Source organism: Schistocerca cancellata, chromosome 2 (genome assembly GCF_023864275.1).
Source record: "Schistocerca cancellata isolate TAMUIC-IGC-003103 chromosome 2, iqSchCanc2.1, whole genome shotgun sequence".
Classification (NCBI taxonomy): Eukaryota; Metazoa; Arthropoda; class Insecta; order Orthoptera; family Acrididae; genus Schistocerca; species Schistocerca cancellata.
The window spans coordinates 135,090,564-135,162,652 of NC_064627.1; the positions used below are offsets into that span (position 1 = coordinate 135,090,564).

Sequence of the window (72,089 nt, forward strand, 5' to 3'; positions counted from 1 at the left end):
CATTACGACGGCCTCTAGGAAAATCTTTAGCTGTTTTTAATGCTGTGACGCTGCAATCATAGTCCCGCGTCCTGTTACTAGGGAAAAAATGGCCATTGACAATGCAGAAAAATTCTGCACGCTACTAAAAGGCATTCACAGATTTAGGCAGTTATACTTCTGATACCGGGAATGTACTGAACGTCTCAGTAGAACTCACGTGCTGATTATACAACGAGAAAGAAAATAATGATGTCGATTGGGCTAGATTAAACATTTTACAAAAAGATTTACAAAAACATATAAAATGAAAATCAAACAGTCTTCTAAAAATCTAAATCTTGATTTATCCAATTACGATGCCTGCAATCTAACGCCGTGTAAAACAGAATTGGAGCAGCGTTTATTGAGAATGAAATCTATTGTGTAAATATTGAGCAATGTCTAACAGATCTAAAACCCACAGACTTCGGATGGTATGAGAACGATGAACGTCTCGATTTTTAATCTCAGTTGGTCCATTACGACCAGGGGACATCGGCTGGCACTACTTTTCAATGTCAATAAATTTTACCAACAGTCGTACACTTTAAGATATTTTATTTTATTCAGAAAGCTGAAGATTTATTATTAGGTTTTACTGATCTTCCGTTTTGTTTTCGGTATCAACAGTAGTGTTACCGTATTTTGATGACATTACGGTCGTTCACTTTGTTTTCATAGAGATCGCTCTATCTAAGTGTAATATGTGTTAACACTGCTATTTTAACCCCTGTTAAATGGTATAGGTTGACAGCTAAAGAGTTGTTGTTATGTTTTATTGATCTTCCGTTTTGTTTTCGGTATCAACAGTAGTGTTTGATGGCTATATATTTTCATGGGCTGACTTCAGTAATAGTGGAATACTTTGGTTTTTTTTTTTTTTTTTTTTTTTTTTTGCTTATGATGGACCAATACATTGGGTTTCAGCTAGAATTACAGTATTCCTGTGATGAAGTAGTCTTGATGCGAGGTGGAATAGGTTTTTGTAAAGCATTTTACATTTACTGGTCAGCATACGACGCTCTTTTCGTACAGACCAGTTCGTCCTTCACATGGTTGTCTTTGTCAGTACTGCTGCTATCAGTAGTCCAGTGGGACTGTTTTATGGGAGTGCCTGTCATGTAAGAGATCATTTTGACCTATAATAGGGCGCGGTGGGGTCTTGATTTTGGTTGTGAGTACGTAGATAGCTGTCACTGTTTACGCTTCCATCATTTCCTTGGCGATATATGTTCGCCAATACTAGGCTTTCGAGGAGTTTCACCGTGATATGTTCGGTTCTGTGAGTGAGACATGTAGTTTGATAGCGACACACTGTATTCCAGTGAAGTGATCTTTCTCTGACTACTCTAACTATAGCACCATTTAGCTAGAATAACCCATAATGATTTTGGCATGTTAGGGTCTACTCAGACGTAGTTTCTGGGACTTATTGTAGTAAATTTCATATTGTTATTTTTGGGAACTTTCCTTTAGATGATAGGTGCTACTTCTGCTCAGCAATATTTATGTGCCTCTACATTATTTAAGCCCTTACACGGTTCACCATTGTGTTTCCGACAATACACAGTTCTTCTCCTATATTTTGTTGTCTAGGAATCTTATTGTGAACGTAATTTTTCAACCTTACTGTAACACAATGATTGTTTACATTAAGCTTACTATATGTCACTTTCATATGAGCTCGTAGATCTTGGTTTCTGCAACTCTTTGTATGCGCTTTATAGCAGTCTACTCCCTTGGTAGGCAGCATATGTTTATCAGTGACCATGTTTTCGATTTATTGGTATCTTATATGCTATTTTTATACATATGACAATGAAGCATTTAATGCTTCCTTATAATGGGAACTAGTGTTACCTATTGGCAGATACCACATTTTAGCCAGTTGTTTTTTAGACCCAAATTGACACATTCCCCAATTCACTTGTGGGAATTCGATATGTATTGACTACACCTGATGAGTATGATCAGGACCCGGTTAGTTTATCAGCGAGTCAGTGTTGTCGTCTGAGAACTTAGAGGACTTGCCTTGCGGTAATGCTGACCTGTTAAGTAATATAAAGGAAACCAAATCATATCTTTTATTCGGATTTACTATGTAAGCTAAACCGCAAGATCTGAATATTCTTATTGATCGCTATGCATGCTATTTTTTCTTAATACGTCGACTGCCGTTTGGTTTTGCGTCAAGTTATTGTCGATGCTGTGACAACTACTTGTCTTACCATCTGTGATATTCCCTAGGCCGTAAATATGCACAGTATTGTATTTCATAAATTACTGTGTGACATTTCACTTTAAATGAAAATTGGTACTCATATACACTAAGCGGTTCCTCATCTAAAAGAATTTTATAGGATTTTATTATAAAAAAAAGACGAGCTTTTTTCAGCGAAGCTCTTGATTGTACACTGTCTAGTGCTGATCTTTTTAATGAATTTACATGTTCCCTTGTACATCTGCGATGTTAAATAGTTTTATGACTAACAAATATGTACACATGTTTTTAGTCTATTGTGCTGCATATACACAGAGATTTGGTTTAACGCTACTAATAAATATATAAACATGTTTTAGTCCATTATGCTGGGTGTACACATAGATTTGATTTAAGCCAATACTTCCATATTTAAGATTAAGAGGTATTATGATTACCTGTCACTTCCTGTAAGCGTGATTTGTACACCCTTATATTATTACATGTATACTCTCTTATTGTGCAGGGGGCTGAAGGTGGCAAAATGAATTGCCGCAGCTGGTTGCTTTGCGAATAAAATAAAATATCTTAAAGTGTACGGCTGTTGGCAAAGTTTATTGACATTGAAAAGTTTGGATTCTTTGTGGTTCTTCCATAGGCATCTATCAGAAACAAGCGACGTTATTTTAGACGAAGAATCAATATTCACCAGAGGTACAGTTGAATTTTCCTGTATAATTTTTATAAAGAAACTAGTGATTTTGATTAATTGTGTTTTTTCACACAAAGGCATGATAGTGACCTGGAGAGTGATTTTGATGACGACGATGATGATGATAAGTCCGACAATTATTAAAAACATTTACATTTTTTGACTTCAAATAAACTATAATTCACAAACTTTATCCCAGTTTTCTTCTGTCCATTTTATTTTAAAAAAATCCTTCAATTTCAATACAAAAGTTTCGAGTAAACTCTTTATTAATCATCTCAGAATTTGACGGTTGTATCTTGTTGACTGGCTTGCAAACACAGGCTTTCATACATCTCAGTACAATTTATTAATCATATGGAAAAGTTGTCTGATTTGTAAGTTGATGCACTAAATTTGCCTTATATCGTTTCTATCTCCATATGGGCAACTTATTTTATCATGGAAAACTGTTTTCAGACATAATGCTTTTTTATTTATAGGCAAAGTTTTTCTATGTGTGTAAAACGGTCTCAAAAAAAAGGTATTCAGATTTTCTTCTGAAAAACGAATTTTGCGCACTAAATAACCAAAATCTATTAGTAACACGGATATTAAGATGGTCTGCAATGATTTATTTTTTTGTCTCTTTTTTCTTTCAAGTGCTACCCGAGGTTTTGGTACACTGCAGGAGTCCGAAATGCTTTTATAAGGTATCTTAGATCAATCATTCAATTACCTTCCGAAAATCAGACTTACTGCTACGACACAGTTCGGAAAAATTTGTTGACATCTTTGAAAATGTGGTCAGATCAGAAGCGACGCGATATATTTCTGAAATTAGTGTTTTTTTGGTTTAGGGTAATCGAATCTATCGATTTGATTTGGTTCGGGCCGCATTGCTGTAACTCAAAAATTCTGGTCGTGGGCTCTCGCGCTGTCTGAACCGACGTCCTCGCAGATGCGAATCCAGTGCCTTACCATCGCGGCAGCTCGCCTGGCGCAGTTGTGCATGCGACGACACGGAGTCGCCGAATCACGTGCTCCAGGTGATAGCCCGGCTGGGCAGCTGTCTCGAACCCGTCAGATGGGGTCTTGACTCACCGCGCCGAGATGGCGAAGCGTTCCGCGCTCGAGCGGAAGAATCCCAGGTGACAAGGGCGCGGCGCGAGCTAACGAGCGCAGATAGCGGCGGCCCGCGGCCTATAAGACGGCCCCCTCGGCAGCCCCCATGCCAGGACTCGACCGACAGCACTCCGCGAGACATGAAGACCGCCGCGGTAGCTCTCCTCACTCTGCTAGCCTTCGCCGCTGCCGATCCAGAAGAGCAAGCCTGCACAGAAAGTGAGTACACTGCTCTTTTAATTTCCTAAGTGTTTGTAGGGACGTCCTAGGGCAGTGCTTCCCAACCTTTCTGAGACCCATTACCCCCTATTGCAATGAGATACTAATTGGTACCCACCCTGCCCTTACCGCCATCAACATTGGCGCCTAACCAAACCTTAAGGGGGGTAGGACGTCAAACGGGCCGACTTGGAGCAGAAGAGGCACCACACGACATTTTAATTTCCACTGTCTATACTTTTACAAATAAATTCATAAAACTTTGTCAACACTACCAGGAAGGATTCAGGATTCAAACTCATAGCAATGTAAGTTCAAAAGTATAACAAAATTTATTTTTTTTAGCTGTGAAATTTCATTCATTTTTTCACTTACTATTGGCTGCATTTGCTGCTATAGGTTCACTTTTCTTCACAAGTAAGTGAGATTCTTCGATGAATTTTGCACAGCATGAAAACCATACTTACAGGTGTATGAAACTCTAGAATTTATTTCTTTAATGAAAAATGAATGGGCTATTACATTTTAAACTTCATGTTTAGAAAAAACTCAAATTTATCGTTAATTATCTCAATTTTTAGCACAGTTTTAAATAGATTTGGAAAATTCTAGAGTTTCATACACCTGTGAGTATGGTCTGTATGCTGTGTAAAATTCGTCAAAGAATCTCCCTTACTTATGACGAAAAGTGTACCTATACCAACGAATGCAGCCAATAGTAAGTGAAAAAATGATGACATTTTACATGTAAAAAATATATATATTGTTACAGTTTTGAACTTCCACTGCTATGAGGGTGAATCCTGAACTCTTCCTGGTCATGCTGACAAAGTTTCATGAATTTATTTGTAAAAGTATAGACAGTGGAAATTAAAACTGCTCCAAGTCGGCCAGTTTGACGTCCTACCCCCCTTAAGTGGTCCCTAGATGGTCAATAACATTACATAATAATCTTCTTCTTGTGCCACCCCAGGGTTAGGCCTAGGGAAGGTGACCACTTATCTAAAATCAAAATAAGGGACACAAATTAAAAGTTGAATGAATTAACGTTTTGTGGAAATTTTCTTTAAAACTGCATCTGTTTCGATAATTTGGGCTAAAATGTTTGCTCTATGCTACAACTACGAGAGTTGCCCTGAAAGCAATGCATCGCATCTTTTTTTTTGTTCAATAATTCTTTATGGAATATAATGAGAATTACACACACGGAAGAATGGTGTTCTATCTACACACCCTATTGCAACACGTAATCTCCATCCCGTTCTATGGCCTTCCATCAGCCCGAAACCAGGGCGTGCACGCCCTATAGGCACCAATCGTTGTCATGGTGGCGGAGCCAGTGCTTCACTGTGTGAATCACGTCCTCAAAATGTCTTCCACAAATGGCATCCTTTAATGGCCCAAACAAGTGCGAAGTCCGAGGCGGCTAGGCTAGGGCTGTAGGGTGGATGGGGTAACACTGTCCAATCCTGTTTTGCGGTGTGTTCAAAAAATGTTCAAATGTGTGTGAAATCTTAGGGACTTAACTGCTAAGGTCATCAGTCCCTAAGCTTACACACTACTTAACCTAAATTATCCTAAGGAAAACACACACACCCATGCCCGACGGAGGACTCGAACCTCCACCGGGACCAGCCGCACAGTCCATGACTGCAGCGCCTTGGACCGCTCGGCTAATCTTTGCGGTGTGGGGGCCGACAGTTATCGTGTTGCAGCAAAACATCTCCTGGGTTACCGAAGTCGCCAGAACCTCGTCTTGAGTTTTGTTAATGTGTTGACACGTGCTTCTAAATTAATGGTACCGCCTCTTGGCATCACATAACCGAGAATAACATCTTCACAGTCCCATAACACGGTGATCATGACCTTACCGGCGGATGTTTTCTTCTGTGAGGAGTGAGAACGGCGCCATTCCATCGACTGTCGTTTTGTTTTGGGCTCAAAATGGTTAACCCAGGTTTCATCACCTGTCACAATGCGGGACAAGGTCTCTCCCTCAACTTCAAAACGTTGCAACCAATCAAGACAAATGTGCGATCTGTGATCCACCGTTAGACACCGCGGGACCCATCTTACACACACTTTTGAATATCCAGTTGTGCGGATAATTGCACCCACACTTCCTTTGCTGATTGACAGATGCAGCGCCAACTGCCGAGTCGTAATGCGTCTGTCCTCGCGAATGACATCAGCAGCTCGTTGCATCATGTCAGGTGTGACAGCCGTGGATGGTCTCCCCTACCGCTGCAAATCGTGGGAGTTCCGCCGAACCGCCTTCTCATGACATCACCCTCCGTGCCCATCGACTAACTGTACTTCTGTCAACAACAGATGCTCCATAGACTTTGTACAAGCGTTTGTGAATATTCCCCACAGTTTCTCTCTCTGCAGTCAGAAATTCAATGACAAAACGTTGCTTGTAGCGTACATCACCAACAGACGCCATATTGAAACTGTTCTGCAGCTGCGCTATCTGTCGGGAATGACGGAAACATGGCGCGCTCACTCAAGAGACTTCAAATAACACATATGTAACGCTTCTCATTCGTAGCACTGTTTTCGGGTGAGAAAAAAAATGCAGTGCATTGCTTTCTGGGTAACTCTCGTACTTTCTGTTAACACTCGCACTAGAAAAACATTAAATTCTTCAATTACTAATCGAGTAAATATATTATTGTGTTATTCTTGCCACACGCAAACAAACGTGTAAAATAATTTCTCGCTTTCCTGTTCCAATTTCAGAAATGAAAACTCACATTTACTTTCGTCAGTAAATACACACTCCCTTTCTGGCATTTCTGTGAAAAGTCTGCAATACATAACACCAAGCAACGTAACCTGTGACTCTAACGGTCTAAAACCACACTTCTAAATACAGCAACCCGAAGAAATAGGCAATGCACAAAGAAAGCCGAAACGACAAAGTGCTCGCCATATGAAAGCATTACATAGTAGCAAACAACTAACTTCAGAAATCGTTCCTCGTTCCATTTGGTTCAAAGCGTGAATTATCTTTATTCTTTAGATATGACCACATTTATTCTCCATTTGGTTATTCTACATGTTACTTAAAAACATGCTATTGGAAAATATTCGCGATGGTTAATTAAAAACGGGAAAATGCACTCGCCGTATTTTCTCGGTATAACGGGATATTTAAGGTAAATAAGGGACGATCCCGTAAAATACGAGACGTGTGGTCACTTCAGCCTAGGGCCTGTTGCGGTCTTAACATCTCATCCTCGGTATTCCCACATTTCTCATTCACCGTGGCTTATAATCCATTGCTAGTTTAGGAAGCCTTTGTGGTGATATACGAAGCTAGTCTCCATTTTTCTTCGTACTGGATTGCCTTTTGCGTTATTGGTTGGATTCCTAATTCTTCCCTTATTGTTTCGTTTCTAATTTTTTCTTCCCTAGTGCAGCCTTCCACGGATCTTAGAAATTTCACTTCTGACGCTTCTAGTTGCTGTAAATCTTTCTATCCTAGAGTCTAACTCTCTGCCCCATACATTAAAATAGTAATTGCCATGAGTTTATGAAATTTCATTTGTCTGTCTTTCCTTGTCTTACTCTTTAAGTATCCTTCTTATTGTACCACATACATGCTGGTAAGTATTAGTTTTTTCTGTGTATCTACATCTTGATCATACGATACGGCACATCCTAAATACTCGAAATGGGCCACCTGTTTTATCGTTTTATTATTTAGGACTATTTTTGCTCGTACTAAAAGGGCCATGGTTTTAGTTTAATTTATAGATACCATCAGAGTGTAGCTTGCACTTGACTCAGTTTATGTAACGCAATTTGTAATTTATGGTCGCTTACATCTATTACAAATTGATCATCCAAGAATAGCATCCTGTCAGTATTCCAGTTAATATTTCCTAGTCATGTCATCTATATAGATATTGAATAATGTTGGTGACAAGCTACACGCGTGTTTTACCACTTGATTTGTTTGTATTTCAGGTGTTATCTAATTCTGTCTCTTCTAATTCTGGTGTTCATATACAGGCTTTTTGCGACTTGGATCAGATATTTAGGGGCTCCTCCGCTTTCCATAATAATACCGTGCAATAATATGGACGTTCTCCCTAAACTGCTCGGTACTATGACCAGTTATACTGTCGATAATATTGTGCAATAATACCGCAGTTCAGATTGTTGGACGACAAAGACGCGCCTGCTGTGGCAATGTCTCTACTTTGCTGCAAGCACAACGCTCCATTCCCCCCTCGACGCTCATATCCCTATCATCCAAAAACAAAATAATACAATGAGAGACAAAGTTCCACCAAGTCAGCGTTTATCTTGCCCCGTTGAAATTCCTTGCCACTGGTAGTTCTCACAGTATTTGAGACATAGTTATAGAAACGTGTTATCCAATAATAAGTGCACTAAAGAATAATATTCGGATAAGCAATGTATACAAGAGATAAATATCTGTATATACCTTTATTCTTAGCTTTACATTAATCATTTTTTTTTTAAAAACATTTTCCTTCGTGGCCATACGCCATGTTTTCTGAGCAACAAATCATCTGTTTTTGTACCTGTCTGTCCTAACATCCCACAGTATCAGGGATAATATTTCGACGCACTCTAATAATAATGCCCTTGCGTCTCTTTTGAACTCATTTTACACACAACAATAACAATACTAACCTCCCTGGCCTGTGTAGCACGATAGAATTGTCAAGGATATTGTCAATATTCCCCACATATAGCACAACACTTCCAAGCAGCGAAATATATTTCCATATTTTCCCATGTTCTCAGTATTATTACGCAACCTCTGAATATCACTCCCAGGCGATTAATATTATTGCGCATGCGGAAAATATTGTCAATATTATTGATCGTCAAGAGGCTGCTTCAGAATGAAAAAGAATTTTTTTGAACACTTTTATTTTTAAAATGACGAAAGATAAGTTATATTTAGTTTCTGTAGTTGTTCTGTTGAATCACAAATTAATGAGTCAGTGAGACAATTGCAACTGATTGTTTCTAACAACCTTTCTTTATAAAGTGATGAAACAATTCAGAGTACGTTGCGAGTGCTACGCACAACTCCTTCTGAGAGAATAATGCTAAATATCCACATTGATGGTACGCTCTTGTTACAAAACATGCTTCCACCGCACCGCGTCTCTCCGCATCAACACTTCTTTTACTTACACCCTGCACCCCCATCTAAAGTTAACCGAGTTGAAATGTGTGCACTACACTTCGTAGATTTTTTTAATTGCTGGACCTCTTAGACTCGTAATTTTTGAATTGACTGAAGCTGTAAGACTTACTTAGGAAATATGACACATGGAAGGTTGCGTCAATCCTGGAAGCGCACTCGGATAGCCGGTCTGGTTAAGGCGAGTACTCGCGACAAGCAGGAAATCCTAGTTCGAGTGCTGGTCCGTCACAAATTTTTATGTGTCACCAACAGATAAAATCTCCATACCTAATGTAGCTATTGTCTGAAAGATTCCGCAGTTGCGAATAACTTTCATAAAGTTACTATTGTGTTGTGATGTCAATTAGTTTGTTTATCTGTAGAAAGTTGAAACATGAAATAATTTGTCGCCCATTGTGAGAACTACCTACAACTTGGAGGGGGTATTTTCATGAGATATTTAAGCATATGTGATGTTTGTATCGCAATTTCACTGTCATAGATACATGGAACAATGTACGTGTGTAGTGGGTGGATTATAAGAGGAAGAAAATGTTCATACAGTACATTCCTTTCAGCTGCTGTAACATCCATCAAACTGTGTCACATTAAAGGTAGTACTGAAAATAGTTTCATTATTGGTAACTTATATGCTCAGTATTACGAAAAATTGCTAATAGTAATGAATATTTAAAAATAATTTAGTTTCGTAACAAAAATACAATCGATTCACTGCCACTGCCACTGCCCTGGAAGAATTACCGTATGTATAGGGTGGCCAAAATTTAACTGGCCCGCAATTTATTCCGCGCACCTTGAAGCTGGTGTTAAGTTGTCGCGGTCTTGTCTTCACTATAGATATTTTAATATGTGGTTCTTTTGGGCTGTGGCGTCGTCGCGTGCGCAGATCTCGACATAAAAATCGTGCGAAGTGTTGCCGGAGTATGCTAACTCTTATTTTGTTTTATTTGAATAACACAGCGACGAAGCTTCAATTCAGTTATTATACTCTGGTCAATTACAAGAACACAGATTAAGAACCAACGCCTCACTTCAAGAAGACATAGTTCGTTTAAATTTAATTTAAATAGTTTATAGTCAGTGCGTGCGATACTAACGAAGTGTTTATTACAGACGCTGCAGAACAAGCTGCGTCGACGTAATTATCTGCACTATTGATTCTGATTTTTAATTACAAGTTCGCAAAGTTTATTGTCTTTCCTATTTTTTTTTAGATAGGCCAATAAATATTCATTGACAAGTTACCAAATGTTCCAGCTAGCTCAAAGTATATGTGTCCGTCTAGAATTCTAAAAGTCTGCAGTACTGAAACCACGGTGATAAAAAACAATGGAGATGGCACTATAGACTTAACGCTGTACCTCGTTTTGAAGCCAGAGTGGGAGGGCCATGCCGCCATCTTAAATAGCCCAAAACATTAGCAGGCGATTGTTTACAACTGCTTCTTTTTCATTAGTTCTGTCGTGTGCATGTAACAGCACTTTTAAATACTAAAAATTACAGTGCTTACATGAATAAAATAGTGTCAGGAAGACAATTTTAAACGTTTTTCTGTTCTTATACACGTATTTGCTCTAGTAATAATATACACTGGGCCTCGCTAACGTAACTTGTGTTTTCTTGATACATTTCAAATAACCGAGGAGATTATGTTTTCGGAGTCCCAGCTTCATATACTATCGTTACAGATACAATTAAACTGGACTTACATGGATTTCGAAAGTCTCGGGATGCTGACTGTCGCGCGCCTTTGCAGCCACTGGACCGACAGCATCGCGACACTTCGCCTGAAGATGATGGATATGCAATCCATGAAACGTTGCGACTAGAAGACGACGCCATTCGGCTGATAACCCGTGAAGATTTCATAGCTGAAATACGCCGAGAAAGCCTGCAATTGTAATGTATCGGTTGTCGCTGTCAAATAGCATTGCGTCACAAATGGTTCTAATAGCTCTAAGCACTACTGGACTTAACATCTGAGGTCATCAGTCCCCTAGACTTAGAACTACCTAAACCTAACAAACCTAAGGACATCATACACATCCATGTCCGAGGCAGGATTCGAACCTGCGACCGTAGCAGCCGCGTGGTTCCAGACTGAAGCTCCTAGAACCACTCGACCACAGCAGCCAGCCCATTGCGTCACAGGTCCCCCCGACTTGAAACCGTTGGATTGTTTTCTGTGCGGATCCTTGAGAGCTTTGATGTATTCCGGTCCTCTTGGCAACGTCGATGAACTCCAGGAATGCATTTTGGATGGTCGTCAGTAGATTCGGAACGCGTCTGGGATTATTTAACTTGTGTCGGCATCAATGAGAGGAGACGTAATGAAGCCTGCCTTGACATGAACGGTGGCCATGTGAAACACCTGTAGTAACGTGATTGTCCTCAAGGACATTGCATTCGAGGATAGTAATACGTCATATCAGGGAAATTATTGGTTTCCTGACTTCTGTTTGAGGGATTGTTTACTTGTTTCATCGTGCTCTACCCGGTCCTTTCGTTAGTAGTTGTAACAGTCAAACCTTTGTATTTCAGACCACCGATGATGACTTTCAATAAATAAAGGTAAAACGCTTACGGCATGAAAGAACTGGTTTCATTCTGTAGCACATAGGGAGATCCAATATGAAAATTATTATCATAAGATTCGCAAATGCTTAGAAAGATTTTCACTCAGGTTCAACCAACTCAGACCACCAGGGACGAAGAAAAAAGTTAACAGATCCAGTCTACATTAATGTACTGAAGAGTTACATGTCAGTGCAACAGTTTCCTTTAGCGTCACTCAAGATGGCGGGAATTTTGAAATGAAAAACGTGTCAGTCATGGAGATTCCAGCTCGCCAAAATCATTCTCACCAAACTTGGAGGATATTTTCAGATCCATAAATCCTCAACTACTAACAGAATAAATCAATAGGACAAGTTTGAAAATAGTCCCGAAGAACAATTAAACGAAACTAAAACAGTGTATAAACTACAAATAGAAAAGGAAACTGTGTAAATTAACAATAAACTTGACGAGTTACTATATTTAGTGTAGTTGAAGACGACGACCGGATGAATAGCAAAAGAGATGAAGAGATTTTGGAGAGAACAACATTTAAGTTGAACTGGAAACGCACTGTGATTGTTTGTTTTGGTTATAATTCATTGCCTGGAACAGTCACAACAATTTCAAACGAAATTACCGCTTTCGGCCGTCATCGGTCATTCTCAGATCACAAAACAAATACCGTGGTTCTTTCTCACCACTGCCGAAACTACAACGTCAGAGATCTTTAGACATAAATATAAGTCTATAAATTACTTGATCTCTCATTCCAGACGTCTACCTATGTTTGTATGTGGTGTTATTCGAATTGCTCCTGTATGCTAACAAGAGGACACCGGCAACTTGACGTCATATTTTAAGGAGGAAAAATCACACTAGCGAGATATCAGCCCCGGCAGTCAATTGGGCCTTAATTCCGACAATACGCTGTTATAAGCTTCCAGAAGTACAGTTCTTAGACTTTCCCGCGCACATGTTGCCTGTCATCTGTTCCGCTCCACTGCAGCCACCTAATTCCCATGCGCAATCTTCCCACTCGCGTGACACTACAGGCAGTGGAAGAGGAGCGGGGAAGTGGAGCCATCTGCAAAACGTATTTTGATCCAGAACTCGTTATTTTACTCGAAAAGAGTACGTGACCTGTCGACCTCACATACATGTATGCTCAATATTACACTCAAGAGCCAAAGAAACTGGTATACCTGCCTATTATCGTGCAGGGCCTCCGCGAGCACACAGAAGTGCCGCAACACGACATGGCACGGACTCTACCAATATCTGAAGTAACGCTGGAGTGAACTGACACCATGAATCCTGCAGGGTTGTCAATAAATCCGTAAGAGTACGAGGGGGTAGAGGCCTCTTCTGAATAGCACGTTGCAAGGCATCCCAGATATGCTCAATAACTTTCATGTCTGCGGAGTTTGGTATCCAGCAGAAATGTTTAAACTCAGAAGAGCGTTCCTGGAGCTACTCTGTAGCAATTCTGGACGTGTGAGCTGTCACATTGTCCTGTTGGTATCCGTTGCAATGCAGAATGGACATGAATGGATGCAGGTAAACAGACAGGATGCTTACGTACGTGTCACCTGTAAGAGTTGTATCAAGACATATCAGGCGTCCCATATCACTTCAACTGTACGCGCCCCACACCATTACAGAGCCTCCATCAGCTTGAACAGTTCCCTGTTGACATGCAGTGTCCATGGATTCATGAGGTTGTCTCCATACCCGTACACGTCCATCCGCTCGATACAATTTGAAACGAGACTCGTCCGACCAGGCAACGCATTTCCAATCATCAACAGTCCAATGTCGGTGTTGACGGGCCCAGACGAAGCGTAAAGCTTTGTCTCGTGCAATCAGTGGTACACCAGTAGGCGTTCGGTTCCGAAAGCCCATATCGATGATGTTTCGTTGAATAGTTCGCACGCTGGCCCAGCATTGAAATCTGCAGCAATTTGCGGAAGGATTGCACATGTGTCAAGTTGAACGATTCTCTTCAGTCGTCTTTGCTCCCTTTCATTTCCGGGCTCAGCGATGTCGGAGATTTGATGTTTTACATGATTCCTGATATTCACGGTACACTCGTGAAATGGTCGTACGGGAAAATCCTCACTTCATCGATGCTGTATCCCATCGCTCGTGCCCCGACTATAACAACCAGTTATTCAAAATGACAGTCATAATCGCATTATTTATTTTGCTGCCAACCGGTTTCAACCCGCGATGGGGTCATCTTCAGGGCAATTTACACCATTTGGTCGCTCGCTGGAGTCGTCACCCTGCCTGTGCATAGTTACCAACCGTTCACAGGCAGGGTGACGACTCCAGCGAGCGACCAAATGGTGTAAATTGCCCTGAAGATGAGCCCATCGCGGGTTGAAACCGGTTGGCAGCAAAATAAATAATGAGATTGTGACTTACATTTTGAATAATTGATTATAAGTAAATTAATCGATGTTTATCTCCATACAACTATATTTAAGGGGCCCCGGAAAGGCTCAAAATCATGAAAAGTTTAATTTTTACTTTTTTGCGTTTTCTGAATCTGCAGACTATTACTTTTTAATAGATATATAATTTATTCAATTCCGAAGACTACAACTATTTTTAAATTTTTTTTGAAATGTGTTCTACATGGGCGTGACCCACTCTGGCGCTGTTAAACTGCTGTCAAATGGTGTTATTATTAACGTCCGTGTTCATCAGGTACATTTTAGTGATGTGAGATAAATTATGTGTTGTGGCTAACCTGTGATGGTTCAATATATATCGCTGGTGTGATTGTCGATTGTTTCATGTTTATTTACTCTGTCGTTATCTCGAAAATATTCGTAATTAATTCTGTTTCTTGAGTCTCTGTTTTGTTGAAGTATAATAATGAGTAAAAGTAAAGTTGCTGTTGCGACTTTCAATGATGGCAACATTGTAAGGTGCAAGGTATTTAGAAATATGGGAATGAAGATAGGTTCTAACATGGTACGAGCGATGCTTGCTTTAGACAAGGAATGCCTTCGGGCTGCAGACAGGGCTGTAAAGAGTCTAGAAATACAAGCAAGAGTAAACAGGAGGAGGAACAAGAGGAAGCTGGAGGAGGAGTTTGCAGAGGATGAAGATAATCTATCCTATGGACCTGGAATGCACTAAAAAGTTAATCCAATCTTTGTCGCTCGATTCCCAAACCTTTTATTTTCTCATACTAATTACATGTTTTCTAAGGATCTTCCAAACATATTTGTTTCAAACTTTCAGTAAATGTTACACAGTACCTTCTGCATAATTTAACACAGCCTTTTTCCAAAAAACTGTATATTTTTGAATATATAAATAAAAAATTGCAAAAAAATGTTGTGAATTTTCATTACAATTGAAAAAAAATCATCTTTAATAACTGAACTAAAATTTTATAAAATCCCTGTGTTAAGTTGTAGCCCATTTCCAATAAATAATCTGTAAAAAGTTCAACTTCCTACCTCAAATACTTTGTGAGGAAAGATGTAATTTATAAGCGTTATTTTAACATTGCAAGTATAGGGCGTTCCGGAGCCCCTTAAAAGCTGGGTAATTTCCAAGAATGATTGCCTATCGAAGTTGGAGGGTTCGAAACGATACATATAGAACGTGCGATAGTAAATCGATTATGGTAACCCTGTGGTGCGCGTTATGATCAATTATTTGTGATCGTCATTTTTATCAGTTTTGCGTTGTTTCTTCAGTTCGTGTACATTACATTACTGCCGTAATTGTTTGTGATTCCACTGGGAAATCGACACGGTTTCTCTTGATAGCGAGTGTAATGTCTGCTGCTTCTCACGTTTCTTCTGAGGGTTGCCTCACATGGGAAACTTCCATTCCGTGGATATTCAGCATAGACAAATGTTTGACTTTTTGCCGGAAGTGTGGACTTCTGCCGGACAAGGAAAGGAGGGACTGTGTTGACTGTGGTGCTGCGAAGTCTATTAAACTTCGAAAGGGAAGTGTGGACACTGAGATTCCGTTGCAATTTCATTGCGGAAAGCGAACCAGCATCAGGGAAAATACGTGGTTCGAGTCCCCCAAATTATCGACTCAGACGAGCGTAATTCTTGTGTCGTGCTGGATTCGAGAGTACACGTTGCAAACCACAGCATCAGAAATCGAGTTATCGGAAATTCCGTGTGTGACTACTTCGGGTTTTGCCGAGAAGTGTGCTACGTGATAGTGACAAATGACAAGTCTACCAATTGGTGGACTGAATAAAACAGTAGAAGTAGACGAATCTCATATTGTTAGACGAAAGAATCATAGAGGACGACCTTCTAAAAGTGAAATACACTCCTGGAAATGGAAAAAAGAACACATTGACACCGGTGTGTCAGACCCACCATACTTGCTCCGGACACTGCGAGAGGGCTGTACAAGCAATGATCACACGCACGGCACAGCGGACACACCAGGAACCGCGGTGTTGGCCGTCGAATGGCGCTAGCTGCGCAGCATTTGTGCACCGCCGCCGTCAGTGTCAGCCAGTTTGCCGTGGCATACGGAGCTCCATCGCAGTCTTTAACACTGGTAGCATGCCGCGACAGCGTGGACGTGAACCGTATGTGCAGTTGACGGACTTTGAGCGAGGGCGTATAGTGGGCATGCGGGAGGCCGGGTGGACGTACCGCCGAATTGCTCAACACGTGGGGCGTGAGGTCTCCACAGTACATCGATGTTGTCGCCAGTGGTCGGCGGAAGGTGCACGTGCCCGTCGACCTGGGACCGGACCGCAGCGACGCACGGATGCACGCCAAGACCGTAGGATCCTACGCAGTGCCGTAGGGGACCGCACCGCCACTTCCCAGCAAATTAGGGACACTGTTGCTCCTGGGGTAGCAGCGAGGACCATTTGCAACCGTCTCCATGAAGCTGGGCTACGGTCCCGCACACCGTTAGGCCGTCTTCCGCTCACGCCCCAACATCGTGCAGCCCGCCTCCAGTGGTGTCGCGACAGGCGTGAATGGAGGGACGAATGGAGACGTGTCGTCTTCAGCGATGAGAGTCGCTTCTGCCTTGGTGCCAATGATGGTCGTATGCGTGTTTGGCGCCGTGCAGGTGAGCGCCACAATCAGGACTGCATACGACCGAGGCACACAGGGCCAACACCCGGCATCATGGTGTGGGGAGCGATCTCCTACACTGGCCGTACACCACTGGTGATCGTCGAGGGGACACTGAATAGTGCACGGTACATCCAAACCGTCATCGAACCCAACGTTCTACCATTCCTAGACCGGCAAGGGAACTTGCTGTTCCAACAGGACAATGCACGTCCGCATGTATCCCGTGCCACCCAACGTGCTCTAGAAGGTGTAAGTCAACTACCCTGGCCAGCAAGATCTCCGGATCTGTCCCCCATTGAGCATGTTTGGGACTGGATGAAGCGTCGTCTCACGCGGTCTGCACGCCCAGCACGAACGCTGGTCCAACTGAGGCGCCAGGTGGAAATGGCATGGCAAGCCGTTCCACAGGACTACATCCAGCATCTCTACGATCGTCTCCATGGGAGAATAGCAGCCTGCATTGCTGCGAAAGGTGGATATACACTGTACTAGTGCCGACATTGTGCATGCTCTGTTGCCTGTGTCTATGTGCCTGTGGTTCTGTCAGTGTGATCATGTGATGTATCTGACCCCAGGAATGTGTCAATAAAGTTTCCCCTTCCTGGGACAATGAATTCACGGTGTTCTTATTTCAATTTCCAGGAGTGTAGATCATATTTGCGTTTTCGGTGGGATAGAAAGGGAGTCCCGCAAGTGTTTCGTTGTGAGGGTATTGTCCCGAGACAAGATGACTTTAGTGGGTCCATAAAACATTTCATACTGTCTGTAACAAAAGTCATCACAGACGGGTTTCAGTCATACCAGACTCTCAAAGTCGAAGGGTTCGACCACGAATTCATGAACCACTCTGTGGAGTTCGTCTCTTCAGTTGACACCAGTGTCCATACCCAGAATATAGAACGGCTGTGGAAGTCTGTCAAGTCTACCATAAAAAGAGAAGGGCCTCCAGGACAGAGGGACGAACTGTACTTGTTCTAGTACCTATACTTCCACAACTTGCGTTTGCAGGGGAAAGTCGACGCATGTGACACTCTGCCGATATTCCTGCGCGATATTGGCAGAGTTTACCCTGGGTACGGGAAAAAAGGAATTGCCCCTGTAGCTTGTACATCAGCGGAATGTCACAAGACGATTGCACCGACGACGAGTAAGGTAAGTCGTCTCCTTTGAATTTACAAGTGCTTCTCTGACACTTTTCTTTTGTCGCTGCTGTAGTGACAACTTGAAACATACTCGTAACCCGCGCCACGGGACTTCCATAATCGATTTACTATCGCACGTTCGCCATGTATCGTTCGGAGCCCTCCAACTTCGATAGGCAATCATTTTTGGAAATTACCAAAAGCTATACTTTCGGAATGTTATAAATGCGTACTATCAGAATCACAGTCCAAATTTTCACGTAAGCGCCATTGCTGGCGCTATGTCCTGCAAGTGTGCTTTTCCGTCCTTAAAATGTGAGGTGAAGTTGGTGCCGTTTCCTTACAAGTATATGAATTTTATGGGCTATTAACAGGCATAGTAGTTTAGAAAGAATAACAGTTTCATGAACGAGTTCACAGCTGATACCTGTTCTTTTCTTTGCGTAGATGATAAAGTACAGCTGACTCGGCAGAAGGACGTGCTACGGCTACTGAGCCACGCCAACCAGCCATTGCTATGGGAGGACCAGGCTGCCATCGCCAAGGACTACGAGGTCGTACCTCAGAACTATCAGGTAAACAACTGCTGCCGTCTCCGAGGAAACAGTATCGTGGCAGCTGCAATTCCTTTCTTTCGCAGGGCATTTTTAGTCAGTAAAATGACTGACTGAAAGTCACAGTAGGGGTTTTCCCATTTGAAGGTGTGCCGTGCATGACACTGGAATGTTGCGGCTAGTTGTTGGGCGCAGTTACAGACGCGATTTGAGAGCAGTCCGTTACAGACACGTGCGGAGTGAACACGGCTGCACAACACGACTTATCGGCGTTGAACATGGGACGGCAATCGGTACAGAGCTCATGAATCATACCATATCGAAGACTGCGAAAGAAATCGGGTTTCCGTTGTGATCAGCGTTTTGATGGCTCTCTCGTGTCGCAAAGCCAATGTTTCCGCCCCAGTAAGCCGTCGCGCAAGACAACCGCAAGTGTTTGACGAACGGACGTCACGTCACTCTGAAGAGCCGTTTGAGGCGTTCGACGGTCTAATGTGGGTCGGGTCAGTACCTCTCGAGAACGATTCCGACGCCAGGTAGAGACCATGCCTCGACCTGTTACTGCAATTTCGAGGGCTCACGCGGGATCGACTCGTTATTAACAGCGACATCTCATGACTTTATGTCCCACAGCGTATAATGTTAACCACCAGCTGTTATAGAGCGGAACACAAAGTTCCTCATCTCACTGATTCCATAACAACGTATCAAGTGCATCAGAAGGACAGGTAAAGCTTCAGGACAAAAAAAATGAAATATTCATCCAAAAATGACGTCTTTTCTTCAATACAATCGTTTGCACAGAGCTATATGTAACTTTATTTATACGAACAGTTTCAGTCACAAAATGGTTCAAATGTCTCTGAGCACTATGGGACTTAACTTCTGTGGTCATCAGTCCCCTAGAACTTTGAACTACTTAAACCTAACTAACCTAAGGACATCACACACACATACATGCCCGAGGCAGGATTCGAACCTGCGACCGTAGCAGTCACGCGGTTGCGGACTGAAGCGCCTAGAAGCGCTCGGCCACCATGGCCGTCATTTCAGTCACAAACAGGCCATCTTCAGGTATCTTGTGACATTAAAATCAGATATATGACAATTAAGCATCATGTCACAAACCTACATCCCAATTTAACTATCAGTCTGGAGCACATACAGGATGCAGTAAATCTGCTTAAGCGTTGGTTGGTGGACAAAAATGTTGAAATACTAAAAGCACATTACCAGGCCTAATACGATGTGCAAAAACCGTTGGCATTAAAACAACTTCAAGTCTTTTCCCAACGGATAAATATAGATTTGCATGGCTTTCAAGGAAATCTTACAACATTCTTCCCGTAAAATAGGGGGCGTTCAAGTAACAGCGATGGAGGTGGTTAGCGATCACACATCGTTCTCTCTAAAGGACATCACAATTTTCCCTCGTTGTCTGGACTACAATATCACGTTGGGCTAACGATGTACTTCGAACGTATAGAAAGAAGGGCAGCGAAAATGTACACTTTCTTTGACGCTCGGGGGAATATAACAGAAATGCTGTAAACTATGAGCTAACAGACAGCTGAAGAAAGACGCTCCGTATCACGTGACAACGTACTTAAGAATTCCTAAGAATCTGTTTTCGAAAATAAGCCACGAATAGTTTTTTACATACACTGGCATCCAAAATTAAAGCAACAATCCGCTTATTTCCTCATCCTGTGTCTAATTTAGGATATAATCATACAAACTGTCTACAGATGTCCGTACGATCATGTTCTGCAAGGGAGAGGGCGTTCCAGTCAACAATGGCTCTGAGTGCTATGGGACTTAACTTCTGAGGTCATCAGTCCGCTAGAAGTTAGAACTGCTTAAACCTAACTAACCTTAGGATATCACACACATCCATGCCCGATTCAGGATTGGAACCTGCGACCGGTTCCAGACTGTAGCGCTTAGAACCGCTCGGCCACTCCGGCCGGCTCCAGTCAACAGGAAGACACGCCAACGATGACGTCAGGCGCCTATCAAACGGGATACTGTTTGCCGGGTAGTTCCACATTCACATTCGCTGTGTACACAGTCAGTGTGGCACAGAGAAGATGCGTACAAGGCTCTCTGCGGTGGAGGGACATAGGAACAATTGAAGCAGAACTGTTGCAAACTGGTGTGACCCGATGGCTTAATGTGAAGAGTTATGTTGTTTCTCGGATGTGGCGACAATTTATAGAGACAAAAACCGTATCTCGAAGACCAGGACAGGACCGACTACGTGTGACATCAGAAAAAAGAGGACCATTAGTTGGCTGTAAGGGGACGACGCTACCGCCTTGATACTGCATGGCAACTGGCATCTCGCAGCATTCACTGAACATGTAGTATCAAGGCACACAGTGTAGAGGAGACCTGCTGTATGTGTGCCTCTGAGCCGGCCGAGTTGGTCGAGCGGTTCTAGGCGCTACAGCCTGGAACTGCGCGACCGCTACGGTCGCAGGTTCGAATCCTGCCTCGGGCATGGATGCGTGTGATGTCCTTAGGTTAGTTAGGTTTAAGTAGTTCTAAGTTCTAGGGGACTGATGACCACAGCAGTTAAGTCCCATAGTGCTCAGAGCCATTTGAACCATTTTTTTGTGCCTCTGACTCGTCTTCACAGAAGGAAACGTCTGGAGTGGAGTCGTCAAAATGCCACGTGAATGGTCGAACAATGGGCGGATATTCTTTCCACACATGAGTCCCAATTTGATCTCGAGAGTGATTTTTGACGGATTCGGATCTGGAAGGAACGTGGAACATGGTTTTGGGACCCAAACATTGTGGAAAAAGACCGATATCGGAGATTATGTTGACCATTCGAACACCGTGAAATTATACAGGTGAATCGACAAGGTTTAACTATTGTCAGGCATCGTGACGTGGTCTTGGCACCTCATGTGCAGTTGTGTGGGTCCAGACGTCTTGCTGATGGACGATAATGCTCAGCCTCATAGAGTAAGGGTGGTTGATGTTTTCTTTCAAATGGAAAATATCGTATGCATGGCGTGGTCTGCTCCCTCTCTCGATTGGAATCCCATAGAGCATGTCTGGGATGTACTAGGTGTGCTGGCGTACGCTGGCGCCAGCACATCAAGTGGCATAGAAGTTACGAGAGTATCGATAGAGGCCAATGCCAAGACTCGCTGGAAACACGCCGCCAGCGCCCTCTCAGCCGCCCGTGTTTAGGATCCCTGCCGCGGAGAGCCAGTTTAGCCAGTTAGTTCGAGCCTTTTACGGCAGTTAGTTCGAGTCTGTACACCGTGGAGTTCCAGTGTCTCACCAAGACAGACCCTCAGACTTAGCTTCTAGCACAGAGACAGGCAGCACATAGCAACTTTACATTGATCGTACCGCATTTCTACTTCAACGTCATTGAGACTATGTGGACTGTACAGAAGAGAGCTTGTACCACAGCACATGGAAACTTAAGTTAAATAGCTCCTTGTTTACGAATAAAAAACCCAGTTATTAATTGCGTGCGGTTTGTGTTATAGAAAGAGGACATCGGGCACCAACCAAAATCCTCTCCTTGCTTTCCCATGGTACAGCTCTACGGAGACAAAGAAACGACATAAAAGCGGCTAAAGAGAACCCAACTCTGGGAAGACAGGTTGCAACACGTCAGCACCCATCAACCACTCTCCAAAACTTGCGAGCATCTCTGCAGAAGGAATGGATATTATTGCCTCGACACCAGATTTATTACATCATTCGCAGCATGCCTGGTTGTTGTCAGCCCTGTATTGCTGCCAGAGATAGTCTAGCCCATACTGAGCACAATAACAAGTTGATGGAATGTGTGTGCAAATCCGCTAAGTTGGAAAAAACGAAGAACATTTTTGTCTACCGTTATGTATGTTGCTGTTGTTTACGTTCTCTATTCTTTACATTGTTTCTACTTTACTATCATCTGTTTACACTGTTTTGTGACAAAATAAACGCAATCTTGCAACATTTCCGGTTGTTGCTGTAATTTTGAACTCCAGTGTATTATTCTTGTAGACACCCTGAGAGGGAAATTCGACTGAGGACAGCTCGCTTGACGTGAATGGAACGAGAGGAAACCGTAATACATGGTTCAGTGTACAAAGAACTGTTAACCGCTAACTTAACAGTGATCTTCTGAGTTCGGAAGTAACTGCAGACGTCCAAAGAGATGTGACGTGTAAATCGGCTCGTGTCACCAGTTTCGTTCAGAAAGAAACGTCTAGCTAAGAATTATGATTCAAGAATTTCGCACTCACAAATACAAGTCCAATGTCTGAACGACCATACCACCTCGCTTTCTCTGTGGAATTTAAAAGCGGCTTAAACACCCGGTAACGGCGAGCCTGACCGTACACATATTACAGTCCGTACTGACTATTGTTGGCAGTTGTTCATCGATGGTTGTTGGAGCGACCGACTATACTTTCCAGTTCGCGGGAACTATCACAAATCGAAATGTGCTGAACCAGAGTTCTGTACTGCTTTATAGCAGCTTGGTGCAGAATCGTGGAACGTTAAATACTAGCTTATCTTGACTTTGTTGGAGACGAAAATATTTAAATGCAGAAACCAATAATGATTCTGCAGACTGCGATGGCTCCAGATGTATGCGTGACCGTACACATGTCAAATGTATCCAGGACAAAGAGATAAGAAATGAAATGTGCAGAGACCATAGCATTCATTGCACATAGTGCATTTTCTTTTCAGTTTCATTTGTATGTCAAAGTTAATCGTACTGTGTGAAAATAAATAATCTATTAGTTACCATAGTATCAGTGGTATTCGTCAGTGACTGGTGCCTATCCTCTAAACAGACGGCCAGGTTCCTTTCCGACCTGGAATATACAGGGTGTATCAAAAAGAGTCATCCGATTTGGCATGTCTATATTTCTGAAACTAATAAACATACATAACGAATTTCGTTTTTTCATTAATGGGAAACTCAAAAAGGTTTTTTTCATACCTTTTCATAGGTGTTCAATACGCACCGCTTGAGATGCACGGCATGTCAATGCGGTATTCAAATCGTTCCCACACTGCAACGAGCTTGTCTTGAGTTACAGCTTCCACAGCTGCTGTTATGCGATATCTCAGTTCATTCATTGTGGTTGGAGGCACATAAACAGTATTTATAATAACCCCCCACCCCCACCCCGCAAGAAATTATCACATACAGTCGGGTCTTGTTGTGACCTTGGAGGCTAGGAATGTAAGGCTGAAGCATTTGGTCCAGAGCGACCGATCCATCGTTCAGTAATCCTTTCATTTAAAACTTCCCGCACTTCCAGACACGAGTGTGGTGGTGCCCCATCCTGTTGGTAAATGAAATCGTTCGAATCAGTCTTCAACTGTGCGAAAAAAAGTTCTCAGGCATATCGAGATATGTGTTTCCTGTAACAGTGTTCTCGGTAAAGAATAATTGACCATACATTTTTTCAAGTGAAACGGCACAAAACACGTTAAATTTTGGGGCGTCCCTCTCAAGTTGTACAACTTCATGTGGTTGTTCTGTCTCCCATATTCTCACAGTATGGCGGTTCACTTTTCCATTTAAATGGAATGTTGCCTCGTCACTTAACACTAAGACCTTGGAGAAAACTGTCATTCTCCATCTTGCCAAAAACGAAATTACAGAACTCCACACGTTGTTGTTTGCCATCTTCACGAAGAGCTTGCAGAAGCAGAATTTTGTATGGTTTCATGTGTAAACGTCGACGCAACACACGCCAGGCGGACATCGGGCCATGGCGAGTTGTCCATCTGCACGGCGAACGGATTTCTTCAGACTCCTTGTGCAACTATGGCGGATGCGTTCGACGTCTGTGTCAGATGCTCGGGGACGGCCCGGCGATTTGCCTTTACACAAACAACCTTTACCTCGGAATTGTTGATGCCATCGTCTAATACTCTGTGCTGTAGGAGGATCCACACCATACCTAGTACGAAAATCACGCTGAACAGTCATAACTGATCCGCAGTGCCCAAAACGTAGAACACACAACGCTTTCTGTTGTCCCGACACCATTTTTACTACAACTGAAGCGGGCGCACATTGCTGCTACCTATTGGTAACCATGTAAAACTCGAGAGTTTGCTGTTTCCATCAGTGCGCCGTTCACGCACATATCTCATATAACATAAGAGTTGTGATTTTTTTTGGATCTGATGATTCTTTTTTATATACCCTGTATTAATTCTTAAACGTACGACCGCGAGGAACGAACGACGAGACAGTTGTGCGAGCCTACAACTTCTGATACAGTCCATGTGTATATTTCAGGTTCCATACGTTGCCGAAATGTTCGTGGAGTTGCTGAACAGTGAGGAGCTTCTCGCGGTGTACCAGCCAATATCCGTATTCGATGATCGCCATGTGGATCAGATCAAGCTTGTCTTCGACCTTCTCTACCACGCCAACGATTACGACGTCTTTTACAAGGTAATTCCGCACCATGTTTCCATGTGAGTTTGTCTGTGTGTATTATAGAGAGACAAAGAATGTGTATATACCTAGAAATTAAAGGTTTTAGTTTCTGTGAGGCTTCCATAATTACAAGGTAGAGAAACATAGTTTCATTTGGAAATGACATTTTCCGTCTGGTTTTCTCTCAACAGCTTCCGCACCTAAAAGGAACTATTTTAAAATAGTAAGGGATTGAGGACGCAAGTAAACAGAAAATAGCCATAATTTCTATATCAATTTTCGCATATATTTTCTTCTGCACTTCCTTTATCTTTTTTATCCCAGAAAACAATTGATCTGCTGAGATAGCTGTGCGTGTTAAAGCGCCATTTTCAGAACAGGGAGGTGCGCTGGCCGCAGATGGAATCCGCTCTTTGTGAATCGGTGTGCTGGATGTGATTTTAGGTGGTTTTCCACATCCCACGAGGTGAATATTCGGCTGGTAACCCAGTCACATCTCAGTTACACGATTCGCAAACAGAAAACTATCGCTCACTTTCACATGAATAACGAATAACGATACGTGCAGACAGTTGGAGCACACATACGCTGTACCAGGAGCTGTGTGTGGGAGGGGGGGAGGGGGTAATAGGGGGGGGGCAAAACGGGGTGGCGACAGGAAGGGCAGTCGGCCATTTTTAACCATGCAAAATCCGTTAATAACCGTAGCACTCCAGCACCGATACAGGACAAGCACAAGAAAAAGATGATTCCAGAACACAAGTAATCTAACACTTTAGTATGATATGAACTGTTTAGCAAGAAGTTTTATCATCAAAGCACTGTATATAATGGGTAGTTATAACTAAAATTTCCCTGTTTAATACGTTATAACACGAAAACCAATTACTGTACGGGGACCAAACTTGGTAGCATTAATGTCAAAGACATGGGGAAGAGAAATAATGCAGAATCAATTCAACTGAAACACTTTTAATGTGTTGCTATGGTATATCATACTATTACACACCAGTACAATTATTACTACAAAAGGGGCTCAACATGGCGCCCATCAGTGTCCAGAAGAGTCTGAAAGCGCGTCATTGCATTCTGCACAGCAGAACGAAGCATATCTGTAGGTATGCTGGTTACCTCTCTTGACATGGTGTGCTTCAGGTCAGCACATGCGTGAATGCTCCGTTGCTAAACCCTGTCGTACAGATAGCCCCACAACCGGAAATCACAGGGAGTAAGATCAGGTGATCGTGCCGGTCAAGCATTTGGAAGCGATCGGTTGATAATCCGAACGTTCCCAAATGTGTACGGAGAAGCAGATGAACTTCTCAAGCAATATACTGTGGGGCCCCATTTTGCATGAAAACTGTTGATTTCAATGGATCTCTCTCCTGTACAGCGTGTATGACCTGCTGGTGAAGCATATCGCAGTAACGGTGGCCAGTCGCACTCCACTTCTCTGGTCACTGAGCGCCAACCTGTTCAAAAAAGAATGGTCCAATGATGAACGTAGTCGTGAAGCCACACCATATGGTAACACGTTCACCATACAGGGGAACTTCATGCACAGCGACTGGAGGTGAAGATCCCCACACTCGGCATTTCTGTGTTTTCACCTCACTCGTCAGAGAGAAATGAGCTTCGCCTACCCATAGGATGATCGAGGGCCAGCCTTCGTCTACTTCTAACCCTGCGAGAAAGGGCAGGGCGAAGTCCTGTGGAGCAAGCTGCTGTACGATGTGGATCTTGTACGGATATCATTTGAGAATGGTTCGAAGCACCTTCCGTACAGTGGACCACGGGATGTTCAACTGTCGTGACACAGTAGGCGCACTGCCTGATGATCGGGAACTGCGCGCAGCGTTGTCTACCATAGCGACAGCGATTTCATCAGTCACCTATGGTGCAACCGATCATTGGCCTCTTCCCGGAGTGATGCCCAGTTCTCCAATTGATTCGAACTTCTTCATCATGCTCCGCACAGCAGGCGGAGAAAGAGGACACTTCCGTAATCCTTTCAGCCGGCGATATTCTCGAAGTTCAGCCGCAGCATTACTGTTGTTCTGATAACAGAACATCACCAGTAATGCCCTGCTCCTTTTGTCCAAGCTCACGCTGACACGTCAACAAGTGCACTGCGGCCGGTCAGGTGTGTGAGACTGTGAATCACGATGACTGATCACGGCACCTGGTAGCCATAGTTGCAACTTGACCGTGGCGGTGTGACGCATGGAAATCATGCACCCCATACTCTGGACATTAATGCTACCAAGTTTGGTACTCGTACGGTAATTAGTTTCCGTGTTATAACGTGTCAAATAGGGAAAGTTTAATTATAACCACCCATGTATAATTACCACTTTTCCTTGTGTTTCCAGGTAATTTAATGAGGTTCGTGTGTTTCAGAGATGAAAAATAAGCTGGAATTTCCTGCAGTCTTACATTAGAAGAACTGACTGCACCGCTTTCGGTGTCATAGAGAGCATAGGTTACTTTCGGAAGCCTTCCCTAAAACTCAACGGAAATTGTTAACTAGACATAGACTGTTACATACACGAATGCATGGTTTCGCTACGATTTGCACTGATAAAATTCTCTCGAGCTTCGAGCCGCTTCAAATTCACAGTTTTCAGCCGAGTACACCTCGGACGTTGTCAACTGGTGCTACCGTCCCTATATAGCCGCACTGCCCTATGTGACGTCACTGGTGGTAGCTCCAGCTCCATGTAAGATAATGTTTTCGTTGCGGGCCCATTGCGCCCGCTTCTACCCTCCGACTGCCGTGTTCCAAGCCGTGCTTAGCTCGAAGCTGAGGGTGTTATCACAGATTTTTGTCTAGATCGCTACATTTATTAACCTGTCCCAGAAACTATTAATCCGTATCATAACAGTTGTCTCTTCGAATGCAATACGATGTGCGAAACCATTAATCCTTGTAATAACAGATGTCGTCGAATGCAATACGTTGTCCGTTTCCTAAAGCATGCTCTGCTATCGCTGCTTACCGAATGCGAACACATCTCTCGTGTTCTACACAGCGCGTACGTATAGTCTGTTCGACATAAAATATCCACACCTACACAGTATTTTATATACTCCTGGCGTTCTGAGGCCTACGGCATCTTTCACAGGCCTCATAAGTTGCCAAATTTTTGCTGGACCCCTGAAGACCGAATCGGTTTTATGCCTCTTTAGAAGCCGGCCAACCTTTCCTGTTACTGAGCCACAGAACGAGAAAAACGTAAGCTTCTTAGAGATCTCCTTGGGGGTCATTCTGCTTACATGTTTTCGGAAAGATGGCCAGAGAAATCTGGCGGTTGTTGTAGCCGTTTTGCTTGAACATCTTCCGTAAGTGGCTCTTTTGATCTAAAGTTACTCTTTTTGATCGTATATTAATTACTGTTGTAATAAAATTAAGTGCCCCAGCACCTGCTAAGTGTAATGAGAAAATAGCTAATCAATTGACACCCATACATGGCCAAGGTGAGCAATTGAGTGGCTCATTTCTTTCCACAGATTTCAGCTTTTAAACCACTTGACGCGGCTGTAAGATCGAGAGAATTCATTTCTTATGTTGTTCTTGTTGTGGTCTTCAGTCCTGAGACTGGTTTGATGCAGCTCTCCATGCTACTCTATCCTGTGCAAGATTCTTCATCTCCCAGTACATACTGCAACCTACATCCTTCTGAACCTGCTTAGTGTATTCATCTCTTGCTCTCCCTCTACGATTTTCACCCTCCACGCTGCCCTCCAACGCTAAATTTGTGATCCCTTGATGCCTCAGAACATGTCCTAACAACCGGTCCCTTCTTCTTGTCAAGTTGTGCCACAAACTCCTCCCCAGTTCTATTCAATACCTCCTCGTTAGTTATGTGATCTATCCATCTAATCTTCAGCATTCTTCTGTAGCACCACATTTCGAAAGTTTCTATTCTCTTCTTGTCTAAGCTATTTATCGTCCATGTTTCACTTCCATACATGGCTACACTCCATACATATACTTTCAGAAACGACTTCCTGACACTTAAATCTATACTCGATGTTAACAAATTTCTCTTCTTCAGAAACGCTTTCCTTGCCATTGCCAGTCTACATTTTATATCCTCTCTACTTCGACCATCATCAGTTATTTTGCTCCCCAAATAGCAAAACTCCTTTACTACTTTAAGTGTCTCATTTCCTAATCTAATTTCCTCAGCATCACCCGATTTAATTCGACTACATTCCATTATTCTCGTTTTGCTTTTGTTGATGTTCATCTTATATCCTCCTTTCAAGACACTGTCCATTCCGTTCAACTGCTCTTCCAAGTCCTTTGCTGTCTCTGACAGAATTACAATGTCATCAGCAAACCTCAGAGTTTTTATTTCTTCTCCATGGATTTTAATACCTACTCCGAATTTTTCTTTTGTTTCATTTACTGCTTGCTCAATATACAGATTAAATAACATCGGGGAGAGGCTACAACCCTATCTCACTCCCTTCCCAACCACTGCTTCCCTTTCATGTCCCTCGACTCTTATAACTGCCATCTGGTTTCTGTACAAATTGTAAATGGACTTTCGCTCCCTACTGGAAATGAAATGAGCGTTTGGTGTCATTGGCCGGGAGGCCCCTTACGGGGCAGGTCCGGCCGCCTTGGTGCACGCCTTATTACATTCGACGCCACATTGGGCGACCTGCACGCCGGATGGGGACGAAATGATGATGAAGACAACACAGCACCCAGTCCCTGAGCGGAGAAAATCTCCGGCGCAGCCGGGAATGGAACCCGGGCCCGTAGGACGGCAATCCGTCACGCTGACCACTCAGCTGTCGCGACGGACATTTCTTATACTTATGTGTATTTTATCACTTGGACATGTAAACGACTATATGCTCACATCCCCCCCCTCCCCCTCACTCTCTGTGCCTCTCCTTTGCGTATGTGTTTGTTTGGTTGTGCTTAATTCCTTCCATAATTTCGTAACAGTTATCTATTGCGATTCTTTACATGCACTTCTCTATGTTTGTAGGGTCAAATAAGATACCTTGACAGCTACGTAAGTGTTTTTCGTATCGCACCCATCTTTCCTAATAACCTGATCAGCATATGCTCTAAGATTTTTCTCTCCCTTTTTGCAGACTGCCCTGTATCTCCGTGAGCGAGTGAACAAAGGGCAGTTTTTGGTGGCATTCTTCATGGCTGTAAGGCTGCGCGAAGACACGAGGGACCTTATCTTGCCGCCCATCTACGAGATACACCCAGAGCTGTTCATCACTTCTGACGTCATCCAGCGGGTCTACGACGCCAAGCTCCAAGGTGAGGCAAACGTGGGCCGTGAATGGGAAGACAGCTTTAGGGATGGGTGGGGACAAATATAGCGCTCTTCTTTAAATTAAAAAAGAACATAAATGCAGCTCACAAAATGTGATGGTGCAGCGTCGGATCGCAAAAATTATTTTCTTGGATCACTGAGAAAACAAAAGGTAGAAAAACGTGTCTCAAAATGCCGACTATGTTGTTTCTGTTTGGTTTTGTTTTCTTATTTCTTAATTGTGACGAGCGAAGAATATATTTTCTCACCTTCCTCTGAAAAGCGTCCTCTAATCCGTCTTCGAAACGTAGCTATACTTCGGTGAGAGGTACCTGACATTCTCACTCTGTAATTAGAAAACAAGATTGATGTTCGAGCAAAATTAGAATTACGTGAAGTGGTTTCGCTTTCATTCCTATTCGCATTCCATTCCAGTATGAAGATTATTCTATGGTGTAATATCGTCACACGTTGTTAGCGTTATGTGCCCTAATCGTTGCAGTATACGTAAATAATGGATGACACCTTCATACCAGATGTACTGTACACAGTGGATGGTATGGGCGCTGAATCTCGAGCTCATGTGATTGATAAACGAAGACTTATTCCCTCTGGAATACGTACAACTTAAAATAATGATTCTTCTTCAACATTCATTTTCCCTTATGATAATTTACTTCAGTGTTACTGAAAGAAGGTCTATTGCTAGTCTTGTGCATTGATTTACTTGACACTTAAAGCTTCGAACATAATTGGTACATAGTTTCTTGATAGATTTCTTTCTTAAAATTGTCGGAAAATTGCTTGTTTTGGCGCCCTTTTCTTAACTTTTCGGGGTTTGTAGGCAGGAGCTGCTGACATAAAAAGATAGATTTTTGTAAATCTAGGAAGTTCTCTGTAATTTTATATGTTTAATGATCTGGAATGTTTTATGTATAAATTATTTTAAGATTGTAACAATATTAAGAAATGGATAGTTGCTACTCACCATATAGCAGAGATGCTGAGTCGCAAATAGGCACAAAAAAAGGAATGTCACAAAATAAGCTTTCGGCCAACAAGGGGGGGTTGGGTTGGGTTGTTTTGGGGAAGGAGACCAGACAGCGAGGTCATCGGTCTCATAGGATTGGGGAAGGATGGGGAAGGAAGTCGGCCATGCCCTTTCAAAGGAACCATCCTGGCATTTGCCTGGAGCAATTTAGGGAAATGGAAAACCTAAATCAGGAAGGCCGGACGCGGGATTGAACTGCCGTCTTCCCGAATGCGAGTCTAGTGTGGCCAACAAGGTCTTTGTCAAAAAAAGACACACACAAACACAAACACACACGCTCAAACAAACACAACTCTAAAAAATGTTCAAATGTGTGTGAAATCTTATGGGACTTAACTGCTAAGGTCATCAGTCCCTAAGCTTACACACTACTTAACCTAAATTATCCTAAGGACAAACACACACACCCATGCCCGAGGGAGGACTCAAACCGACGCCGGGACCAGCTGCACAGTCCATGACCACTTGGCTAATCCCGTGTGGCAAACACATCTCTCTCTCTCTCACACACACACACACATAAACACACACACAAACACACATGACCACAGTCACTGGCAGCTGAAGCTGGACTACAACTACTCGGCTATCCCTCCCCCACCCACCCCTCTGCCCCAGCCTACTCCTTACCCCCACACAGCTGCCTCTCCCAGTATGCACTCCTGATGCTGCTCGTAGTCTGGTTTGACAAGCCAGAGACTGTAGTCATGTGTGTGTGAGTTGTGTTTGCCTTAGTGTGTGTGTGTGTGTGTGTGTGTGTGTGTGTGTGTGTATGTCTGTCGTCTATTTTTGACAAAAGCCTTGTTGGCCGAAAGCTTATTTTGTGACAGTCTTTTTGTTGTGCCTGTCTGCGACTTAGCATCCCCACTGTGTGGGGCGTAGAAACTACCCTCTTCATAACAGTATTACATTCCATCCTGGATTTTCCATTGTTTTATTTTAAGATTGCATTTTTAAATCAGTTGCTAGACGTAGATGGCACTACGGACGTTTTAGACCAATCAGGTTTAAGATTTTAATATAAAGCCACAGTGTGTTATCTTCGTTTTGTATAACAGTGACACTGAGAGTTCCTTTACGACTAGTTAGTCTGTAACTGTGAGAGATGGTACATTATACAACTTTTTTATCTTAATCAGACAGAAATTTTTTATGGTTCTTTAATGTTGTAAATACAGGATTAGAACCAAATTGTCTTCTGTTTTTATATTGTTTAACTGATCTAAAAATCGGCGTCACTGCCCGAAGTCGCTCAGTTTGAAATAATAAAAACAGCGTCCGATGGACGTAAAATAAGTCTGTTTTGTATAAAAAAAGGGTAACTCCCTGTGACAAGTATGCCCAGTTTTGGTATTTACTGCAATTGTTTGCATTTGAAACTGTTAGTCTGTTATTTAATTGTTGCAGTTATGACTCTGTGCTTCAGCCCACGCTTTCGTTCACTGTGACTCCGTCCCGAGACAGACGCTTTCATCATCTCGCACCACAGTGGGTTAAATAGACTGCTGACAGGTGCGGTGTTTCGGTTGACAGGTTACGTCTCAGCTGACAAGCCGTACTACGTGCAGGCTGGCTACACAGGATTCCCGGTGGCGACGCACTCACCAGAGCAGATGCTTACCTACTTCACCGAAGACGTCGGGCTGAACGAGTTCTTCGCAGATTTCAACTACCACTACCCGTACTTCCTCAGTGCTGCCAACTACAGCATGTCCAACGGCAACTTGCGCGGCAACCTCTTCTACCGCGCGCTGAGGCAGCTGTTCGCGCGCTACAACCTGGAGAGGTTGTCCCACGGACTGCCTGATGTCGCAACACTCGATTACTCTGAAGATATTGAGGTAGGAGTTTCTGTAGCGCAAGTTTCGGTTTGGAACCCACCTAACATTCACAGCATAATAACTGCTACGGTCTTTCTGCTCTTAAACCGAGCGAGGTGGCGCAGTGGTTAGACACTGGACTCGCATTCGGGAGGACGACGGTTCAATCCCGCGTCCGGCCATCCTGATTTGGGTTTTCCGTGATTTCCCTAAATCGCTCCAGGCAAATGCCGGGATGGTCTCTTTCAAAGGGCACGGCCGACTTCCTTCCCCGTCCTTCCCTAATCCTATGAGACCGATGACCTCGCTGTCTGGTCTCCTTCCCCAAAACAACCAACCAACCAATCTTTCTGCTCTCGTCTCTTTCATCATTTCTCTCCCACTCACGGCTTCCCCTAAAGGTGGGATTTAAGGGCACCACATACGAAAAAGAGGATTGCTCACGGTATTGCCGCAATCGGTCGCTTGCTTCATCCCCCACATCACCCCCACCCACGCGAACGATTTACCAAGCAGCTTCAGCCAGAATAACTGTGTCGAGAAAAGTTCTCCTACGGAAACTGAAGTGTTATTGGAGAGGAGTTCTGCCTTATGCAAGATACCTTTGTAGTTTTGTTTTCACCCAAACATGTTTCAGCACTTGTTTCTTTATTTCCTTTCTGCAATTGTTGTCACGTGTTAACCTTTAATGAAACTTTTGATTCAAAATATTTACGTTTGTAAAATGAGCTATTATTGCCAAATATTTTACATTTTTCCATACACTATAGAGTTCAGATACAGGGTGGCAATTACTGAACTATATGAAATAAGATCGTCATAACTTCTGAACAGTTTGTCTTAGGACGTTGATGGGAATTAGTACTCGCATGCTTGGTTTGGTTTAGTGACGAAGCCCACTTTCATTTGGATGGATCCGTCAGTAATCAAAATTGGCGCTTTTGGGGGACTGAGAATCCACGTTTCGCCATCGAGATGTCTCTTCACCCCCAACGGGAGACTGTGTGGTGTGCAATATCCAGTCACGCAATAATAGGTGTGATATTCCTTGATGGCACAGTGACTGCCGAACGGTACCTGAAGGTTTTGGGAGATGATTTCATCCACATTATCCAAAGTATGATTTCGACAAGATGTGGTTCATGCAAGACGGAGCCCGACGCCATCGAAGCAGGAGAGGGTTTGATGTCCTGGAGGAGCACTTTGGGGACCGCATTCTAGCTCTGGGGTGCCCAGAGGTCACTGGCATGGGCCTCGATTGGCAGCAATATTTTCCGGATCGGAACACTTGCGACTCCTTTTTGCGGGGCTGTATTAAAGACAAGGTGTACAGCAATAACCCCAAAACCATTGCTGAGCTTAAAACAGCCATTCAGGAGGTCATCTACAGCATCGATGTTCAGACACTTCATCGGGTCATGCAGAATTTCGCTATTCATCTGCGCCACTTCATCGCCAATGATGGCCGGCATATCGAACATGTCATAACCTAAACCCGAACATCTGTAGTGACGTTTACATGTTGAATAATGTGTGTGCACGCCGTAGTTTGTAGCTAATTTACGTTTTTTTCGCTTAAGGATCAGTAATTGTCACCCTGCATGTATCACTGAATTAACGCATTCTGCATTGTTTATTTACGAAATGTCTAAAGATTCTAGTTTTGCAGTATATTTAGAAAGAAAATGGATGTATGCGTTGTTTATATATCTCACAAGAATCTATTGGATGTTTATGCTAGTAGCTTCATGTCTACTACATAGTCTAGAGCCTGCCATTTGCAAAATATTGTTTTGTTTTTCTGTTTGTTATTCATTTCCGACCGTGAATCACTGTACAGCGTGTTATTTAGCGTGTTACTTACAAGTTTTGAAGTTGTGATGTTTTTACTTTGTATCAGGGTAACAAGCGAACAAAATAAACACACAAAGTAGAAACACCACAACATCAAAAACTGCAAATAACACGCTAATTACACGATACATAGTGATTCTCGGTTGGAAATGTATAATAAATAGAAAAACAGAACAATGTTTTGCTGTTAGCGGATGGCAGGCTGTAGACTGCAAGTAGACCCGAAGCTACTAACATAATCATCCAATAGATTCATGTGAGGTATGTGAACAAATGCAATCATCCACTTTATTTCCACATGTACTACAAAACTAGAACTTTTACAATATTGTGAATAAATAACGTAGAGTGCTTCAACTCAGTTTACATGTCTCAACTCTGTACCGTAAGCAAACCAATATAAAACATTTTACAGTAATAGCTCGTTTTACAAATGTAAATATTTTGTATCAAAAGCTTCTTTACAGATTTACATGTAGCGACAATTTTGCATACAGTGCTGAAACATGTCTGGGTGAAAACAAAACTACAAAGGCGTCTTGCATAAGGTAGAATGCCTCTCCAATTTTGTTAGCAACCACGAAAATAAAAACTGCAACATTCACAAGATGATTACTAAAGTGCTATGTTTAGCATCAGTGGAGTTGATCTATGTGCATCCACGAATAGTTGCAAACAAAAGTTTGTAATAAAAAAAAATTTAAATTTCTTAAACTTGTTTTGAAATGCTTTTCTTGGAAATTGTAGATTTTTGCAGAATGTAGTGTATTTTTCATTGACGCCAAGATGTTTCCAGTGTGCTAATACAGTTCGTTTTTCTTTTATTAATCCTTAGTTCCTTTTCATTGCATGGTTTTATAGTTTAACTGCAATAATTTAAATCTCAGTGGGTTCTTATACATCTACTGATTTCCATAATTCTTTCATTAATTGTATGAAGGAGAGTTAGATTACCTATATGAAATGAGGAGTGACTTGAGCATAGCACTATAGCCCTAAACATTTAAATTAAAATTTTCACTTAATAACACCCTACGTATTCTGTTTAGCGGTTGAAAACTTTAATAATGCGTGTAGTCATCTCATGAGTACGCACAGTCGCCACATACAGCCCAGTATATCATGGCTATTACTATGAACTTCCCAACAATTCGGCAGCATAAGCTCCAAAGTGGTGAGAGTTTCAAATTTTTTGTATTCATTCTTAATATAAATGGCAACTTCGGCCTCAACTTTACTTCTCACAGTGGTTAATACCTCCTGAATAACTATATATTCCAATAATTTCAATTGATTCAACTGTGAGTTTCCAAAAAGTGATCCTTTAACTGTGTTGCACAGTGTATGGAGATATCATTTCAGATTACTGAAGCTATGAGATGGCATCCATGTTCATTATAATAACACAAAAAAGATGTACTTTGCGTATAGTACTGAAATACGCTTATCGTCTAGGTGCCAAAGTAATGTATTTTAAAAATGCTAAGAAGATAATTATCAATCTTTTGACAAAGCATGTACTTACTGTCTATCTTAGTTCTTGGAGCACGACGTGTTTTCAAATTCATCGAACCAGTTATATAAAAACCGTCAAGTTTTGAATCTTGCCCTCTCTGGAAAAAATTCTGCGAGCGGCCATGATTCACTTCTTCTACATCAGTCCTCCATCCTCATACCCAGCTCTCTCCTACGCTCCTCAACGTCCAAAGATGACCTTTCCTAGGCCAGGTCCTTCCAATTTTAATGACAGTGAATTGCTTCATTTTAACGATCAGTGACTTATGTTTTAAACGTATTCTTATTGTCAACTTTTTTTCGTTTTCCGTCGTTCCTTAGTTGCTTCAATATCCGTGGAGATATATTCCGTCTTTGCAACTAAATGAAAGACAGTTTGTTTTTTGCCTTATGCGTTTCGCTTCCTTTATTTATGAAGCATCTCCAGTGGCGTATAATACATGTTTGTTTCTACGTATATACATGGTGTCCCATATATCCTGACCACCCTAAATAACTGTTTGTCCAGATACAAATTACAAAATGTTTCAAGCAAATGTTCAGGGGGACATCAATCAGCATGATTGCCTTCGTTGTAGTTCTGGTTTTTACAAAGATATGAACAGCGGTATGACTTTTTTAAATGGCACCCTGTATTTTTTATTCGCTAATTCATTTCCTCTCCTAAAGAGCTATTCAAAAATGTATCACAGTGTACCATTCACTGAACCACAACGTTATTAATTATATAAAACAACACTGACATTCAGCCTGGGGTCACATACTCGTCCACTTGCTGGAGTTGTCAGAAAACAAATGAAAACCAAGTGAGAGCATGAAAAATGGATACGTAAATACACACGCGTATATATATATATATATATATATATATATATATATATATATATATATATATATATACGCGTTGCTTTCGGAGTTTTATATATATATATATATATATATATATATATATATATATATATAAAACTCCGAAAGCAATCGGTTGAAAACTTTCGGAGATGCACAATTTTGAACTAACGAACTTTTACATTTTTATTCATACAGATGAATTCCGCGACTGCATCCATAACCAAACTTTTAGATGTGAATGTTTCCCCTGATACCAAATGCTTGGATATATGAGCTTGCTGCTAAGCTGGTTCCTTTTTCATTTCCAGACCAGCTACAACCCGAAGCTCAGGCTGCAGAACGGAGTCGAAATCGCTATGCGTCCCGCAAAACTGAACCTTCTGGGTACCGACGTCTTGGCTCTGGAGCGGATCTGGTACAGCGAGTACAGACTGTTCGACGTCGTTGACATGGAGCACATCGTAACGGTGAGTGCATAGCCCAGTTTCCCTGTCCACCAGACTATAGCAGCTACAGTGCCCGGATTCCTTGAACGTTTGCACTCTGTACTCCAGGCGACGGAGGGCAGGATTACGTTTAAAGAGAGCGAAGCGACCGAACTGCTGGGGAACCTCGTACAGTGCACACCCGACTCCCTCAACGCCAGGTACTACGGGTCCTACTACAAGGATCTCTTGTCGCTCATTGGCAAAAACCTCAACCCTGCACAGAGATACGGGGTGAGTGCCAACGCCAGACAAGGCGTAATAGAAAGATAAACGATCAGAACTGTCATAAAATATGCATTTTATTGTTATTTTCCTGTCTGCAGGGTGCCACCAGTGTCCTCAGCAAATTTGAGACCATGCTGAGAGACCCACTATACTTCCAGATCGTCAAGAGAGTCCTAAACATCTTCCAGCAGTACCAGAACTACCTTGAACCTTATACTAGGCAAGAGGTAAGTCAGTTGCCTTACCATAACACATTTATCACTTGTTGTACACTTCTGAACTGGAAACTAAAAACACAAATGCGCCGGTATTTGTTCTCTTCGTGTGAACGCACACACGTAGATGCTGAACAAATAGTACTCCAATTAATATGCTATGAGAGGCGACTTGGGCTTTAAGGGAACCAGAAACTCTCAACAAATCAATGTCCGACGTCCTGGTTCTTCGCGGAGCGTGGTTTTATCTATATACAGTTTCACACCTCTCTACTGAAAATGCCAAATTTGTCCCTATTTCAATCGAAAATAATAAACAACCAGTGACATCGCTGTCGGAGGATGGATACGATCTTTCCAGCATGAGGAAAAGCTTCTATTAACACTCGACGGGGTAAGATCATCTATCCACTAGTGTTAACGAACTGCGTCATTGATTACGATATTACACTGTAGAGCCAAGGAAACTGGTACACCTGCCTAATATCGTGTAGGGTCCCCGAGAGCACGCAGAAGTGCCGCAACAAGACGTGGCATGAACTCGACTAGTATCTCAAGTAGTGTTGGAGGGAATTGAGACCATGAATCTTGCAGAACTGTAAATAAGTCGGTAAGATTACGAGAGGTGGAGATCTCTTCTGAGCAAGGCATCCTACATATGCTCAATAATGTTCATGTCTGGGGAGTTTGGTGGCCAGCAGGAGTGTTTAAACTCAGAAGAGTGTCCCTGGAGCTAGTCTGTAGTAATTCTGGACGTGTCGGGTGTCGCATTGTCCTGCTGCAATTGCCAAAGTCCGTCGGAATGCATAATGGGCACGAATGGATGCAGGTAATCAGACAGGAAGCTTACGTACGTGTCACCTGTCAGAGTCGTATCTAGACGTTTCAGGGGTCCCATACCACTCCAACTGCACACGCCCCGCACCATTACAGAGCTTCCAATAGCTTGAACAGTCCGTTGTTGACGTGCAGGGTCCATGGATTCATCAGATTGTCTCTATACCCATACATGTCCATCCCCTCGATACAATTTGAAACGAGACGCGTCTGATCAGTCAACATGTTTCCTGTCATCAACAGTCCAATTTCGGTGTTGACGGGCCCAGGCGAGGCGTGAAGCTATGTGGCGTGCAGTCATCAATGGTACACGAGTGGACCTTCGGCTCCGAAAGCCCATTTCGAAGACGTTTCGTTGAATGTTTCGCACGTTGACGTTGATGGCCCAGCATTGAAATCTGCATCAATTTGCGGAAGGATTGCCCTTCTGTCATGCCGAACGATTCTCTTCCGTCGTCTTTGGTCCCGTCTTGCAGGATCTTTTTCCGGCAGCAACGGTGTCGGAGATTTGATGTTTTACGGGATTCCTGATATTCATGGTACATTCGTGAAGTGGTGAACGGCAAAATCTCCACTTCATCGTTACCTCGGAGGTGCTGTGTTCCATTGCTCGTGCGCCGATTGTGACACCAAGTTCAAACTTACTTAAATCCTGATAACCTGCCATTGTAGCAGGAATAACCTATATAACGACTGCGCCAGACAGTTATCCTATATAGGTGTGGCTGACCCCAATGTCGTATTGTGCCTGTTTACATTCTCTGTATTTCAGTACACATGCCTATAACAGTTTCTTTGGCGCTTCATTGTATTTGAACCAGGAGGAAGGTAATGCTATGGGTGGGACGTACAAGTATTGTTATCAGCCTGACTAAAGAGGCATCGATTACTAAAATTGCAAAAGATTTTGTATTAGGTAAAAACTTTCTAAAGGCAAGATCGAACAAATATTTCTTTATTTACAACAACCGGTTTCGACTGACTTTGCTGTCAACTTTTGTCACAAAATTTATTCATTTTTAGTTGCAACTTCACGACAAAATGAGCATATTTTATAATGAAATTTTTTGAAGACCTGAGGATGACAGCGAAGTCTGTCTAAACCGTTTGTTGTAAATAAAGAAATATTTGTAAGATCTTAGCTTTAGAAAGTGTTTACCAAGTAAAACAGATCGCTCCCTCTGATTTCAATCAGATTTTTTTATTAATGTTGTCATTTGGTTTTGAGTAAATATGCTAAATTTAAAACACAAAAAAATCGCCTAAGATTGATATGATGCACCAAAAACAAAAAATAAATACAGCTGAAAGTTGTAAGTTCTTGGGCGTACATAATGATCGAACCTAAAACTGTAAAAATTGTGTAACACATATGCTAATTTTTTTGGGTCATTTGCTTTTGCCAAATTTAATGACATAGACACTAGTATGTTTGATTAACTGCTTTTTTAGGTAGAAAGTATTCGTTGCACAAAGTAAAGCGATTAGAGTTGTACTTCTTGAAAGTATTCGTGTAAGTAGTTGAGCATATCGAACACGGTGTCGTGCAATTATTCACTAAAGAGCTTTGATTTTAACAATTGTTTTACATTTAAAGTACCAATAGGGATATTCACAAGTACAATACAAGAAGATACTATCTGCATTTCCTTGGAGTGAAACTAAATTCGGCGCAGAAAAGATATAATTACCGAACACATAAATTGTATAAAGCCTTTTGACAATGATTTCACGAAAACCAACTATCACACAGAAAAAATGTTGCTTTCAAATGTAGCATAAAATTACTTCTCGTTGTCTACAGGCGTTCTCGACCTATTAAATGACTAGGATGTACCCATATTTTGCGTATGATCGAGTAATACGAAGATAAAATGACTAGTTCCATGTCATTAAGATTAATAAATGATCCTTGTAAAATAACATTATCCTACTACCTAGCATGAGGCTATATAAATACATGGTTTCAAGAAATGTTCATTTGACACAGGACACATTCACATATTTACTGTTATTGGAACACGTAACTAACTAAATTAACGTGGAATTTCGTTTGTCATCAAATACATGCAGCTGCAGAAGCATATGGAGCAGCATGCGAGGGGAATAACAAAAGTTGCTGTTATCACTGTCTCGTCTTTGTCCGTGCATAACACGTCTGTTGTACTCCAGATTTATTTTCACTGCACTCAGAAACCTTAAATATTGTAAGACCGTGAAACCAACAACTTTTAGGTCGTCCGTACGGAGATGAACATTAACTCGTTCAGTAGATTCTCATGAAACTTTCACTCTGCAATTAAGAGCGCTGCAAAAGATCAGTACTTCATGTCACACTCCCCTTAAGGCCCATAGGTTGTATGTCAGAAAGGGGTTGTACATATATCACAAAAGTAACAGATCTTCTTCCTTTGTTCCTCGCATATGAGAAATTAAATCGAGAACCACCTGTCTTGCATTACAGCTGGAGTTCCCCGGAGTGAAAATCGAGTCTGTGGACGTAGAGAAGCTAGTGACATTCTTCGAGTCGTACGACATTGAGGTGGACAACACGCTCAAAGTATCCAGCGCCGAAGAAGCCGAGAAAGTGAAGATCTTCGCCCGCCAGCCACGACTCAACCACAAGCCCTTCACGTACTGCATCAAGGTGTCCAGCGAGAAGCCGACCAAGGCCATCTTCCGTGTCTTCTACGGACCACAAGTCAATCCACTCGGCAACGAGATACCTCTCGACTATGCCAGACAATACTTTTTAGAATTCGACCGCTTCGTCTACCAAGGTAAGTAAACAGTGTCTGATAGCGCAGTCGCATAACGCCAGCCTGCTCTATAATCACTGTTTCTGTTGAATTTCCACGTCTTTTCTAACGAATGATTGTGGGTGCTACTTTACACGGCTAGGTGAGTAGAAGAAGGAAAAAAACTATTTTAATCCAGTTATATATTCATGAGGGATTGTTTTTCCGTATCTCCGTATCTACCAGGTTTTGTTGACGTCACCAGCTCTCATCGTAAAAGATGTTAACCAGAATAGCATTCAACAATAAGTAATAGCTCGGAGCAGCGATTCGTATGATAGATTATGTGGTGTAATCGATATTTGGGAGAGTGAAGTCGACATGGTTGTGACATCACACAACACTCGTATAAGTCTAGTCAGCCGTTGGTATAATTCAGCCCTAAGCGACGATGAAGATTTTCCGTAACGTCTTCCCGCTTCATCTTGATAGAAAGCTGTTCCTTAATTTGTTTATGACAACTTCGAGCTATAGACGTGAAACAGTTCTAACAGGCTGGTTCTGACACACTAGCCCGCATCTCGTGGTCTTGCGGTAGCGTTCTCGCTTCCGACGCCCGGGTTCGATTCCCGGCGGCGTCAGGGATTTTCTCTGCCTCGTGATGGCTGGGTGTTGTGTGCTGTCCTTAGGTTAGTTAGGTTTAAGTAGTTCTAAGTTCTAGGGGTCTGATGACCATAGATGTTAAGTCCCATAGTGCTCAGAGCCACACCTCTGACACACGTCGCACGCCTCGAAGGCATTCATACTTGTTTCTTCTTTAAATGACTTAATGCTCCGTTCGCTTCTATTTTCTTTACTTTGTATTAGTACATTTATGTCCATTCTTCGAGTTTTCATTTGGATTTCTATTTTTTACAACCTACTTTCAGCTCCTCGTTCTTACGTGACAACTTCTCTTATTTTTCGTACCCTGAAATATATTATTGTCTTATTATTCCTTGTGTCCGGCCAATACCATCATAAACAGATGATGTCTTATCAAACTGTGGAATGGTTAATTTTCAATTTCACAGTAAAGTTTATGTCCCTATAGTCTGAAACTTAATGCAGATAAGTTCCTAGCAATCGGGCAACGAAAGGTTTTCTTGGCTATGGTATCACCGTCATTGTGGTGAAGAGCAAGTAGAGTATGGTCCGACACCGTCTTCACATAAATTTTATGTCCCGATTAAATCAGTGTTGTCAATAAACGGTCGTGAACACGTTGTTTAAAACTCTCTTCCACAGAAACCTGCAGTAATCACATGCTCCAAAACACTGATACACGACACCGCACGTTACAAGTTGTTCGTTGCTTGTAGGCATCATAGACATCATTTTAATCCTCCTCTTGTTCGACTGTGCAAAGAGATAGTAGTAAATAGCCCCTCCACGAGAAAGAGTACCACATAGTACCCGCCCTCCATTACGCTACCAGCCTCTGCAGCCGAGATCAACAACGCACTTTCCTACGCGCACATTCAAAGAAGAAGAGTTGGCTAATAGGAGACGAGAAATCGAAACCCTTCGAATGTTGTCGACCACTATAGACTTCTTTTATTGATATTAAATATGTCGCCAGAGGGCTACTAACTAAACTTAGCCGCTACTGATTTTTATCAGTTGATCTCCGTCAACCACTTCCATTAGCCGCACCGGCGGGAGTCTCCTAAGGGCGCATACACGGTAGTGCCTTGCCCTACGATCCGCTAGCAGCCATTTCTTTCTCGTGCTGGAAGAAACTGTCAGTGTCGTCGATAATTCAACCTCTAGACAGTCTTGTGGAATGAGGACATGTGGCACTGTTTATGATGGTACGTTTGTTATTTAGAGTTGTTACTCTTGGCTGGCTCCTTCTTTTTCTTTAGAATTTTTATTCATTTGTTAGGGAAAAGACGCTCGTCCTCCTACATTTCACACATATCTAAATCTTTCTCAAGCAGTTCGTGAAACGGTCATTTGACGTTACCTGTTTCCAACAGCGCAGTTCTTATGGGGTAACATGCAACTGCAACGTTCTTGCTTCTTTTTTCTAAAAAATTTAACTTAATTACTGAAGGGGTACAAGCACCTAAGGATTCAACTTCATTTTTCAGATTCATCGCAGCATTTCGTTCATTACGTTTATTATTCTAATAGGGAAAGAAAGTATTAGATCTATTGGTATAATTCGCGTATCACAATTCCTACTACTGACCTGTATGTTTGCCGGAATCGGAGAACATTAATACATCTTTATTTGAATGCATAGAGATGACGTCGCATGTCTTAGCCCAATGCGTTAGGGTTAGTGGCTTTAATATTACGCTGAAAGTCTAACTGAATAAGTTTTTTCAGTCTTGTCACAGAAGCATGCTGTGGTGAAACAAGTTGTTCTTGATGTTCATGCACTTCCTCTTCACAACCAAAAACCACGTATCATTGAGCTTCTCACTTTCATCCTTCCAGCTAAAATTGTTTGCGTGTGTAGTAACCTCTGTGGTTGTCTGTATGACCTATTGTGGTATCCGCTTCTGGGTGCCAGGGCTTGAGCCTTATCGTATAAAATGATGTAGTTTCCCGCCAAAAGTCGCGTCCCGATACAGCTGATTTACGTACGAGGGCTACTGGGAAAGTAAGGTAAGATCGGTCGCGAAATGGAAACCACTGTGAAAATCTAAAATGTTTTATTTGCAACTGTTGGCTACAACTACTTCTCTACACAGTCGCCGCTCCAACTTAGACGTTTGTCGCAGCATTGTACCAACATCCCAATATCCTCTGTTGTCTGCGACTTCGTACACAGTGGAAAGGGCTGGTTGGCTACAGAAAGGTGCGGCAACTGTCGTCGTAGGAAAGTTGGAGAGGAGCAGAAATGATTAGCGAACAATACATCACAGTAAACAGAAGATTTACTTCAACTTGTATTTCTCCAAAGCGGTTCATGTGAAGACGGATGAAACTCAGGGGGAGGCCAGTTACGGGCTCTTTTGTGGATGATTAAACACTTCCCGTCGAAAACGCTGAAGGAGCATCTTCATTGCCCCTGCGGAGAGCGGTCGAGATCTGTCATAAAGAAGGAAACGGATGACGGTTATGTTACGTGGACTGCCTGATATTAGGCGAAATCTCGCACCAGACCCTCACACTGGGCGGGAGACACTATTTTCTAGGCATTTTATTTGCTCACTGTGGATTCAGCACTGAATTTTTTCTGAATTTACAAGAGTTACACCGAAGAAATAAGAGTTTCCTAAATATAAAAAACTGTACCAAGTTACAATATGTCTTGTACTTGGGAACAAAAATTCTGTTAAAATTTAAAAATCTTGGAATCGAGAAAATCTTGTCAGTACTGTATTTAATAATCTATGTGTTACGTTATTACTCTAGTACAAAAAGATAATCAGTAAGCGAAATCAAATTAAGAGGTAGTATTGTCAGAAACCAGTTACAAGTTAAAACATTTTGAAATAGAAGGTGTTGGAAACTATCGCAAATTTCGATTTTTAAGAAAGAGGAAGTTGTTAAGACATTAAAAAAACTCAGTTCATTTACAATTGTCGCCTGTTCCATGGTAGAAGACCTTCCGTTTCTAGTTACAAGATGGTGCACAACTGACAAGGTATGGTTTAACTGCCGGCACGTTATGTAACCAATTTTAAAAATATATAGAATTTTAATCATATAAAACTCTGTAATTGAAGTGTTAACAATATCCTCCAAATTGCTTTAATACATTTCCAGCACTTAAATATGTAGAGTTCATAATATCTACAAACGCTAAGCAAGATGCAGCTTTACGCCTCACAACAACAGCAATAGGTAATGCTGGGCCGGCCGCTGGTGGCCGAGCGGTTCAAGGCGCTCCAGTCTGGAACCGCGCGATCGCTACGGTCGCAGATTCGAATCCTGCCTCGGGCATGGGTGTGTGTGATGTCCTTAGGTTAGTTAGGTTTAAGTAGTTCTAAGTTCTAGGGGACTGATGACCTGAGATGTTAAGTCCCATAGTGCTCAAAGCCATTTGAACCATTTTTTAGATAATGCTGGAAACTGCTCATGTAGGTCTCTAGTGCATGTTCCTTCACGTGAGTGTACAAGCAGTCACTAGTGTCTGATTAAAATTACTTACCGCTTGGCACTTCACGCGTTGGAGCTCGTTTCCTCCAGTCATAGCGCTCAACGTCATGACCGACCTGTTCACTACTGCCAAACCACCACAACCACTGATTACTTTACTCCAGTTCCTTGGCCGGCTTCCTTTTTGATGTGTTAGAAATTTTGGATCCCGACTCCAAGACCCTGCCCTCTTCTATTTCGCATTTCATCGGACATGATAATACACACACACACACACACACACACACACACACACACACACACACATACACACACAAGGATGCTAAAGAAATACGCATTTTCCATAGAGAGCACTTATTATTATTATTATTACTTTCGTGTCAGGAACATACACGTACATGTACATACATTTTGCACAGTTATGATTAAATTACTTTTGACCAAAACTTAGCCTCTTCCAATGCATTTTCTGTTGCTTGTTGAAGGTCATCTTCTGTGCAGGAGACTGGGCACAATCGACACGTTGCCTGTGCCAAACTGTCTGTTCTTCTCCACAGTCACACTGAATATCATTTGGATCAGTGTATCCCCATCTAGCCAAGTTAACTTTTGATCCTTTAACTCCGAATCTCAGTCTATTCAGTGACTTCCAAGTTGTCCATTGCCCTTCATGGCCTGGAGGTAAAGCTTCAACAACTCTTTTCCAACCAAGGGGAGAAGGTAGGTCGTAGTCCTCCATAGTTGTAGCCTAGCTTTTTCAACAGTGGTTCTAAGTTCCTTTGATGTCCTAAGGAAACTCTTCCTTGACTTCAGTCGTTGCGGATGCGGTTCATGCCCATACAGAAGGTGGGTAATTTCCTGTTCCACTGCTTTTCTTTCCTTGTTCGTAGCTATCTCTCTTCGAACAGGTGGTGGTGCTATTCCTGCGAGATGGTGAAGCCATTCGATTTCAAGCAACCTGTTATAATTCTACAGGTTTCGTTGAGAGCTACATCCACCTGTTTGGCATGAGTTGAATTATACCAAACAAGACAGGCATACTCTGCCGCAGAATAACATAGTGCCATTGCAGATGTTCGGATTGTTTCAGGTTGACTTCCCCACTGTGATCCGGCCAGATTGTTCCTGGCAGAAACTTTCGACTTGCATTTCATGCAGTGCTTTTTGAAAGTAAGAGATCTGTCAAGTGTCACTCCTAGGTATTTTGGAGTCTCGTAGTGTTCCAGTTCGACCCCCGACCATATTAGTTTCAAATTTCGAGTGGCTTCCTTGTGCCTCAAATGAAAAGCACACACTTGAATCTTTGAAGGGTTTGGTTTAAGCTGGTTTGTGTTGTAATATATAGATAGATCTTCAACGGCATTCGTGAAGTTGTCCTCCACCGATTCAAAATCTGTGCTCTGGGTGGGTAGAGCGACGTCAGCAAATAAGAAGCTCCTGGTGTTTGGGGCTATACTTTGGTCGTTCGTGTATACAGGGTGATTCAAAAGGAATACCACAACTTTAGGAATTTAAAACTCTGCAACGACAAAAGGCAGAGCTAAGCACTATCTGTCGGCGAATTAAGGAAGCTATAAAGTTTCATTTAGTTGTACATTTGTTCGCTTGAGGCGCTGTTGACTAGGCGTCAGCGTCAGTTGATGCTAAGATGACGACCGCTCAACAGAAAGCTTTTTGTGTTATTGAGTACGGCAGAAGTTAATCGACGACAGTTGTTCAGCGTGCATTTCGAACGAAGTATGGTGTTAAACCTCCTGATAGGTGATGTATTAAACGTTGGTATAAACAGTTTACAGAGGATGGGTGTTGTGCAAAGGGAAAAGTTCTGGATGGCCGAGAACGAGTGATGAAAATGTAGCACACATCCAGCAAGCATTTGTTCGCAGCCCAGGAAAATCGACTCGCAGAGCTAGCAGAGAGCTGCAAATTCCACAATCAGCTGTATGGAGAGTCCTACGAAAAAGGTTAGTTATGAAACCTTATCGTCCGTAACTACCTGAATGTCAACTACCTGAGGCGATGGATCGGCCGCCAGGCAGCCCGTGACAGAGCACTTCATCACTGGCCTCCAAGAAGCCCTGATCTTACCCCCTGCGATTTTTTCTTATGGGGGTATGTTATGGTGTTTCGGCCACCTCTCCCAGCCCACCATTGATGATTTGAAACGAGAAATAACAGCAGCTATCCAAACTGTTACGCCTGATATGCTACAGAGAGTGTGGAACGAGTTGGAGTATCGGGTTGATATTGCTCGAGTGTCTGGAGGGGGCCATATTGAACATCTCTGAACTTGTTTTTGAGTGAAAAAAACCTTTTTAAATACTCTTTGTAATGATGTATAACAGAAGGTTATATTATGTTTCTTTCATTAAATACACATTTTTAAAGTTGTGGTATTCTTTTTGAATCACCCTGTATATTAAACAGAATTGGAAACCAAACACTTCCTTGCGGGAGGCCATTCTTCTGTAGTCTCCATCGAACACGCTGTCCTTGAAAGTCGACGAAGAACCTGCGATTACGCAGAAAGGAGGCGATGAGTCTGGTTAGACCTAAATCTTTGGTCAGATTGTAGACCTTGACTAGTAGTAGCTGGTGACTGACCGTATCATACGCCACTGATAAGTTGACAGATGCAACTCCTGTCACCTTTAGAGCGTCAAAGCCATCTTTTATAAATAGTGTGAGATTCAGCAATAGTCCAGTACAGCTTTTACCTGTACTAAATCCAGATCGCTGAGGTATAAGTGAGGGGTCAAATGCAGGTGACAGGCGATTTAGAATCGTCTTTCCAGTATTTTGTAAAGATGACAAAGGAGAGCAACTGGTCTAAATTCTTTGGATCAGTTTCTTCTTTGCCATGTTTCAGCAAATCAGCCACTCGACTCTTCCGCCGTATCTTTGTAATTTGGTTTCTGCTTACACAGTTATCGAAAAGTTGGAGAATCCATTTCTTTGTATTGAAGCCGAAGTGTTTCATTTGCTCGGTTCATATATCATCCAAGCCAGCTGATTTGCCATTTTTACTTTGTTTTGGTAGCCTTCTCTAGTTCTTCCATGCTGAATGATGATGTAAGGTCATTACACTCCTCTTGTTCTTCTCTTTGCAATTTCGGTTTTTGTGATTTTTGTGTTGGCTTCCCGTTCACCAGTAACTCATGCGTTACACGCAGCACTAACCAAATAGAACTGGAACCTTTTGCGCAACACACGATTCAGTGTCACATATGAATACATAACTATTATCATCACGGAAGAAGGCAACGATTCATCGTTGCAACTGGTTTTGGAAATTAATAAATGTAAGAATGCAATGCCAGATGGTGGAACAGCGAAGTGTAAGATACTTTCTGGCTGTGCAAAACGTCGCGGGTTCAAATCTCGTTAAGTGCTTTAAAATTTTTTATTTCTAAATCTTATGAAAACGACATTAATTATTATTTTTATTCAATAAACTGGTTTAAGTGTAGTTTTTTCTAATACTTTGCCGCGTCATTCCATCATTGTATTGACTTTTTATTTTCTCATATCTTATTATCTTCCCTTTCTCGTTTATTATCTGCATGTGTCGTCTATAACCTGTAACCTGTAACCAGGACTGATCATCGGCTGGTAACATGGCAGCTCTTATAGCCAGTATGAGGATAGTTTCAGGTAACCAGTAAAAGCGAAAAATTACAGTGTGCTCAAATTTTTCCGTCTTGAGTTTGCTGCTAGAAGCTAGCGTTAACCGCCGTGAATAAAGCGAGCGTGACTGATATCCTGACGAAATAAAATCGCTACACCAAAAATGAGTTGCGCGACATAATCGAAAGTTGGAAGGCGTGCTCTTCCATCTGAAAGATGGTGTCTGTTCAAACTGCGCGCTAGTCGCATAAGAGCGGCACATGTATTGCCACTAAGAGGATGTAAATCAGGTTTCTATATTTCGACATAATTGTCGTAACGAGTGAGATCATAATATAACTTAAATATTTGTTTGACACTAAAATCGTGAAGCCATAGTCACAATACATAAAACTTTTTTTTAAAAAAAAAGGTTACATTACCGGTTTAAAAGAAAATTTATGTACTGTGACTATGGCTTCACTATTTTAATGCCAAATAAAAATTTAAATCAAGTTTGCTGTAACGGTCGTGTCGTTGTTTTCCTCCGAGACTGGACGTGGCGATATGATTTTAGTCAAGAAAGCCTTTAAGGTGTCAATGACGCCATTATGTACACCTCGCTGAGTTTGAACGAAGTGATGTAATAGGGCTACGAGAAGCAGGACGTTCCTTCTGCGATATTGCACAAAGTCTTGGCAGGGATGTGTCCAATGTACATGACTGATGGCAGCGGTGGTCACGAGTATTTACAGTCGCAGCAAGACCGGGCTCAGGACGATCACGTGGAACCAACGAGAAGGAAGACTATCGTGCTCAGCGTATGGCTCTGGGACATCGTACTGCATCGGTGAATTGCGCCGACGAAGTATTGTGGAATTTTCACGACGACATCCGGTGTGTCGCACGAGAACCATATTTACAACATATGAAGATGGCATCTGTTCTTTCGGACATGCCATTTTCATATCGTTAAAGGCTAACCGGCTGATGACCTCCTTCAGTGCGGATGCACACGATTTGCCTGAAGTCTTACGGGACTCTGTGGATTGTCTTTCACGAGTAATGGGTATAATGGCAGAGGCACTACGAATGCAGTGTGTGGACTGTAAGTTGAGAATGTGGGTCACACGGAGAGCGTGACGGCGATGAGTCCCTTCAGTCGCACTATCCTCTGTAACCTCGGTTGCTCAGATGGATAGAGCGTCAGCAGGAGATCCCGGTTTCGAATCCCGGTCGGAGCACACATTTTCAACTGTGCCCGTTGATGTACACTCCTGGAAATTGAAATACGAACACCGTGAATTCATTGTCCCAGGAAGGGGAAACTTTATTGACACATTCCTGGGGTCAGATACATCACATGATCACACTGACAGAACCACAGGCACATAGACACAGGCAACAGAGCATGCACAATGTCGGCACTAGTACAGTGTATATCCACCTTTCGCAGCAGTGCAGGCTGCTATTCTCCCATGGAGACGATCGTAGAGATGCTGGATGTAGTCCTGTGGAACGGCTTGCCATGCCATTTCCACCTGGCGCCTCAGTTGGACCAGCGTTCGTGCTGGACGTGCAGACCGCGTGAGACGACGCTTCATCCAGTCCCAAACATGCTCAATGGGGGACAGATCCGGAGATCTTGCTGGCCAGGGTAGTTGACTTACACCTTCTAGAGCACGTTGGATGGCACGGGATACATGCGGACGTGCATTGTCCTGTTGGAACAGCAAGTTCCCTTGCCGGTCTAGGAATGGTAGAACGATGGGTTCGATGACGGTTTGGATGTACCGTGCACTACTCAGTGTCCCCTCGACGATCACCAGTGGTGTACGGCCAGTGTAGGAGATCGCTCCCCACACCATGATGCCGGGTGTTGGCCCTGTGTGCCTCGGTCGTATGCAGTCCTGATTGTGGCGCTCACCTGCACGGCGCCAAACACGCATGGCACCAAGGCAGAAGCGACTCTCATCGCTGAAGACGACACGTCTCCATTCGTCCCTCCATTCACGCCTGTCGCGACACCACTGGAGGCGGGCTGCACGATGTTGGGGCGTGAGCGGAAGACGGCCTAACGGTGTGCGGGACCGTAGCCCAGCTTCATGGAGACGGTTGAGAATGGTCCTCGCCGATACCCCAGGAGCAACAGTGTCCCTAATTTGCCGGGAAGTGGCGGTGCGGTCCCCTACGGCACTGCGTAGGATCCTACGGTCTTGGCGTGCATCCGTGCGTCGCTGCGGTCCGGTCCCTGGTCGACGGGCACGTGCACCTTCCGCCGACCACTGGCGACAACATCGATGTACTGTGGAGACCTCACGCCCCACGTGTTGAGCAATTCGGCGGTACGTCCACCCGGCCTCCCGCATGCCCACTATACGCCCTCGCTCAAAGTCCGTCAACTGCACATACGGTTCACGTCCACGCTGTCGCGGCATGCTACCAGTGTTAAAGACTGCGATGGATCTCCGTATGCCACGGCAAACTGGCTGACACTGACGGCGGCGGTGCACAAATGCTGCGCAGCTAGCGCCATTCGACGGCCAACACCGCGGTTCCTGGTGTGTCCGCTGTGCTGTGCGTGTGATCATTGCTTGTACAGCCCTCTCGCAGTGTCCGGAGCAAGTATGGTGGGTCTGACACCCCGGTGTCAATGTGTTCTTTTTTCCATTTCCAGGAGTGTATATCAACGCCTGTCAGCGGCTAATGGTATTGATTTAACTGTAACTTCATAATTACAACAGGTATCCGCAAGTCGGCTTGTACGGCGATTGTGTCGCGCATCACGCTGGCTCTTTTCTCCCTAGTAGTCTCCAATCGCTTAGGCACAATTTTCGTCGAACTAAATGATACGGCAAGGGGTTTATCGGACTATAGATCGAAATACCAACCAGGTAACATCATGTGTGTCTACCATCCAGGTACAACATTCTCTCCTACTAGGACGAGAACTGTGGAAACACGAATTTCAATTTTTCCTCATTTTTTTTTCGTTTCATTCTTTTGCGTGCTAGGTGAAGCAAGTGCTAGAGCTGGGCCCCACGAGAAATACGAGCTCCACAACGAACTTTGACGTCACACTAGTCGGCTTGTCTGGCATATATCATCAATCCTCGGCCCACGGGAAATTAACATGTAATTGAAAAGATACCCATTACAGGTATTAACTTCGTCGTGTGGTATCGAGAGCCTGCATTCACTTAAACGAGCAGTCAAGAATTATAAAACTGGTCTAAGACAGTTACTCACTCCCTGCCGGAGACGACTTCTGACATTCGTGTAAGACCCGTAATTTCACATGCTGTGATGAAGTCTGTCTTTTTTGTGAGCCTCGTGCCAGAGATAGCCCAGATTTCCCGGGTCCAGTTATACCCCTTATTCAGTTACCGACTCGTGGTATAAGACACCGAGGTGATAAAAACCATGGGATACCTCCTAAAATCGTGTCGTACAGCAACTCGACGTTACATGGATTCAAAAAGTCGTTGCAAATCAAATGGCTCTGAGCACTATGAGACTTAACATCTGAGGTCATCAGTCCCCTACAACTCAGAACTACTTAAACCTAACTAACCTAAGGACATCACACACATCCATGCCCGAGGCAGGATTCGAACCTGCGACCGTAGCGGTGGCGCGGTTACAGACAGCAGCGCCTAGAACCGCTCGGCCACTCCGGCCGGCAAAAGTCGTTGCAAGTCGCCTGCAAATATACTGAGCAATGCTGCCACTACAACCGTCCGCAACTGAGAAACTGTTCCTGGTGCAGTACTTTGTGCACGAACTGACATCTCGATTATTCCCATAAATGTTCGATGGGTGTTATGTAGGGCGATCTTAGTGGCCAATGCATTCTCTCGAACTGCCCAAATTCTTCACACCAAACGCAAACAATTATGACCCAGTGACATACCGCAATGTCATCCATAAAATTTCCAACGTTCTTTGGAAACATGAATGATTGTAATTGGTCTCCAAGTAGCCGAATATACCCATCCCCAATCAACCGGTTCAGTTGGACCAGAGTACGCAGTCATTCCATGTAAACACAGACCACAACATTATGGAGCCATCAGCAGGTTGCACAGTGACTTGCTGATAACTTGGGTCCATGGCTTCGTGGGGTCTGCGCCGCACTCTAATCCTACCATCAGCTCTTACCAACTGAAATCGGGACTCATCCGACCATGGCACGGTTTTCGAGTCGTCTAGGGTCCAACCGATATGGTCACGAGCCCAGGAGAAGTGCTGCCTGCGATGTGTTATCAGCAAAGGCACTCGCTTCAGTCGTCAACACCAAAGTTCGCCGCACTGTCCTAACAGATAGGATCGTCGTTCGTCCTACGTTGATTGCTGCAGTTATTTCTCGCAGTGTTGCCTGTCTGATAGAACTGACAACTCTACGGAAACGCCGCAGCTCTCAGTCGTCAAGAAGGCCGTCGGCTACTGCGTTGTCCATGGTGAGGGATAATGCCTGAGATTTGGTATTCTCTGCACACTGTTCACACTATGGATCTCGAAATACTGAATTCCCTAACGATTTGAGAAATGGAATGTCCCATGCCTCTACCTCCCATCGTGCGGCCACAATCGCGTTTGAAACGTTTTCACACGAATCACCACAGTCCAAACGATAGCTCCGCCAATGCACTGCCCTTCTACACCTTGTTAAAAATTTATGTGACGCTTTGGAAGTCAGATCTGGAAGCTGGAGAGATCTGGGAAGATTGAATAAGAGTCTCTGACAGTTCTTTCCACCAACCTGTCGTCTTCTAAAGTTGTGTCCCCAGTGCAGAATTGCTCGTCGGTCGTGGGATCTGTTTCTGCGGGGGTTGCTATGCTGTCAATTTGAATCTGTGAGTGTGCTTTTTGCGGAATGCCACTTGCCCAGGTTAATCTCTGTATCTACAGAGGGCAAGATCTGTAGTACTGACAATGATGGTAGGCGACAATTCTCATTAATGTATCCTGTTTGGTTATTATTGAAATTTTCACACATTTGCACTGTCTTTTACAACACTCGACATAGCTTTCTTAATTGTATTGTAACTTTTCCATCCAACTTCCGAAATATGACACACATGTCCGGCTCTCCAGTACGCTCTAGACAGAGTGAGTATTACATCCACAACTGAGTTACACCCGATATAGAGTACAACATGTCTGGTTCTGAAGGACACCTGAAACAGAGTGAGTATTACACACTCACACCTAAATAACGCGCGACACTGAGGTACGTGTCCGACCCTCCAGCACGTCCGAAACAGAGCACAACATGGCCCGCTCTGAAGACACCCGAAACACACTGACTAGCACAGCCTAAGTACTTTGTCTCCCAGGCACGTCAAAGAGACCTGGAGGTGTCCGAAGCACTTCAGTTGCAATATCGTTACTCTCATGTTTCTCAAAACTAGTGAAATTTAATAAACAAAAACGATAGACTCGTAGGGAGATTGTCAAACTAAGAACTGGGTTAAATACAATGAAAATATATAAATAATTAATAAGAGAAGTTAGACGTTCTAGCGACTAGCACCCGAACGTGCCGACCAATCAGAAGCAAGTTCAGCACAACTGTCAGGCTGTATTCGTCCCTCAACTATTCCTTCTGAGTAGTGAACTGGGATGAATGGTGAAGTAGGTGGCAAACTGTGTTGGTACTCCTAGCAGTGGCTGTTTGGCGTACGCTCATTGTCTCTCTTGCTCTTCTCAGCAGTTCTTCGTTTGAGATTCTTTCATTCCATGTTATCTTCAACATTCTCCACCAACACCACGTCTAGAAAGCTTGCAGTCTGTTCTATTCAGCCTACCACAGCGTCCAGGTTCTTACCCCACTTAGGCGCATGCTCCAAATATAACTCTACAGGAGTCAAGGGCACACTTTTGGTAATGAGTCTTTTGCTTGGGCTATTCGAGGCAATACTGACCCTACGACTTACCTTAGAAGCTAGATTAAGGAAAGGCAAACCTACGTTTCCAGCTCTCTTTCAAATTCAGAGGATAGCAGGGGTAAAATACAGGGAGCGAAAGGCTATTTACAATTTGTACAGAAACCAGATGGCAGTTATAAGAGTCGAGGGACATGAAAGGGAAGCAGTGGTTGGGAAGGGAGTCAGACAGGGTTGTAGCTTATCCCCGATGTTATTCAATCTGTATATTGAGCAAGCAGTGAAGGAAACCAAACAAAAATTCGGAGTAGATATTAAAATCCATGGAGAAGAAATAAAAACTTTGAGGTTCGCCGATAGTATTGTAATTCTGTCAGAGACAGCAAAGAACTTGGAAGAGCAGTTGAACGAAATGGACAAAGTCTTGAAAGAAGGATATAAGATGGACAGCAAACAAAACCAAAACGAGGATAATGGAATGTAGTCGAATTAAGTCGGGTGATGTTGAGGGTATTAGATTAGGAAACGAGACAATTAAAGTAGTTAATGAGTTTTGCTATTTGGGGAGCAAAATAACTTATGATGGTCGAAGTAGAGAGGATATAAAATGTAGACTGGCAATGGCAAGGAAAGCGTTTCTGAAGAAGAGAAATTTGTTAACATCGAGTATAGATTTAAGTGTCAGGAAGTCATTTCTGAAAGTATTTGTATGGAGCGCAGCCATGTATTGAAGTGAAACATGGACGATAAATAGTTTGGACAAGAAGAGAATGGAAGCTTCCGGAATGTGGTGCTGCAGAAGAATGCTGAAGATTAGATGGTTAGATCACATAACTAATGAGGAGGTATTGAATAGAATTTGGGAGAAGAGGAATTTGTGGCACAACTTGACTACAAGAAGGGATCGGTTGGTAGGACGTGTTCTGAGGCATCAAGGGATCACCAATTTAGTATTGGAGGGCAGCTTGGAGGGTAAAAATCGTAGAGGGCGACCAAGAGATGAATACACTAAGCGGATTCAGAAGGATGTAGGTTGCAGTAGGTACTGGGAGATGAAGAAGCTTGCACAGGATAGAGCAGCATGGAGAGCTGCATCAAACCAGTCTCAGGACTGAAGACCACAACAAAACAACAACAACAACAAAAATTCGAGATTCGACGTCCGCTGTACTTCTGCCGTACACTGTGAAATAACCTCTGAGGTAGCTGTAGGTAGTCACTTGTGCCAGTACCACGGGACTGGTACGTACTGCACCATCTGTCGCTCGTACCTCACTCCACGTTATACCATATGCTACTTCACGTGTATCAACGCGAGCCTCTAGCAAAACAAAATACTGGCGGCCACAGCCAGGAATATCAATCGCATTGAGTACGCGATACTACCGCCATCTGAATACTGTATGCGATTTTTGTCACCTCAGTGTAACAGTTGCAGGCCGCGCAGTTTACATTGGTTTGTCGAGCACAGGCGCAGGTAAACAGCAGAGCGGTAATAAAGACGTGCCGTTTGATGTCCCGTACAGTGCAAGCCGGCGAGAACGTGATCGAGCGCAACAGCAGTGATGCGGTGAGCACGCGGCCCGACTCCGTGCCGACGTCGCAGCTGGTGGAGGCGGTGGAGGCGGCGCTGCAGGGGAAGCGCGACTTCTGGCCCGCCGGCGTGCGGCGCCGGGGGTTCCCCGGCCGGCTGCTGCTGCCGCGCGGCCGCCGCGCCGGCCTGCCGCTCCGCCTCTACGTCATCGCCAGCCCGCTGCCGGAGGACGCGCCCGCCGCCGCCCTGGAGCCGCGGGCGCCCGTCGCCGGCGACTGGGGCGTCGCGCTCGCAGACGGCCGCCCGGTCGCCTTCCCCTTCGACCGGCGCATCCCCTACAACCACGTCTTCAACGTGCCCAACTCCTACACCAAGGACGTCCTCGTCTTCCACGTAGACGTTGTTGAGAACATCAAAGCAGAAGACTAATCGCAAACAATTGTGTAATTGTCCACCCGCCAACTCCTTGCAGAGTCAAATAAATCTAATGTTTTCTACGTGACAGAACTTGTTTCATTTAATCAGATGTAAGGATACTATCATATACAGGGTGTTTCACACACCTATACCCAGGCCAGTGAAACATGCCACTTGACAGCTCGCGTGTAGTTGGCTATACTGCGATTGCGAGGTTGCAATAGCTGCCACGGCACACGCCCATAGCTCCGGAAGCACGTTTTGTACATCTACATTTACATCGATACTCTGCAAATCACATTCAAGACAGAGGGTTCATCAAATGGTTCAAATGGCTCTGAGCACTATGGGACTTAACATCTGAGGTCATCAGTCCTCTAGAACTTAGAACTACTTAAACCTAACTAACCTAAGGACATCACACACATCCATGCCCGAGGCAGGATTCGAACCTGCGACCGTAGCGGTCGCGCGGTTCCAGACTGAAGCGCCTAGAACCGCTCGGCCACTCCGGCCGGCGAGGGTTCATCGAACCACCTTCACAATTCTCTATTATTCCAATCTCGTATCATCATCATCATCATCATCATCATCAGCCAATTCAATCATTAAATGATGTGGCCTCTTCGAGTCGTGGATTCAGGTAGGCTTTCAGCAGTCTTCTCCAAGTGGGACGGTCTTGGGCAGTTCTCTGCCAGGTGGTACCAGCGATCTTCTTGATGTCTTTGTCCAATGTGTCTGGTGGTTTTCCTCTAAGCCTCCGGTGCTCTCTCGGACTCCACTCCAGTACTAGCTTCGTCCATCTGTTGTCTTTTCTTCTTGCGATGGGGCCAGCCCACTGCCATTTCAAGGAACCTACTGTCTCTAAGATGTCGTTAACCTTCGTCACAGACCGGATGTCATCTGCCCTTTTCCTATCCTTTCTTGTATAGCCCAGCATTGATCTCTCCATGGCTTTCAAATGGCTCTGAGCACTATGGGACTTAACATCTATGGTCATCAGTCCCCTAGAACTTAGAACTACTTGAACCTAACTAACCTAAGGACAGCACACAACACCCAGCCATCACGAGGCAGAGAAAATCCCTGACCCCGCCGGGAATCGAACCCGGGAACCCGAGCGTGGGAAGCGAGAACGCTACCACACGACCACGCGATGCGGGCTTCTGAGTTTCCCTTTTGTAAATGAGTTCAGTGTCCATGTCTCGTAGCCATACGTCATCACAGGAAGAATGCATTGAACAAATACTGCTTTGTTCAGATTTACTGGCGTTTTTGATCTGAATACTGTTGAATTCTTCCCAAATGCTTGCCAGCCAAGCTTGATGCGTCGATAGATTTCTGGCCTTACATCTACCTTCATATTTATAATCTGGCCAAGATAGACATATTCACTGACCCCTTCTAATAGACTGTCCTTGACTTTCACATCTCCAGCTGGGACCTATTTGTTGGACATTACTTTTGTTTTGGAAAGGTTCATGTTCAAGCCAACCAGCTGACATTCCGATGCAAGATCTGTAACTAAGTTTTGGAGCTCTGCGAAGTCTTTGGCCAGTAAGGCAATATCATCAGCAATTCTCAAGTTGGTAAGCCTTCTTCCATTGATTCTAATTCCCTTACCTTCCCAGCTCAGCTTTGACATAGCCATTTCCAATACAACAGAGAACAGTTTTGGGGAGATGGGATCGCCTTGCTTGACACCCCTCATGATGCGGAATTTTTGAGTTTATTCGCCGATGTTAAAATAAACTGAAGAACTCTCGTAGGTTTTCCTGAGCACTTCAATGTATGCTGCTCCCACTCCTTGTTTACTCAAAGCTTGGAGGACAGCTACATGGCTAACGGAGTCAAATGCCTTTTCAAAGTCAACAAAGGCAATGCAGAGAGGCAGTTGGTATTCATGCGCTCTGCTTATCACTTCACTAACGGTCAGAATGAGGTCAATATTGCTAAAAATTGCTTCGAAATCCTGCTTGTTCTATAGGCTGGGCTGAGTCTAGGGTGGAAGTAATTCGGTTTAACAAGATCTTTGTGAAAATTTTGTACAAAATTGAAAGCAACCTCATAGGACGGTAGTTTTTAATATTGTGAATACTTCCTTTCTTGTGTATCAAAATAATCTTAGCCTTGTTCCACGATAGTGGGATTGAAGCATAGTGCAGGCAGGAAGTAAATACTTTTGCCAAGTTATTTATTGTTACCTCTCCTGCCAGTTTGAGGATGTCAACACTGAGCCCATCATCACCCGGCACTGTTCCCTTCTTCATGCTATCTAGAGCACACTTGACTTCCCATGGGAGTATATCTGGAACACTAGGTACATCATTTAATTTAGATACACTCAAATTTTCCCTTGGATTGTTATACAAATTGCTATAAAAGTCTCTGATGAACTTCAAAACCTCCTCCTTTTCAGTGATTCGACTGTCATTTCCATCGAGTGCGATAATCTGCTTTTTACCGATTGTAAGTTTGCGTTTGGTTGACTTTAAACTTGTCTTGTTCTCCAAGCTTTCTCGTAAGGTGTCTTCAGTGAATTTCTGTATGTCAGTTTTCATTTCTCTTCGCACTGCCTTACATATTTCGGAATACGCTACCATGTCACGATCGGTTTGGATTTTCATTTCTCTCCTCTGTTGTAAAAGGGTTTCAGTTTTGGCACTGAATTTCTTTGGTTGTTTATTTTTTTGGCATAGGCCACCGACTTCTTGTGCACTTGAAACAATCATTTCCGCCAAATCACCATCTTTAGTTACGTGGAACTTGCTTTGGAGGACTTCTTGGAATTTCGAAGAATGTTCTTCCAGGTTTTTGAGGTTGAGTACCCTTCTCTTCCCTTTCATAAGTTTACTCCTTTCATTTCTTACATTGAGTTCGACCCTTGCTCTCACAAGACGGTGACCACTGCCAGTGTTGAACTTATTTAGCACTGATACGTCTTTTACAATCTGCGGAATGTTTGACAGAATAAAGTCTATCTCATTTTTGACACTGAAATTTGGGCTCCTCCAAGTCCATTTTCGGTCAGGGTGCTTCTTAAAGAGCGTATTTATGATGGACATATTGGTGTACTCAGTGAACTGGACTAATCTCTCACCTCTTTCGGTCGTCAATCCCATATTTGCCCACCACTGTGTCGCCTTGTTTCTTGGTGCCAACTTTTGCATTGAAATCGCCAATAACCTTCTGGAAGTGACAATCGCTACCTTTTTTACAGGTACTATCCAGACTTTCATAAAAGGATTCAATTTCTGCCTCAGGATGTCTTGAGGTGGGCGCGTACGCCTGAAAAACTGTATCTTATACCTATTCGACACCTTCTGGACCATTCGAGCTGTCCTGCTGGAAGTTCCTTCTAAGACAGATACTCTATCAGCAATATTCTTGTTGATTAAGAACCCAACTCCATTGAGTTTTCCTTCTGGGTCGCCACAAAAGTAAAACAAGTTGCCAGAGTGCAAACGGATACAGTCTTCCCCTTTTCGGCGTACTTCGCTTAAATCAACAATACTCCAGTTGATTTTTGTATAGCGTATAGCGCGTGGAAAGAATGAACACCTATATCTTTCTGTACGAACTCCGATTTCCCTTATTTTATCGTGGTGATCATTTCTCCCTATGTAGGTCGGTGTCAACAAAATATTTTCGTATTCGGAGGAGAAGGTTGGTGATTGGAATTTCGTGAGAAGATTCCGTCGCAAAGAAAAACGCCTTTCTTTTAACGATTTCCAGCCCAAATCCTGTATCATTTCTGTGACACTCTCTCCCATATTTCGCGATGATACAAAACTTGCTGCCTTTCTTTGAACTTTTTCGATGTACTCCGTCAGTCCTATCTGGTGAGGATCCCCCACCGCGCAGCAGTATTCTAAAAGAGTGCGGACAAGCGTACTGTAGGCAGTCTCCTTAGTAGGTCTGTTACATTTTCTAAGTGTCCTGCCAATAAAACGCAGTCTTTGGTTAGCCTTCCCCACAACATTTTCTATGTGCTCCTTCCAATTTAAGTTGTTCGTAATTGTAATAGGTAGGTATTTAGTTGAATTTACGGCTTTTAGATTAGACTGATTTATCGTGTAACGGAAGTTTAACGAATTCCTTTTAGCACTCATGTGGACGACCTCACACTTTTCGTTATTTAGGGTCAACTGTCACATTTCACACCATTCAGATATCTTTTATAAATCATTTTGCTGTTTGCTTTGGTCTTCTGATGACTTTATTAGTCGATAAACGACGGCAAACAACCGAAGACGGCTGCTCAGATTGTCTCCCAAATCGTTTATATAGATAAGGAACAGCAAAGGGCCCATAACACTACCTTGGGGAACGCCAGAAATCACTTCTGTTTTACTCGATGACTTTCCGTCAATTACTACGAACTGTAACCTCTCTGACAGGAAATCACAAATCCAGTCACATAACTGAGACGATATTCCTTAAGCACGCAATTTCACTACGAGCCGCTTGTGTGGTACAGTGCCAAAAGCCTTCCGGAAATCCAGAAATACGGAATCGATCTGAAATCCCTTGTCAATAGCACTCAACACTTCATGTGAAATAGAGCTAGTTGTGTTTCACAGGAACGATGCTTTCTAAACCCATGTTGACTGTGTGTCAATAGACCGTTTTCTTCGAGGTAATTCATAATGTTCGAACACAATATATGTTCTACAATCCTGCTGCATATTGACGTTAACGAGATGGGCCTGTAATTTAGTGCGTTACTCCTACTACCTTTCTTGAATATTGGTGTGACCTGTGCAACTTCCCAGTCTTTGGGTACGGATCTTACGGCGAGCGAACGGTTGTATATTATAGTTAAGTATGGGGCTACTGCATCAGCATACTCCCAAAGGAACCTATTTGGTATACGGTCTGGACCAGAAGACTTGCTTTTATTAAGTGATTTAAGTTGCTTCACTACTCCGAGGATATTTACTTCTACGTTACTCATGTTGGCAGCTGTTCTCGATTCGAGTTCTGGAATATTTACTTCGTTGTAAATGTTAAGTTACAATCAGCGTTTATACGACAGTACAACAAAGTACGTTTTTTTAACAATGGAGAGAACAACAACGGAGACAAAGTGTTTGATTGCATATGAAACCGGGAAATAAAAACCCCCAAATTTAATGACAATATCTATGAAAAGTCATTCCAGATTGTTACCATAACAGCTGCATATAGAACGTCGTATAATAATGTAAACCTAGGCATACCAAAGAGCAAGCTACCGACACTCATAGAAAGAAATAAAGCAAAACATGCATAGCCTACACGCTTGCAGAGAGAAAGAATTAATTCTGTATACATTTACACTCGCCACTTTACGATTTCAGTGGTGCAATTCCATCCAGTTCTCCTTCACTGTCCATCGGAATCAGCGCCAAAACCGTTGTCTCCATCATCGTCATCATCAAGATAAATCGTTAATTGTTCGTTTCAATTTATAATTCCGTCTATAGTCTGTGCTTCTTGTTTTGAGTTTATCAACGTAGTGTACTTTCCTCGTCCGTGAGGTAGCGTCTAAAGTAGCAAGACCTTCACGTAGCAGTCTTTCCACTTCTCTTATTGTAAGTGTCTTGTTACTTCTAATGTACGCCTTGACATAACTACAAATCAGTTAAATTGGATTAAAATGGCAGTGATAAGGCAGTAGCCTGATTACCATGTGATCCTGTTCGCTTGCAATTTCATCTACAGCGTATTTAGGCGCCACATGGTTATTTCGTTTTACGAGCGAATATAACAACAGCTTTGTCGCGCTCATGTCCGCAACAATGTCTCTCGCCTGCAACTACTACACCATAGTTTCTTTACGGTCACTAGTGGTGGTAGTTTTGTCTAAAATCACCGAATGGTACGGTGTATTATCCATCACAAACAATGTCGGAACACTAAACTGGAGCAACAAATTTTTAAACCACTGTGGAAACCGTGGGTGGTCCGTATCCTCATGATAATCACCGGTTTTTCTCGATCGAGAAGTTCTTTGAAGATCCTGCATGGGCGACAATTAATCGGGATCCTCTTCCTGTTGGTTTATGACCGCTGCTATTCGGAGTATCATCTGTCCAGCATTTATCAACTGATTCTCCAGCTGACCCAGGTTTCGTCTAACCATATGACTGAGTGTATATCCTTTCCTACAATTTTGTGTAAAAAATGGTACAAGCTATAACGACGTGAGCTTTTTCAAGTACCTATTTTCGTCCGTCTAATTTTTTAAAACGGGACCCCATACTGTTTAATACCATCTTAAGTGACGTTTTTCCCCCTGAGAAAAGTTAGCTTTCTTTTAAAGAAATTAGCAGCTTCGCTACAGTGGGATATTCTTTCCTTCTAAAATATCTGTATATATGTACCGACGAATTGTGTCGGTATAGAAAGAATCAATATCTGTAACTGGACGAGGCTTTTTTTTCCTTCCCAGCAGTACTTAAAGACACTCTGTTCTTCCCACAGGGGCTTTGTTCCACACTGTTTACTTCGATATCCTATATGTCTTGTAGTAGTAAACCTTTCCTTATAACCGCTCTTTGACTAAGTCCTAGAGTTTTCGAAGTTCGCTCTAAAACTTTATTGTCAGGAATCGATGCATGCCCATGAACAAAAATAAATTCTTTTCCTTGCTCGTAAAACTCACGCATCCTCTGTAGCAATTCCAAAGCCTGAATATTTAATGGCACTCCACGGCGCAACGGATTGTCGCTTGGTGAACGACATCGTTTTGGTGACATTCCTTAATAACAGAAACACTGGCCGACGCGGTAGCACAGTATAAAAGCAGGCGGTCGCGCACTAACATACAATGTTTACACGAAGGCTGGCAACGTGGTAGCGTCGACGCCGGAACCGGCTTTTGTTACGGTGTTGTTATTGGGCCAGAAGCTTCGACCATAAATATAATAGAGTGGCCCTGACGTCATTTTCGTGGCTCCAACATCTCTGGGCTAAAGTCACGTGAATGTTGGCAAAACATGGTTGTTTCGTGTTGCGCTTATGGCTGTACTCAGCGTTTTGTCGGGGAAATGGCATTACATTTCACGTGTAAGTGTGTCTAAGATAGTGCAGATGCGTTTATTGAAATCTGCTGAAGTGACTTTTATATGTTTTTTACACTTGAAATAGAGTATCACGTAAATTAAAGTGTTGAAAGTGATGCCTGTAAAGTCAGACTGATATTACATTTTGGAAAGTATCTGTGATAATTCGGTTACAGAAGTAAGTATAATCGTTTCTCGTTGCTACTCATAGGTTCCGTAAGGATGAAAACCGAAGGCAGCTTTGGATACAGGCCCTGAAACGGAAAAACTTTAAGCCGTTTGCACATACGCGCCTTTGCTCGAAGCACTTCGTGGAGAAGTGTTTTGATAGGTTAGTTATTATTTACAATGTATATCTATAATTTGTATTTACAGTGTCTGTCATTTTTAAACCTAGGCTCCAAAATTATTTTCTGAAACTGCAAAGTCTCACCTTTCATCTAAAATATCATTTTTTTTAACTGATAGTTTAAACTTTTATAAAAATAGTGGGAACTGAACCTTTGAAGTGCACCTAAAATTGATACTATAAAATGGACCTGCTCCTAAAGTAAACAATTTTGACACTTATAGTTGACATAATTCCCATAGCCCATTTTCTTTTATAAGTGACTAAAACTCGAAACGTGGCGAATACAATGTTTAAAGGTTTGACACGAGGCCACTCTTACTGTTTAAAAGAATTTTAACGACTTTTTACTATAATTGATAGTTTATAGTAATTTCGTCCCGCTGCCCACCAGAGTGGCGTTCGATGTATTTGTTAGATTTTATAAATGGTACTTTGAACAAATCCAGGTCAAATGTAGCTCTGGCATAATTTTTCACAAATAAAAAAGTAGTATTTGTTGGAAGCGTTTGGCAGTCAATTGAGAAATGTGGGGAAAATCCGATACAAACATAGGATGGCAGACCGCTGATTTGAAATCCCGCCACGTTTTGCCAACAGTCACGTGGTTTATGTTGGAGCCACACTAGCCCCATAGCTTCTGCACAGCAAGGCCAGTCTACTAGTATCTATGGTCAAAGGCCAGAAGACGCAGCGCCACCCGTTCCTCACTTGTTTATCAGCTATATTGCCAACTTTACGGCGCTTGGGAGCGACCTTGAACTGACATGTTTCAGCGGCCCGAGATTTTTTTAGAGATTGTAGAGGGGTTTGGCAGATAAATTTGTACATAGGAACCCGCGTCCGAAAACGTCATCCAGCGACACTACAGAGCTTCAAAATTATTGGCGCCGGCGCCTGTAAATGTATGTATACACAAGGTGATTTCGTGATGATGTTGCAAAACTTTCTAGGATGATGAAAGGATAAGAGTATAAACTTGAGGTAAGCGCCCCTGTACCGGAAACGAACGAGCGGAAGTTGTAAACGAAAATCGCTCTCATACCTCTGACAGTGGAATTCATGTACTGGCACTGTTGTTGCTAAGATTGCGGGATAGACAACTTTCAGAGGTGGTAGAATGGACCAAAACAAGAAAGAAGGTCCAGTAAATGTGAATTCTAAAATGTATACCTTAAGAGCTATGAGCACTTGTTCAGTAGAGGAGATGTAGTTCACACTACAGACGATGAAGAAGTACTCATATTCCCTCAGGCACGTATTTTATAGCCCATGTTTATCGGACTTTTTTCCTTGTTTTGTTCCACACTACCACCTCTGAAAACTGCTACTCTACAATCTTAGCAACAACAGTACCTGTTTTCGCTAAATGTCTTTCGACTCTTTCATTTTCCGTACAAGGACCCTTACTTCAGATTTATACATTTATCCTTCTTCATCGTCCTAGAAAGTTCGTAACATCATCACCGAATCACTCTGAATATACATACATTTTCAGAAGCCGGCGCCTGCAACTCTGACGTTCTGTAGCGTCGCTGGATGACGTTTCTGGACGTTGAGTTCCTTTGTAAAACTTGATCTATTAAGTCCCCTCTATAACATCTAGAGGTGAGTGACATAAATAGTGAAAAAATCCTCTGTATTATGTCTCAACGGTGTTCTTTTGTCGACATGCCCAAGCTGCCGTATTACTTGGTCAAAATTAATGACGGAGGTATCACTTTCAAGATTCTGTTCGTCACTAATGACAAAAAATACACAGTAATTTAAAGTTATCTTTTTCGTTAAATAGTATGAAACATTTTTACAACAACAATACAGAGGGTGCCATATACTGACAATCTGTTTAACTACCAACCACGACAGTTGTTGGAGCTATTCAGGTTCCTTATGCAAGCGTAGTCTATCACGCGATTTCCGTCATAAACGTCCATGAAAACAATTTATAAGGGACCATCTATTGGCAATCCAGTTTTACTATTACGCACAACAGCAGTTGGAATTGTTTACTTTCTTTAAACAAGCGTTGCGTACTGGGCGAATAAATTGAATTACATCAACAATCAACAAATGTTTCGCAGTTCTATTCAACGGCTATTTAATGTGCAAAATATGATGATTGTACGACAGTTAATGAATATTTCACTTCCAGTTTGTTACCTGGCAACCCAAAGAAGAAATAAACAACATTCAATTGTACACCACAGAATTCTTGAACTCTTTAAATCCGTCGGTTTACCATCTCATCAACTGATTTTAAACAAATAATACTGTTATTACCTTAATTGCCTATCTTAAGGTCAAACAGGCATTAATTAATGGTGCAAGATTAATGGTAACTCACATAGGCGAGTACATCATCACTGCTAAATTCATTGACTCCGATAAAACTATGCTGATACTCTTCATTAACCTCACGCCTTCTGATCCAACAGTGCCCTTCCAGATGATAAAGAAACAAATCCTAATAAAAGTAGCCTTCGTTACGATCATTAATAAAGCATAAAATCAGGCGCTTCAAAGAGCGGGACTGTATTTACCGAAACTTGTTTTTCTGCATGGAAACCTATACATTGTTTTTTGAAGAGTTCACATATTTTATGATATTTATGTTTGTGCTAAAGACACAGGCATCCAAAAAGTAAGCGATGATCACTCTACAAGTGCTAACATTGTTCTCAAACAAGTTCTGTAAAATAAATAAGTCTCAAAAAATAAAATTAATCTTACAAAGAGAACTTCTGCTTTCTGCATGTTTTAAATTAAACATATCGCATACAATGATATCGATTTTTTAAACAATGAGACTAATATTTGTTACTACTATTCAAAAAAATAATACATTTTTTAATAACTACTTGTCTTTACTTGTTTCTCTGTTACTTGTATCAGTGACTTATCAGGATAGAGTGTGAATTATTTGCGGGGGTCAACTACAGTAATTCCTTATTATTAACATTATTAAAAGCTGATTCAAATTATCTTATCACTCACATGTTAGACATATTACCGCTCATGAAATGTTTATTTAAACGAATTTAAATAAAAGTTGCCATAATTAGTAACTTACACTGCCTGAAAAGAAAGTGAAGTAGTCAGAAGACATCACTGGGAGGCAATGTAATTTCGTACACAAACACACCATCGTCAGGTATGTAAATGATTGGAGTTGAAATTTTTTGTGACACGTAGAATGGCCACCAGAATGCGTTAGTGTTGTTTGTGTTTAGTATTGTTATGAGGCTTGGCACGGCCTGCAAGGTGTCCAAGGAGGAATGCTAAGTATTCAGGACCAAAACAAGAACAAAATATGCAGTGAACATGGGCTATAAAGTGTGTACCTTAAGAACTATGAGCACTTGGTCGTCTTCCCTACTGTGAAACACATATTTTCTAGTGAGCAAGTGCTCATAACTCTTAAACTATGCATTTTATAGACCATGTCTACTTTGCTATTTTTTCTTCTTTTGGTACTTACCGCCTCCTTCCAAAACACGGAAAGCAAACAGCTTGCAGTAGAAAGATTTGTTTCAGAGTATCGAAGATGAAGAAGTGCTCATAGCTCCTAAGGTAAGCATTTTAGAGCCCATTTTTACTAGATTTTTTTTTGTTTTGTTTCCAATGATCATTCCTGTCATATCTCTGAATATTGACCATTCCTCAGGGGACACCCAGTACGAGGCCTACAAAAAAGACAGGTCGCGGCGCGTACGTACGAAGTTAGGCCTGCGCTCGCTCGCTCGCTCAATTCTGCAGACAAACTACGTTTCTACACCTGTTAACCCGTAACTAGACGTGTACGTACAAACGAGAATTGCAACTTCTACTGGAATCCGCTATTATAGACTCTTATTGTTATTGGTCCTACAATGATCGGGAGTCCATAGGCGTACCAATAATTTGTTACGGTTGTACTGGGGTACAATAAAATTAAAATCATGCCAAAATGATTATCAGTTGCATAAGGCGCCACTTCTTGTATGAAATGAAGACTTATAAGCAGAAGAGACTAAATGCTATAAACAAGTGGTTACACCATTTATAGCGAGTAGTGATCTTAACTTTTGATGTAATAGTGTTAATCAGTAAGACTTCATAACAGCAGATTCCAGTAGAAGATGCAATTCTCGTTAGTACTTACACGCCCAGCCGCGAATTAACAGGTCTAGAAACGCGTTTCGCCTGCTGAGCTGAGTGAGCGAGCGCTTTCAGGCCTACCTTCGTGATGTACGCGCCGCAGCCTGTCTTTCTCGTGGGCCTCGACCCACAATAAGTGACGTAAGCAGCGTCAGGCGTCGATTGATCACGGTGAAGGACACGGAGATGCCACATACTCGGGTGAGGCGGCATTATCAGCACAGACAGATTTTAAAAGCGGCCTCAGTGGGGGGGTCTCCATTTGGCTGGCTGTTGCTGTTGTAGGAGGTAAACACACCACTGTGTCTCTTCAAATATTCATTGTTCGCCGAAACTAGGCAGCTTCGTACATTCACGAGCAACTGGAGACACCTTACTTGTAGCACGTGGCGATTCTTTCTGCCTGACGACGGTGTTGATGTACCGTGGGATGAATTCAACGAGACACCGAAAGCACAGGGCAGCCATCCTGATACAGGACCAGTCAACTGCGCCCTCACTCATGGGAACTCGACGGAGCTGAGTCCACAGAGGGCAGATTAGGGTGGATGGCGCCCCACATGTGCTCAATGGGACTGAGTACTCAAGTACCCTCATACAGGTTGACAATTATTGAACTATATGAAAAAAACGGAAATTAGTTACAAACTACGGTGTGCACACACTTTATTCAACATGTAAACGTCACTGTAGATGTTCGGATTTTGATTATGACATGTTCGATTTGCCTGTCTGCATTGGCGATGATGTGGTGCAGACGAATAGCGAAATTGTGCATGACCTGCTGAAGTGTCGGAACACCGATGCTGTCGACGACTTCCTGAATGGCTGTTTTCAGCTCAGCGGTGGTTTTGGGCTCATTGCTGTACACCTTGTCTTTAATACAGCACCACAAAAAGGAGTCGAAGAATATGGCGGCCAATCGAGACCCATGCCAGTGGCCTCTGGGTATCCCCAGGGCCAGAATGCGGTCCTCAAAGTGCTCCTCCAGAACATCACTCTCCTGCTTCGATGGCGTCGAGCTCCGAATTGCATGAACCACACATCTTGTAGAAATCAATGTCGCTTTGAATGATGGGGATGAAATCATCTTCCGAAACCTTCGCGTACTGTTCGGTAATCACCGTGCCATCAAGGAACATCGCACCGGTTATTGCGTGACGGGACACTGCACACCACACAGTCACCCGTTGAGGGTGAAGAGACTACTCGATCACGAAATTGTGTCCCCAAAATCGCCAATTTTGCTTATTGACGAACCCATTCAAATGAAACTGGGCTTCGTCGCAAAAACCAAACTAAGCTATGCGCACACTAATTCCCATCATGGCCCACGACCAACCGTGCAGTTTGAACGTCGTAACGCAAACCGTTCAGAAGTTATGGCGATTTTATTTCACATAGCTCAATAATTGTCACCCTGTATCTATGGAATGTTCCTGAAATAATTCTGACACAACTCGGATATGATTTTTTTTTTATCGAAGTTACAGGTCGCTTGTAGGGTGCTGCAGGACGACGTACGAGTTCATATGATGAGACCGATAGTTACATCCTGTAGCGTTCGCTGGCGGGTAGACGTATCAGAGTGACCCACTTTTTCTCAAATAAAGATCCCACTCACGAGAAAAATCACGTCAGGCAGGCAAAAAATTTGTTGTGCTCAGGAGACATCACCACCTCTAGCTTTGATAATGGCATCAACTTGGCGAGGCAGAACGTAATTTTATTCAGGAATGCCACATCCAGACGAAGCTACTCATTGACGATTAGATCCCTTAGAGCTACCAAATTGACGGGATGTTGATTCGTACGTTTCACTCGTTATTAGTAAATGTTACAAAGCATTTTTATAAGATTAAGGTCGACTGATTTAGTGGACCGGTAGAAGTGTGACAGAGCGCCTGCGAGTTCGATAAACCAGGAGTGAACGAGTTCAGCTCTGTGAATTCTGTAGTTGACATCTTGGAGTATGGGAGTGTCCACAGTGCGCTCATCAGAATGTATAGAAATCCGTGAGAGGCAAAATAAAATTTTCTGAGGGGTAAAAACAAAAGGGTAAGACTCTGTTTCGGTCACGAAACTAAATTATTTTCAAAAGATCATTAGTATTGTCGCTCTTTCGTAATATCGTAATACTGATTACATAAGTTGTGTGTCAGTAATTATACACTCATGATCAGAAAAAAAAAGAACAGCTTGAACGACTAGAGATAGCACGTTCATATTCACAGGACATGTACATTAGTATGTTCTGCAGAAATGAGTAGCATTCGAAACACGTCGGCCCACAGGTTCAAAGCCAACATCGATATCGCTGCACGACACCAGCTACCGGTAAAATTTGCCTACGACTCTCGTTGTCGCTATGGCCAAAGGCCTTGCCGCAGATACCGAGCGAGGTGGCGCAGTGGCTAGCACACTGGACTCGCATTCGGGAGGACGACGGTTCAATCCCGCGTCCGGCCATCCTGATTTAGGTTTTCCGTGATTTCCCTAAATCACTCCAGGCAAATGCCGGGATGGTTCCTTTGAAAGGGCACGGCCGACTTCATTCCCTAATCCGATGAGACCGATGACCTCGCTGTTTGGTCTCTTGCCCCAAACCAACCAACCAACCAACCTTGCCGCAGTGGTAACACCGGTTCCCGGCAGATCACCCAAGTTAAGCACTGTCGGGCTGGGCTAGCACTTGGATGGGTGACCATCCGGTCTGCCGAGCGCTTTTGGGAAACTTTTGAGTTTGACCACTGCCACTAACAATAACAACTACGACGAGAATAATAATAATACGTAGGCCCTACAGCAATGTAGCAGCCATTTCATAGTTACTGTTGTGTTCTGTCGCAAGTAGTTCGTTTACCCGTTGCAAAGTGAATTACGAAGCAATTACT

General features: G+C 42.9%; 1 protein-coding gene across 1 annotated transcript; it reads left to right on the forward strand.

Moving 5' to 3' along the window:
• Positions 1-4,177: 4,177 nt before the first annotated feature.
• Positions 4,178-57,672, forward strand: LOC126151832 (hexamerin-like). The gene is made up of 10 exons (XM_049915967.1): positions 4,178-4,256; positions 18,692-18,819; positions 25,091-25,249; positions 30,353-30,530; positions 33,110-33,417; positions 37,923-38,081; positions 38,169-38,333; positions 38,426-38,554; positions 41,844-42,159; positions 57,236-57,672. The coding sequence occupies exons 1-10, from the start codon at positions 4,178-4,180 to the stop codon at positions 57,670-57,672; spliced, it is 2,058 nt and encodes a 685-aa protein (XP_049771924.1).
• Positions 57,673-72,089: the final 14,417 nt, after the last annotated feature.

Excerpts from the sequence above, each read along its gene's own strand:
- LOC126151832 (XM_049915967.1), top strand. The coding sequence starts at position 4,178 with ATGAAGACCGCCGCGGTAGCTCTCCTCACTCTGCTAGCCTTCGCCGCT. Across the intron at positions 4,257-18,691 it reads AGAGCAAGCCTGCACAGAAA|ATGATAAAGTACAGCTGACT; the intron begins GTGAGTACACTG and ends TTCTTTGCGTAG. Across the intron at positions 18,820-25,090 it reads TCGTACCTCAGAACTATCAG|GTTCCATACGTTGCCGAAAT; the intron begins GTAAACAACTGC and ends TGTATATTTCAG.